At 44.5% G+C, this 72089-nt stretch overlaps 1 protein-coding gene and 1 pseudogene across 2 annotated transcripts; one reads left to right on the plus strand and one right to left on the minus strand.

The window, feature by feature from the left end:
- The first annotated feature begins 2535 nt into the window (after positions 1-2535).
- Positions 2536-37472, plus strand: LOC142214316 (uncharacterized). 2 transcript variants are annotated; one of them, XM_075283238.1, is made up of 5 exons: positions 2536-2855; positions 3812-3892; positions 5247-5387; positions 37066-37132; positions 37283-37472. In XM_075283238.1, the coding sequence occupies exons 1-5, from the start codon at positions 2543-2545 to the stop codon at positions 37305-37307; spliced, it is 627 nt and encodes a 208-aa protein (XP_075139339.1). In that variant the 5' UTR covers positions 2536-2542; the 3' UTR covers positions 37308-37472. The 2 variants fall into 2 exon arrangements, with proteins under 2 accessions (XP_075139339.1, XP_075139340.1); XM_075283239.1 differs by having other exon boundaries at positions 37069-37132.
- Positions 6883-6999, minus strand: LOC142214726 (U2 spliceosomal RNA; annotated as a pseudogene).
- Positions 37473-72089: the final 34617 nt, after the last annotated feature.

Genomic DNA, 72089 nt, shown 5'->3' on the forward strand with positions numbered 1-72089 from the left:
AAATCCAACACAACCAAATTTGGTTGTGGTTAGTTATGTTGATGGTCAACTGTATGGGATGAATGTATATATGTATGTATATATGAACAATTGTTTAATTTAACAGTCTGAAGTTTGATGTGTATGGGCAGCCTTCATCTAACCCTGATACCTGGATGGCCACCAAAGTGTCCTAGTAGCTGGACCAACCACAACTGCAGTAACTATGGAGGAGGTACATTAATCCTAGGTAGGCCAGCCTACACTGTCAAATGGCAATAATTTGTATGGTGTTTTATGATAAAGCTTTATTAGATATATGCCTATGCATACTGTTATTATTACGGTAGTTGGGTTAGGCCCACATAATATGTTTTAGATACTATGAGAAGAAAACTTTATAGGTCATGAAACCAGGTGTCAGACTGACAAAGGTCACGTCTGATACGTGTTACCATGTTTTACTCAATCGATGAAGGGATAGCCCTGAGCTTTATAATGCACCCCACACAATCTTAATGAGTTATATTGGACTACGTATATCCTTCACTAAGTGCAGGCTGTATCTGCCAACGGAGACAAAAGACAAGCGGTCCCAATAGGTTCTGCTCCCGACAACCAGAAGACCCCTGGAATATTCTGTCCAGTATCAGCACAGCGTGTCTCCAGCCCTGTATACCATATTGTGTGCTGCATTGTGAGTGGTTTCAGCCCTGTCCGAGGTGGGCGGAAGTGAAATATAGTGTGTCGTATTATCACCTCATACCACAAGCCATGGGTGGTGGAGCATAGTTTTTGTTTTCCATAGATTCTCCCATGATCCTTGGTGGGGATCCTGTTATGATCTGCCGTACCAGGTGGTGTGAGAATCAGGTGTATCCGCTTTACAGGGGGGAGTCCTACGTGGTGGATTCCCCCACGTGTTTGTAAAGAAGGTCTGCCCCACTACAAAAAACAAAAAGAAAACGGGGAAAAAAATCTGTACCAAAACAACAAAAAACTGATGGGCGTTGGGGATTTAATAAGACTGACGCATTCTAAACATGGCACATTATTGCTACACGTGGGCATGTGCCAAACGGCTACTACTTTGGGGCCGGTAACTTAAATACATTATCACCTATGTGTGTTTTAAATGGGTTGATCCATAAATGGGTCAGTCATGGGCTGGTGCACACACAGTCTCTTCTACCTTCACGGGAGCACAGAAAATAAGGACAAACTACTATAGGTGCGGCCATCATCCTATAATGGTGCCGCCTTGAGTGGCTGCCTCGATACAGAACTCCAAGCTGGGAGTAACCTTTATCTTCCTTTTTCACTCTTTTTGTCTGTATCTTCAAGAATCCTCTAACCAAGCAAACTAGCACTATGAATTAGCAACTATAAATCAAATTGAAGACCCTGTGGAGTATATTTTTCCTTTTGTTTCTATTGTTAAGCATGGACAAAACTCAAGACCTGAATCAGCTGGAGTTTTCCTGTTTGCACATGTGCCTGTTACCATCCCCCCAGGAGCTAAGGACAGCATGGACACCATGCGGCATGGAGGAGAAACCTGCATGGAAGTGTGGACTTCTTCTCTCAAGGAGATGATTTTTGGCGTCTATTGCTGATGTGTGAAGATGCTACAGCTGACTGGTATTTCTTTCTATTACTGTGGACACGTGAGAACCTACCATCACCCACCTACCCCAGGAGTTTATGGAAGCTTGGCAAGAGAGCAGCACCCTGTCTACCTGGATGGATTCAGACCTCTCTGGGCAGTAGAACACAGTGGTAAGAAGAAAGGAGGAGGAGGGCTTGTGATGAAGGATATTTGGGGCATTTTTTGTGGTTAATGGACAATAGTGCTGATACAAGATACCGAACTATCAGCTGTGAGCAGGAGATCTCACTACGTACCAAAGGAACTGCCACGTGTTATCATGATAGCTTCCTATGTCCCCCACCTCTGCAAAAATGTTTTCTGCTTGTTATATCTACATGCTGTGACCCCTCTCCTTGTGTCCCCCAACCACGGTCGGGCCGTATGATTAACATTACTCCGCACAGAGAACTAAATGATCCTGCAGTGTGTCTGTGTTTCTTTCTTTTTAGTTACTATGATTCCTATGATTTCTCTATCTGCCATGAGCTTCTATGTGTTTCTCTCTTGCTATATACTACTGTACCATCTATGAAACTGTATCACTGAAATTTCCCCATTGTGGGACTATTAAAGGATTATCTTATCTTATCTTATATATACTACTGAGCCAGGAAGGGGAAAGACTTGCCAAGTCACCTGCAGCCCAACTTGCCAACAGTTACCCCTTGTTGACCTAAATCCCATTGGCCTGAGATTTTGAAGTTAACCCCTACTACACCGGTTGTATTACCCCACCTAAACAATTTGCCTGTGATCATACTGGTAGACCTCAAGACCCAAACTGATGACCCGGACAGTTTGACTAACTTTGCAACTGATCTTTCACAACCCCTGCACTTTTTTGGGGAAACAGAATATGAAATAATTCTGGTGGGGGATACGTGATAATAAAATTCCTCTTTCCATTCAGGTATGTTGAGCACATCATCATGCGGGGAGAGTAGGGATGTGACCGGTGTGGTGGGAGGAGAGGTGACGCTACATGTGGACCGCGCTGGGATCAGAGACATCAGCTGGGTGACTCAAAGAAATACAAAGATGATCGCTGTTACAAAACCCGGGAATGTCATTGGAGATGTCACCAGATCTTATAAAGGACGGCTAAATACGACATATGACGGCTCCTTAGTCATCACAAATCTGACCACAGAAGACCAAGGATCTTATATAGCAAGTATAATGGGATCCAAGCAATGTATACAGATGTATAACGTCACAGTGTATGGTGAGTTATACCTACTTATCTCTTCTAGAAATTGATGTACTGATCATTTTTCTCTAATCTGTATTTATTTTCAGATTGTAAATTGTTATTCTATTTTCTGTGCATATGGGGCGGCCCATATACTATATTAATGTGCTTTACAGTACTATCATGGCCTTAGGCAGCAATAGGCTCACCTACGTTATTGAGGTCTATGGGAGAGTTTTCTAGACATGCTCTGTATAGGGAGGGGCATAATTTAGTACTTAATGCCTATTCATTGTGTTCCTCACTCATCAGAGCTGTAACTACCGCTGCAGATTTTTTTTTTAAAATAGGCCGTTACCAGCTGGAGTAACTCCAGTAAGGAATGGGCCCTATTTACTGCAACATCGGGTGCTGCCTGAAGATGGATGTGGAGTGGAGAGGAGCTGCCTCTACCACACTCCATCTTTTAACAGTAGTGAAGCCAGCAATTGCTGGCTTCACTACTGTACCCAAGCAGGGGTCGCCTGCTGTCCGGGCCCCTGCCTCCCGGCACTTGCATGATGACAGCGGGCAGGAGAAACTTCTATCTCCTGCCCACTGTCCCCAAGCCCTGATACCTTGTGCCTAGTAGGTTACAGGACCTGTGTCATGACGTCATCAAAGGCCCTTTAACCTGCTAAGATAGAATCAGAGTATTGTGTGGGCGGAGCTATCTGGATTGTACAGGTCAGTGTACAATGAAGGGGAATGGGTTACAGGTTGCCTGAGAGAAAGAGGGGGAACGGGGAGGGGGGGTGCAGACTGTGTGGGAGAAAGTTTACAACCCCATTCCCCCCTTTCTCATACACAGCCTGCACCCCCATTCCTCCCTATGTGAGCAAGAGGAAGGAATGGGTGGTGCAAGCTGTGTGTGAGAAAGAAGGGGAATTTAGTTTATTTTTTTACTTTTTTAAGTGTTTAACATGATCTTTTTATTCTTTGCACCCTAGCAGGACCGTTGCCATCTCCATTTTCACCTAGTCACAATTTCACAGCCGACGACATCCTATTTTTCCACAATACCAGCTCAGGTGAGAAAACCACAAACAAAAAAAAACAAAACTATCACCTACTTCCTGTTGCCTTGGCTGAGAGCTGCGTGCATAAGTCATAGGCATGCTGATTTCAGCATCATGTCTCATCTGTACTAATATATTGTAATGTGGCCAAACATACATTTTATTCATTGCGGTTTGCTTTGGGGCAAAATCCACGATCTGTAAGTTCTTGGTGCTGCTGATTGACAGATTTGTCCCTATGTGCAGTAATAATATTATTGCTCTGCTGTTGAGAGATCGGCTTCTTGTCCTCCCACTTCCTAAAACTCATCCTGTATAGAACAGAATTCATCATCTTTCCCCATCTCACCGAGCCCCATAACCTGTATATCTTAGTTGGCGGCTCCACTGCTTCACCAGTCTCACAAGCCCGATGCCTCGGGATCACCTCTGATTCTGCCCTGTATCAAGCCATACATCTCAACTCTTACTTCTTGTTGCTGCCTACACCTCAAAGACATCTCTCATCTCCACTCCTTCCTCACGCCAAAGTCTGCCAAAATTCTAGTCCATGAATTCGAGCCAAACTCAAGTCATTCCAAACCGATTTGGTTATCTCTAGAGATGAGCGAACAGTAAAATGTTCGAGGTTCGATATTCGTTTCGAGTAGCCCCTCAATATTCGATTACTCGAATCGAATATCGAACCCTATTATAGTCTATGGGGGGAAAATGCTCGTTTCAGGGGTAGGCAACATTCGATCAAATTATACTTACCAAGTCCACGAGTGAGGGTCGGGCTGGATCCTCCGAGCAGTCTTCTCCGTGCAGCGTCCCCGCGGCATCTTCTGGCTCTGAATTCACTCTGCCAGGCATCGTGCCTGGGCAGAGCCGACTGCGCATGCCCGCACTACAAGTGGACATGCGCAGTCAGCTCTGCCCAGGCCCGATGCCTGGCAGAGTGAATGAAGAGCCGGAAGACGCCGCGGGGAAGCTGCACGGAGAAGACTTCTAAAGGTAGGAGAAGAACCAGCGTTGATTGGCCGACTGTATAGCATTCAGCCAATCAATGCTGGTTCTGCATCGAACTTTTACATTCGAATAGCGAGTGGTACTCGATCGAGTACGAGTATTTCGAATACCGTAGTATTCGATCGAATACTACTCGCTCATCTCTAGTTATCTCCAGTCACGAAGAACTAGGAATTCTAGAGCAGTGGGCGACCAATGCAACGTAGCCATAGGAGCGACAGGGAAGATCTGGTCGGATGCCTATCGCTTCTTTTATTCTTTAATCCATTATTAGCCTGTTATCAGAATTATCCCTAGACACCCCCTTTTATCACTGAACACCTTTCTAAGCACAAATATGTCTTCATTCTCGTAGGACGGCACCAACACATTGTGACAAAGGTAGTGCCGACGGTCATTGCTCTGATAATAATTATTACCGCTTTCTTGGTATTTGGGTATCGCCAAAATCTACATCCACGGAGTATGTGTGAGTCGAACATCACTTTGTGTAAAGGTGAGTGAGCAAATCTTAACATATAAATAACATATACTTAAAGCAGTATTATCTTATTTAGTTATTGTTTTTGAGAATCCTTGGGTTGACTCCATTGGGTGAAATGAGCTAATCCCGATCGGCTGGAAATTATATTTTTCTGTATTTCCAAAAAGTCATAAGAGCATCACCAATAGGATAAAACTGCATATAATATTACACGCAGGTTACAGCACAAACTCCTATCACGGTTCCTGCTGATGTTTAGACACCTCTAACACACAGTTACCTTATAGAGATAAGGATAATAACACTGTTCTGCCTGCAGGCACAGATGGTACTGTCTCTAGCTACCCATGTCAGGCTATACTGAGGCATCATGAGATTCATAACAGAGGAAGGTAAATCCAGAACTCTAAAGCAGCTGTGCGAAGCAGGGAAAAAACCTCGTAAACTCTCCTTCCAAGTCTTCTGCCACCGTTATGGTGAGGCCACCATACACCACTAGATCGTTTCTGTTTACTTGCACCTTCTGATGACCTAGGTTGAAGTATGACTTCTGCAGCTAAGTGCACCCCACATTTTTTGAGGCTCAGGACTCAGTTTCTTTTTTTTTTTTGAAGGCCTCACACAGTGCCAACGTAAACACCCAGTGCACGAAAAAAGTGGGAGAGCGAGTGCCACTAAAAAAGAACGTGCCCAGGATGCTGTCTGTCAAAAACTTACCCTTCCCCAAAAAGGGGGGGGGGTTCCCAACTTACCCTTCCCCACAAGGCCCAAAAGGCGCCAAGCGGAGTCGAGTACCAGTGGGCTAACAGCCGAAGCCGAAAGCCCTCAACTGCCCTGTTCCCCTTGGGGCTGCCACCACCTAGGGTACTACAGACTGACCCTTGTCCAGTTTCTCCTTGGGCTGCCACCACCTAGGATACTCCTGGACTCAGACCAAAAGACCTGTGTCCTCCCCAGTCGACCCAGGGCGGATATCCAAGAGACAGGAGGGAAGCCCATTACAGACTTCACCTCCAGACGACCGTCGGGGGCGTCCCAAAAGGGTACAGCATCCCTTCGTCGAACACAAAAAAGTGACAAAGTGGACAAAAGAAGTGAAAAACATTTAAACAATGTGGTAAAGTGCCCATCAAGAGCCCGGTTTACCGCCAGTTCTATAAAAATTTTCCCGCTCTGGTAAACCAGGCATAGGGAGTGGGGTACTCAAAAAGGTGTAAACTTGTGCCACGCAATGTGCCGAAAACCAGTGGGTTTCCCACGCCCAGTGGTCTAAGACACCCCGGGGTCCACTCAGCCCCCACGGAACAGCACAAGAGGCCTTCGAGTGCTTCCCGGCCCCCAGCCAAGATCCACTGGCACCGAAGTGCCAGGTGGTCGTGTTGCCAGCGTCAGCAGCGTTCTGTCAGTCCCCTACAGTGGCCGGAGCCAAAACCACTGGCGGAACCGATTACTGACTGCATCCCCCAGCAACATGCCCAAAGTGGTTCTCCATTCCCATCTCCACAGCATTCGGTCTACTCCTGCACGGTCGGCCCTAGTCCACCATCCGGTAGTTTCACGTACTTACTGCTTCTGATAAGAACAGATACTACACTTGATCTTAACCAAAAGGCCGAGAAGCTGACACTTGGGGTACAGGATAATGACAGGCTGATACTTGGGGTACAGGATAATGACAGGCTGACACTTGGGGTACAGGATAATGACAGGCTGACACTTGGGGTACAGGATAATGACAGGCTGATACTCGGGGTACAGGATAATGACAGGCTGATACTTGGGGTACAGGATAATGACAGGCTGACACTTGGGGTACAGGATAATGACACTGACACTTGGGGTACAGGATAATGACAGGCTGATACTTGGGGTACAGCATAATGACACTGACACTTGGGGTACAGGATAGTGACAGGCTGATACTTGGGGTACAGGATATGACAGGCTGATACTCGGGGTACAGGATAATGACACTGACACTTGGGGTACAGGATATGACAGGCTGATATTTGGGGTACAGGATAATGACAGGCTGATACTTGGGGTACAGGATAATGACAGGCTGATACTTGGGGTACAGGATAATGACAGGCTGATACTTGGGGTACAGGATAATGACAGGCTGACACTTGGGGTACAGGATAGTGACAGGCTGATACTCGGGGTACAGGATAATGACACTGACACTTGGGGTACAGGATAGTGACAGGCTGATACTTGGGGTACAGGATAATGACAGGCTGATACTTGGGGTACAGGATAATGACATGCTGACACTTGGGGTACAGGATAATGACACTGACACTTGGGGTACAGGATAGTGACAGGCTGATACTTGGGGTACAGGATAATGACAGGCTGATACTTGGGGTACAGGATAATGACAGGCTGATACTTGGGGTACAGGATAGTGACAGGCTGATACTTGGGGTACAGGATAATGACACTGACACTTGGGGTACAGGATAATGACAGGCTGATACTTGGGGTACAGGATATTGACACTGACACTTGGGGTACAGGATAGTGACATGCTGACACTTGGGGTACAGGATAATGACAGGCTGATACTTGGGGTACAGGATAATGACACTGACACTTGGGGTACAGGATAATGACAGGCTGATACTTGGGGTACAGGATATTGACACTGACACTTGGGGTACAGGATAGTGACATGCTGACACTTGGGGTACAGGATAATGACACTGACACTTGGGGTGCAGGAAAATGACAGGCTGATACTTGGGGTACAGGATAATGACAGGCTGATACTTGGGGTACAGGATAATGACACTGACACTTGGGGTACAGGATAATGACAGGCTGACACTTGGGGTACAGGATAATGACACTGACACTTGGGGTACAGGATAGTGACAGGCTGATACTTGGGGTACAGGATATGACAGGCTGATATTTGGGGTACAGGATAATGACAGGCTGATACTTGGGGTACAGGATAATGACAGGCTGATACTTGGGGTACAGGATAATGACAGGCTGATACTTGGGGTACAGGATAATGACACTGACACTTGGGGTACAGGATAATGACAGGCTGACACTTGGGGTACAGGATAGTGACACTGACACTTGGGGTACAGGATAATGACAGGCTGATACTTGGGGTACAGCATAATGACACTGACACTTGGGGTACAGGATAGTGACAGGCTGATACTTGGGGTACAGGATAATGACAGGCTGATACTTGGGGTGCAGGATAGTGACAGGCTGATACTTGGGGTACAGGATAATGACAGGCTGATACTTGGGGTACAGGATAATGACACTGACACTTGGGGTACAGGATAATGACAGGCTGATACTTGGGGTACAGGATATGACAGGCTGATATTTGGGGTACAGGATAATGACAGGCTGATACTTGGGGTAAAGGATAATGACAGGCTGACACTTGGGGTACAGGATAATGACACTGACACTTGGGGTACAGGATAGTGACATGCTGACACTTGGGGTACAGGATAATGACACTGACACTTGGGGTACAGGATAATGACAGGCTGATACTTGGGGTACAGGATAATGACAGGCTGATACTTGGGGTACAGGATAATGACACTGACACTTGGGGTACAGGATAATGACAGGCTGATACTTGGGGTACAGGATATGACAGGCTGATATTTGGGGTACAGGATAATGACAGGCTGATACTTGGGGTAAAGGATAATGACAGGCTGACACTTGGGGTACAGGATAATGACACTGACACTTGGGGTACAGGATAGTGACATGCTGACACTTGGGGTACAGGATAATGACACTGACACTTGGGGTACAGGATAATGACAGGCTGATACTTGGGGTACAGGATAATGACAGGCTGATACTTGGGGTACAGGATAATGACACTGACACTTGGGGTACAGGATAGTGACAGGCTGATACTTGGGGTACAGGATAATGACAGGCTGATACTTGGGGTGCAGGATAGTGACAGGCTGATACTTGGGGTACAGGATAATGACAGGCTGATACTTGGGGTACAGGATAATGACACTGACACTTGGGGTACAGGATAATGACAGGCTGATACTTGGGGTACAGGATATGACAGGCTGATATTTGGGGTACAGGATAATGACAGGCTGATACTTGGGGTAAAGGATAATGACAGGCTGACACTTAGGGTACAGGATAATGACACTGACACTTGGGGTACAGGATAATGACAGGCTGATACTTGGGGTACAGGATAATGACAGGCTGACACTTGGGGTACAGGACAATGATACTTGGGGTACAGGATAATGACAGGCTGACACTTGGGGTACAGTATAATGACACTGACACTTGGGGTACAGGATAATGACAGGCTGATACTTGGGGTACAGGATAGTGACAGGCTGATACTTGGGGTACAGGATAATGACAGGCTGATACTTGGGGTACAGGATAATGACAGGCTGATACTTGGGGTACAGGATAATGACAGGCTGACACTTGGGGTACAGGATAGTGACAGGCTGACACTTGGGGTACAGGATAATGACAGGCTGATACTTGGGGTACAGGATAATGACAGGCTGATACTTGGGGTGCAGGATAGTGACAGGCTGATACTTGGGGTACAAGATAATGACAGGCTGATACTTGGGGTACAGGACAATGATACTTGGGGTACAGGATAATGACAGGCTGATACTTGGGGTACAGGATAATGACAGGCTGACACTTGGGGTACAGGATAATGACAGGCTGATACTTGGGGTACAGGATAATGACAGGCTGATACTTGGGGTACAGGATAATGACAGGCTGATACTTGGGGTACAGGATAATGACACTGACACTTGGGGTACAGGATAGTGACATGCTGACACTTGGGGTACAGGATAATGACACTGACACTTGGGGTACAGGATAATGACATGCTGACACTTGGGGTACAGGATAATGACACTGACACTTGGGGTACAGGATAGTGACAGGCTGATACTTGGGGTACAGGATAATGACAGGCTGATACTTGGGGTACAGGATAATGACAGGCTGATACTTGGGGTACAGGATAATGACACTGACACTTGGGGTACAGGATAATGACAGGCTGATACTTGGGGTACAGGATATTGACACTGACACTTGGGGTACAGGATAGTGACATGCTGACACTTGGGGTACAGGATAATGACACTGACACTTGGGGTGCAGGAAAATGACAGGCTGATACTTGGGGTACAGGATAATGACAGGCTGATACTTGGGGTACAGGATAATGACAGGCTGATACTTGGGGTACAGGATAATGACACTGACACTTGGGGTACAGGATAGTGACAGGCTGATACTTGGGGTACAGGATAATGACAGGCTGATACTTGGGGTGCAGGATAGTGACAGGCTGATACTTGGGGTACAGGATAATGACAGGCTGATACTTGGGGTACAGGATAATGACACTGACACTTGGGGTACAGGATAATGACAGGCTGATACTTGGGGTACAGGATAATGACAGGCTGACACTTGGGGTACAGGACAATGATACTTGGGGTACAGGATAATGACAGGCTGACACTTGGGGTACAGTATAATGACACTGACACTTGGGGTACAGGATAATGACAGGCTGATACTTGGGGTACAGGATAGTGACAGGCTGATACTTGGGGTACAGGATAATGACAGGCTGACACTTGGGGTACAGGATAGTGACAGGCTGACACTTGGGGTACAGGATAATGACAGGCTGATACTTGGGGTACAGGATAATGACAGGCTGATACTTGGGGTACAGGATAGTGACAGGCTGATATTTGGGGTACAAGATAATGACAGGCTGATACTTGGGGTACAGGACAATGATACTTGGGGTACAGGATAATGACAGGCTGATACTTGGGGTACAGGATAATGACAGGCTGATACTTGGGGTACAGGATAATGACAGGCTGATACTTGGGGTACAGGATAATGACAGGCTGATACTTGGGGTACAGGATAATGACACTGACACTTGGGGTACAGGATAGTGACATGCTGACACTTGGGGTACAGGATAATGACACTGACACTTGGGGTACAGGATAATGACAGGCTGATACTTGGGGTACAGGATAATGACAGGCTGATACTTGGGGTACAGGATAATGACAGGCTGATACTTGGGGTACAGGATAATGACAGGCTGATACTTGGGGTACAGGATAATGACACTGACACTTGGGGTACAGGATAATGACAGGCTGATACTTGGGGTACAGGATAATGACAGGCTGATACTTGGGGTACAGGATAATGACAGGCTGATACTTGGGGTACAGGATAATGACACTGACACTTGGGGTACAGGATAATGACAGGCTGATACTTGGGGTACAGGATAATGACAGGCTGATACTTGGGGTACAGGATAATGACACTGACACTTGGGGTACAGGATAGTGACAGGCTGATACTTGGGGTACAGGATATGACAGGCTGATATTTGGGGTACAGGATAATGACAGGCTGATACTTGGGGTACAGGATAATGACACGCTGATACTTGGGGTACAGGATAATGACACTGACACTTGGGGTACAGGATAGTGACAGGCTGATACTTGGGGTACAGGATAATGACAGGCTGACACTTGGGGTACAGGATAGTGACAGGCTGATACTCGGGGTACAGGATAATGACACTGACACTTGGGGTACAGGATAATGACAGGCTGATACTTGGGGTACAGGATAATGACAGGCTGATACTTGGGGTACAGGATAATGACAGGCTGATACTTGGGGTACAGGATATGACAGGCTGATATTTGGGGTACAGGATAATGACAGGCTGATACTTGGGGTACAGGGTAATGACAGGCTAATACTTGGGGTACAGGATAATGACATGCTGACACTTGGGGTACAGGATAATGACACTGACACTTGGGGTACAGGATAGTGACAGGCTGATACTTGGGGTACAGGATAATGACAGGCTGACACTTGGGGTACAGGATAATGACACTGACACTTGGGTTACAGGATAATGACAGGCTGACACTTGGGGTACAGGATAATGACAGGCTGATACTTGGGGTACAGGATAATGACAGGCTGATACTTGGGGTACAGGATAATGACACTGACACTTGGGGTACAGGATAGTGACAGGCTGATACTTGGGGTACAGGATATGACAGGCTGATACTTGGGGTACAGGATAATGACAGGCTGATACTTGGGGTACAGGATAATGACAGGCTGACACTTGGGGTACAGGATAATGACAGGCTGACACTTGGGGTACAGGATAATGACAGGCTGACACTTGGGGTACAGGATAATGACAGGCTGATACTTGGGGTGCAGGATAGTGACAGGCTGATACTTGGGGTACAGGATAATGACACTGACACTTGGGGTACAGGATAGTGACAGGCTGATACTTGGGGTACAGGATAATGACACTGACACTTGGGGTACAGGATAGTGACAGGCTGATACTTGGGGTACAGGATATGACAGGCTGATATTTGGGGTACAGGATAATGACAGGCTGATACTTGGGGTACAGGGTAATGACAGGCTAATACTTGGGGTACAGGATAATGACAGGCTGATACTTGGGGTACAGGATAATGACAGGCTGACACTTGGGGTACAGGATAGTGACAGGCTGATACTCGGGGTACAGGATAATGACACTGACACTTGGGGTACAGGATAATGACAGGCTGATACTCGGGGTACAGGATAGTGACAGGCTGATACTTGGGGTACAGGATAATGACACTGATACTTGGGGTACAGGATAATGACACTGACACTTGGGGTACAGGATAATGACAGGCTGACACTTGGGGTACAGGATATGACAGGCTGATACTTGGGGTACAGGATATGACAGGCTGATATTTGGGGTACAGGATAATGACAGGCTGATACTTGGGGTAAAGGATAATGACAGGCTGACACTTGGGGTACAGGATAATGACACTGACACTTGGGGTACAGGATAATGACAGGCTGATACTTGGGGTACAGGATAATGACAGGCTGATACTTGGGGTGCAGGATAGTGACAGGCTGATACTTGGGGTACAGTATAATGACAGGCTGATACTTGGGGTACAGGATAGTGACATGCTGACACTTGGGGTACAGGATATTGACACTGACACTTGGGGTACAGGATAGTGACATGCTGACACTTGGGGTACAGGATAATGACACTAACACTTGGGGTGCAGGAAAATGACAGGCTGATACTTGGGGTACAGGATAATGACAGGCTGATACTTGGGGTACAGGATAATGACAGGCTGATACTTGGGGTACAGGATAATGACACTGACACTTGGGGTACAGGATAATGACAGGCTGACACTTGGGGTACAGGATAATGACACTGACACTTGGGGTACAGGATAGTGACAGGCTGATACTTGGGGTACAGGATATGACAGGCTGATACTCGGGGTACAGGATAATGACACTGACACTTGGGGTACAGGATATGACAGGCTGATATTTGGGGTACAGGATAATGACAGGCTGATACTTGGGGTACAGGATAATGACAGGCTGATACTTGGGGTACAGGATAATGACAGGCTGATACTTGGGGTACAGGATAATGACAGGCTGACACTTGGGGTACAGGATAGTGACAGGCTGATACTCGGGGTACAGGATAATGACACTGACACTTGGGGTACAGGATAGTGACAGGCTGATACTTGGGGTACAGGATAATGACAGGCTGATACTTGGGGTACAGGATAATGACAGGCTGATACTTGGGGTACAGGATAATGACAGGCTGATACTTGGGGTACAGGATAATGACAGGCTGATACTTGGGGTACAGGATAATGACACTGACACTTGGGGTACAGGATAATGACAGGCTGATACTTGGGGTACAGGATATTGACACTGACACTTGGGGTACAGGATAGTGACATGCTGACACTTGGGGTACAGGATAATGACACTGACACTTGGGGTGCAGGAAAATGACAGGCTGATACTTGGGGTACAGGATAATGACAGGCTGATACTTGGGGTACAGGATAATGACACTGACACTTGGGGTACAGGATAATGACAGGCTGACACTTGGGGTACAGGATAATGACACTGACACTTGGGGTACAGGATAGTGACAGGCTGATACTTGGGGTACAGGATATGACAGGCTGATATTTGGGGTACAGGATAATGACAGGCTGATACTTGGGGTACAGGATAATGACAGGCTGATACTTGGGGTACAGGATAATGACAGGCTGATACTTGGGGTACAGGATAATGACACTGACACTTGGGGTACAGGATAATGACAGGCTGACACTTGGGGTACAGGATAGTGACACTGACACTTGGGGTACAGGATAATGACAGGCTGATACTTGGGGTACAGCATAATGACACTGACACTTGGGGTACAGGATAGTGACAGGCTGATACTTGGGGTACAGGATATGACAGGCTGATACTTGGGGTACAGGATAATGACAGGCTGATACTCGGGGTACAGGATAGTGACATGTTGACACTTGGGGTACAGGATAATGACACTGACACTTGGGGTACAGGATAATGACAGGCTGATACTTGGGGTACAGGATAATGACAGGCTGATACTTGGGGTGCAGGATAGTGACAGGCTGATACTTGGGGTACAGGATAATGACAGGCTGATACTTTGGGTACAGGATAATGACACTGACACTTGGGGTACAGGATAGTGACAGGCTGATACTTGGGGTACAGGATAATGACAGGCTGATACTTGGGGTGCAGGATAGTGACAGGCTGATACTTGGGGTACAGGATAATGACAGGCTGATACTTGGGGTACAGGATAATGACAGGCTGATACTTGGGGTACAGGATAATGACACTGACACTTGGGGTACAGGATAATGACAGGCTGATACTTGGGGTACAGGATATGACAGGCTGATATTTGGGGTACAGGATAATGACAGGCTGATACTTGGGGTAAAGGATAATGACAGGCTGACACTTGGGGTACAGGATAATGACACTGACACTTGGGGTACAGGATAATGACAGGCTGATACTTGGGGTACAGGATAATGACAGGCTGACACTTGGGGTACAGGACAATGATACTTGGGGTACAGGATAATGACAGGCTGACACTTGGGGTACAGTATAATGACACTGACACTTGGGGTACAGGATAATGACAGGCTGATACTTGGGGTACAGGATAATGACAGGCTGATACTTGGGGTACAGGATAATGACAGGCTGACACTTGGGGTACAGGATAATGACAGGCTGATACTTGGGGTGCAGGATAGTGACAGGCTGATACTTGGGGTACAAGATAATGACAGGCTGATACTTGGGGTACAGGACAATGATACTTGGGGTACAGGATAATGACAGGCTGATACTTGGGGTACAGGATAATGACAGGCTGATACTTGGGGTACAGGATAATGACAGGCTGATACTTGGGGTACAGGATAATGACACTGACACTTGGGGTACAGGATAATGACAGGCTGATACTTGGGGTACAGGATAATGACAGGCTGATACTTGGGGTACAGGATAATGACAGGCTGATACTTGGGGTACAGGATAATGACACTGACACTTGGGGTACAGGATAATGACAGGCTGATACTTGGGGTACAGGATAATGACAGGCTGATACTTGGGGTACAGGATAATGACACTGACACTTGGGGTACAGGATAGTGACAGGCTGATACTTGGGGTACAGGATATGACAGGCTGATATTTGGGGTACAGGATAATGACAGGCTGATACTTGGGGTACAGGATAATGACACGCTGATACTTGGGGTACAGGATAATGACACTGACACTTGGGGTACAGGATAGTGACAGGCTGATACTTGGGGTACAGGATAATGACAGGCTGACACTTGGGGTACAGGATAGTGACAGGCTGATACTCGGGGTACAGGATAATGACACTGACACTTGGGGTACAGGATAATGACAGGCTGATACTTGGGGTACAGGATAATGACAGGCTGATACTTGGGGTACAGGATAATGACAGGCTGATACTTGGGGTACAGGATATGACAGGCTGATATTTGGGGTACAGGATAATGACAGGCTGATACTTGGGGTACAGGGTAATGACAGGCTAATACTTGGGGTACAGGATAATGACATGCTGACACTTGGGGTACAGGATAATGACACTGACACTTGGGGTACAGGATAGTGACAGGCTGATACTTGGGGTACAGGATAATGACACTGACACTTGGGGTACAGGATAGTGACATGCTGACACTTGGGGTACAGGATAATGACACTGACACTTGGGTTACAGGATAATGACAGGCTGACACTTGGGGTACAGGATAATGACAGGCTGATACTTGGGGTACAGGATAATGACAGGCTGATACTTGGGGTACAGGATAATGACACTGACACTTGGGGTACAGGATAGTGACAGGCTGATACTTGGGGTACAGGATATGACAGGCTGATACTTGGGGTACAGGATAATGACAGGCTGACACTTGGGGTACAGGATAATGACAGGCTGACACTTGGGGTACAGGATAATGACAGGCTGACACTTGGGGTACAGGATAATGACAGGCTGATACTTGGGGTGCAGGATAGTGACAGGCTGATACTTGGGGTACAGGATATGACAGGCTGATATTTGGGGTACAGGATAATGACAGGCTGATACTTGGGGTACAGGGTAATGACAGGCTAATACTTGGGGTACAGGATAATGACAGGCTGATACTTGGGGTACAGGATAATGACACTGACACTTGGGGTACAGGATAGTGACAGGCTGATACTTGGGGTACAGGATAATGACAGGCTGACACTTGGGGTACAGGATAGTGACAGGCTGATACTCGGGGTACAGGATAATGACACTGACACTTGGGGTACAGGATAATGACAGGCTGATACTCGGGGTACAGGATAGTGACAGGCTGATACTTGGGGTACAGGATAATGACACTGATACTTGGGGTACAGGATAATGACACTGACACTTGGGGTACAGGATAATGACAGGCTGATACTTGGGGTACAGGATAATGACACTGACACTTGGGGTACAGGATAATGACAGGCTGATACTCGGGGTACAGGATAGTGACAGGCTGATACTTGGGGTACAGGATAATGACACTGATACTTGGGGTACAGGATAATGACACTGACACTTGGGGTACAGGATAATGACAGGCTGATACTTGGGGTACAGGATAGTGACATGCTGACACTTGGGGTACAGGATAATGACACTGACACTTGGGGTACAGGATAATGACAGGCTGATACTTGGGGTGCAGGATAGTGATTGGCTGATACTTGGGGTACAGGATAATGACAGGCTGATACTTGGGGTACAGGATAATGACACTGACACTTGGGGTACAGGATAGTGACAGGCTGATACTTGGGGTACAGGATAATGACAGGCTGATACTTGGGGTACAGGATAATGATACTTGGGGTACAGGATAATGACAGGCTGACACGGGGTACAGGATAATGACAGGCTGACACTTGGGGTACAGGACAATGATACTTGGGGTACAGGATAATGACAGGCTGACACGGGGTACAGGATAATGACACTGACACTTGGGGTACAGGATAATGACAGGCTGATACTTGGGGTACAGGATAATGACAGGCTGATACTTGGGGTACAGGATAATGACAGGCTGACACTTGGGGTACAGGATAGTGACAGGCTGACACTTGGGGTACAGGATAATGACAGGCTGATACTTGGGGTACAGGATAATGACACTGACACTTGGGGTACAGGATAATGACAGGCTGATACTTGGGGTACAGGATAATGACAGGCTGATACTTGGGGTACAGGATAATGACAGGCTGATACTTGGGGTACAGGTTAATGACAGGCTGATACTTGGGGTACAGGATAATGACAGGCTGACACTTGGGGTACAGGATAATGACAGGCTGATACTTGGGGTACAGGATAATGACAGGCTGATACTTGGGGTGCAGGATAGTGACAGGCTGATACTTGGGGTACAGGATAATGACAGGCTGATACTTGGGGTACAGGATAATGACACTGACACTTGGGGTACAGGATAGTGACAGGCTGATACTTGGGGTACAGGATATGACAGGCTAATATTTGGGGTACAGGATAATGACAGGCTGATACTTGGGGTACAGGATAATGACAGGCTGATACTTGGGGTACAGGATAATGACAGGCTGATACTTGGGGTACAGGATAATGACAGGCTGATACTTGGGGTACAGGATAATGACACTGACACTTGGGGTACAGGATAGTGACATGCTGACACTTGGGGTACAGGATAATGACACTGACACTTGGGGTACAGGATAATGACAGGCTGATACTTGGGGTACAGGATAATGACAGGCTGATACTTGGGGTACAGGATAATGACAGGCTGATACTTGGGGGTACAGGATAATGACAGGCTGATACTTGGGGTACAGGATAATGACACTGACACTTGGGGTACAGGATAGTGACAGGCTGACACTTGGGGTACAGGATAGTGACAGGCTGATACTCGGGGTACAGGATAATGACACTGACACTTGGGGTACAGGATAATGACAGGCTGATACTTGGGGTACAGGATAATGACAGGCTGATACTTGGGGTACAGGATAATGACAGGCTGATACTTGGGGTACAGGATATGACAGGCTGATATTTGGGGTACAGGATAATGACAGGCTGATACTTGGGGTACAGGGTAATGACAGGCTAATACTTGGGGTACAGGATAATGACATGCTGACACTTGGGGTACAGGATAATGACACTGACACTTGGGGTACAGGATAGTGACAGGCTGATACTTGGGGTACAGGATAATGACACTGACACTTGGGGTACAGGATATTGACATGCTGACACTTGGGGTACAGGATAATGACACTGACACTTGGGTTACAGGATAATGACAGGCTGACACTTGGGGTACAGGATAATGACAGGCTGATACTTGGGGTACAGGATAATGACAGGCTGATACTTGGGGTACAGGATAATGACACTGACACTTGGGGTACAGGATAGTGACAGGCTGATACTTGGGGTACAGGATATGACAGGCTGATACTTGGGGTACAGGATAATGACAGGCTGACACTTGGGGTACAGGATAATGACAGGCTGATACTTGGGGTGCAGGATAGTGACAGGCTGATACTTGGGGTACAGGATAATGACACTGACACTTGGGGTACAGGATAGTGACAGGCTGATACTTGGGGTACAGGATATGACAGGCTGATATTTGGGGTACAGGATAATGACAGGCTGATACTTGGGGTACAGGGTAATGACAGGCTAATACTTGGGGTACAGGATAATGACAGGCTGATACTTGGGGTACAGGATAATGACACTGACACTTGGGGTACAGGATAGTGACAGGCTGATACTTGGGGTACAGGATAATGACAGGCTGACACTTGGGGTACAGGATAGTGACAGGCTGATACTCGGGGTACAGGATAATGACACTGACACTTGGGGTACAGGATAATGACAGGCTGATACTCGGGGTACAGGATAGTGACAGGCTGATACTTGGGGTACAGGATAAGACACTGATACTTGGGGTACAGGATAATGACACTGACACTTGGGGTACAGGATAATGACTGGCTGATACTTGGGGTACAGGATAATGACATGCTGACACTTGGGGTACAGGATAATGACACTGACACTTGGGGTACAGGATAGTGACAGGCTGATACTTGGGGTACAGGATATGACAGGCTGATACTTGGGGTACAGGATAATGACACTGACACTTGGGGTACAGGATAATGACAGGCTGATACTTGGGGTACAGGATAATGACAGGCTGACACTTGGGGTACAGGATAATGACAGGCTGATACTTGGGGTACAGGATAATGACAGGCTGATACTTGGGGTACAGGATAATGACAGGCTGATACTTGGGGTACAGGATAATGACAGGCTGATACTTGGGGTACAGGGTAATGACAGGCTAATACTTGGGGTACAGGATAATGACAGGCTGACACTTGGGGTACAGGATAATGACACTGACACTTGGGGTACAGGATAGTGACAGGCTGATACTTGGGGTACAGGATATGACAGGCTGATATTTGGGGTACAGGATAATGACAGGCTGATACTTGGGGTACAGGATAATGACAGGCTGATACTTGGGGTACAGGATAATGACAGGCTGATACTTGGGGTACAGGATAATGACACTGACACTTGGGGTACAGGATAATGACAGGCTGACACTTGGGGTACAGGATAGTGACACTGACACTTGGGGTACAGGATAATGACAGGCTGATACTTGGGGTACAGCATAATGACACTGACACTTGGGGTACAGGATAGTGACAGGCTGATACTTGGGGTACAGGATAATGACAGGCTGATACTTGGGGTACAGGATAATGACACTGACACTTGGGGTACAGGATAGTGACATGCTGACACTTGGGGTACAGGATAATGACACTGACACTTGGGGTACAGGATAATGACAGGCTGATACTTGGGGTACAGGATAATGACAGGCTGATACTTGGGGTACAGGATATGACAGGCTGATACTTGGGGTACAGGATAATGACAGGCTGATACTCGGGGTACAGGATAGTGACATGTTGACACTTGGGGTACAGGATAATGACACTGACACTTGGGGTACAGGATAATGACAGGCTGATACTTGGGGTACAGGATAATGACAGGCTGATACTTGGGGTACAGGATAATGACACTGACACTTGGGGTACAGGATAGTGACAGGCTGATACTTGGGGTACAGGATAATGACAGGCTGATACTTGGGGTGCAGGATAGTGACAGGCTGATACTTGGGGTACAGGATAATGACAGGCTGATACTTGGGGTACAGGATAATGACACTGACACTTGGGGTACAGGATAATGACAGGCTGATACTTGGGGTACAGGATATGACAGGCTGATACTTGGGGTAAAGGATAATGACAGGCTGACACTTGGGGTACAGGACAATGATACTTGGGGTACAGGATAATGACAGGCTGACACTTGGGGTACAGTATAATGACACTGACACTTGGGGTACAGGATAATGACAGGCTGATACTTGGGGTACAGGATAGTGACAGGCTGATACTTGGGGTACAGGATAATGACAGGCTGATACTTGGGGTACAGGATAATGACAGGCTGATACTTGGGGTACAGGATAATGACAGGCTGACACTTGGGGTACAGGATAGTGACAGGCTGACACTTGGGGTACAGGATAATGACAGGCTGATACTTGGGGTACAGGATAATGACAGGCTGATACTTGGGGTGCAGGATAGTGACAGGCTGATACTTGGGGTACAAGATAATGACAGGCTGATACTTGGGGTACAGGACAATGATACTTGGGGTACAGGATAATGACAGGCTGATACTTGGGGTACAGGATAATGACAGGCTGACACTTGGGGTACAGGATAATGACAGGCTGATACTTGGGGTACAGGATAATGACAGGCTGATACTTGGGGTACAGGATAATGACAGGCTGATACTTGGGGTACAGGATAATGACACTGACACTTGGGGTACAGGATAGTGACATGCTGACACTTGGGGTACAGGATAATGACACTGACACTTGGGGTACAGGATAGTGACAGGCTGATACTTGGGGTACAGGATAATGACAGGCTGATACTTGGGGTACAGGATAATGACAGGCTGATACTTGGGGTACAGGATAATGACACTGACACTTGGGGTACAGGATAATGACAGGCTGATACTTGGGGTACAGGATATTGACACTGACACTTGGGGTACAGGATAGTGACATGCTGACACTTGGGGTACAGGATAATGACACTGACACTTGGGGTGCAGGAAAATGACAGGCTGATACTTGGGGTACAGGATAATGACAGGCTGATACTTGGGGTACAGGATAATGACAGGCTGATACTTGGGGTACAGGATAATGACACTGACACTTGGGGTACAGGATAGTGACAGGCTGATACTTGGGGTACAGGATAATGACAGGCTGATACTTGGGGTGCAGGATAGTGACAGGCTGATACTTGGGGTACAGGATAATGACAGGCTGATACTTGGGGTACAGGATAATGACACTGACACTTGGGGTACAGGATAATGACAGGCTGATACTTGGGGTACAGGATATGACAGGCTGATATTTGGGGTACAGGATAATGACAGGCTGATACTTGGGGTAAAGGATAATGACAGGCTGACACTTGGGGTACAGGATAATGACACTGACACTTGGGGTACAGGATAATGACAGGCTGATACTTGGGGTACAGGATAATGACAGGCTGACACTTGGGGTACAGGACAATGATACTTGGGGTACAGGATAATGACAGGCTGACACTTGGGGTACAGGATAATGACAGGCTGATACTTGGGGTACAGGATAGTGACAGGCTGATACTTGGGGTACAGGATAATGACAGGCTGATACTTGGGGTACAGGATAATGACAGGCTGACACTTGGGGTACAGGATAGTGACAGGCTGACACTTGGGGTACAGGATAATGACAGGCTGATACTTGGGGTACAGGATAATGACAGGCTGATACTTGGGGTGCAGGATAGTGACAGGCTGATATTTGGGGTACAAGATAATGACAGGCTGATACTTGGGGTACAGGACAATGATACTTGGGGTACAGGATAATGACAGGCTGATACTTGGGGTACAGGATAATGACAGGCTGATACTTGGGGTACAGGATAATGACAGGCTGATACTTGGGGTACAGGATAATGACAGGCTGATACTTGGGGTACAGGATAATGACACTGACACTTGGGGTACAGGATAGTGACATGCTGACACTTGGGGTACAGGATAATGACACTGACACTTGGGGTACAGGATAATGACAGGCTGATACTTGGGGTACAGGATAATGACAGGCTGATACTTGGGGTACAGGATAATGACAGGCTGATACTTGGGGTACAGGATAATGACAGGCTGATACTTGGGGTACAGGATAATGACACTGACACTTGGGGTACAGGATAATGACAGGCTGATACTTGGGGTACAGGATAATGACAGGCTGATACTTGGGGTACAGGATAATGACAGGCTGATACTTGGGGTACAGGATAATGACAGGCTGATACTTGGGGTACAGGGTAATGACAGGCTAATACTTGGGGTACAGGATAATGACATGCTGACACTTGGGGTACAGGATAATGACACTGACACTTGGGGTACAGGATAGTGACAGGCTGATACTTGGGGTACAGGATAATGACAGGCTGACACTTGGGGTACAGGATAATGACACTGACACTTGGGTTACAGGATAATGACAGGCTGACACTTGGGGTACAGGATAATGACAGGCTGATACTTGGGGTACAGGATAATGACAGGCTGATACTTGGGGTACAGGATAATGACACTGACACTTGGGGTACAGGATAGTGACAGGCTGATACTTGGGGTACAGGATATGACAGGCTGATACTTGGGGTACAGGATAATGACAGGCTGATACTTGGGGTACAGGATAATGACAGGCTGACACTTGGGGTACAGGATAATGACAGGCTGACACTTGGGGTACAGGATAATGACAGGCTGACACTTGGGGTACAGGATAATGACAGGCTGATACTTGGGGTGCAGGATAGTGACAGGCTGATACTTGGGGTACAGGATAATGACACTGACACTTGGGGTACAGGATAGTGACAGGCTGATACTTGGGGTACAGGATAATGACACTGACACTTGGGGTACAGGATAGTGACAGGCTGATACTTGGGGTACAGGATATGACAGGCTGATATTTGGGGTACAGGATAATGACAGGCTGATACTTGGGGTACAGGGTAATGACAGGCTAATACTTGGGGTACAGGATAATGACAGGCTGATACTTGGGGTACAGGATAATGACAGGCTGACACTTGGGGTACAGGATAGTGACAGGCTGATACTCGGGGTACAGGATAATGACACTGACACTTGGGGTACAGGATAATGACAGGCTGATACTCGGGGTACAGGATAGTGACAGGCTGATACTTGGGGTACAGGATAATGACACTGATACTTGGGGTACAGGATAATGACACTGACACTTGGGGTACAGGATAATGACAGGCTGATACTTGGGGTACAGGATATGACAGGCTGATATTTGGGGTACAGGATAATGACAGGCTGATACTTGGGGTAAAGGATAATGACAGGCTGACACTTGGGGTACAGGATAATGACACTGACACTTGGGGTACAGGATAATGACAGGCTGATACTTGGGGTACAGGATAATGACAGGCTGATACTTGGGGTGCAGGATAGTGACAGGCTGATACTTGGGGTACAGGATAATGACAGGCTGATACTTGGGGTACAGGATAGTGACATGCTGACACTTGGGGTACAGGATATTGACACTGACACTTGGGGTACAGGATAGTGACATGCTGACACTTGGGGTACAGGATAATGACACTAACACTTGGGGTGCAGGAAAATGACAGGCTGATACTTGGGGTACAGGATAATGACAGGCTGATACTTGGGGTACAGGATAATGACAGGCTGATACTTGGGGTACAGGATAATGACACTGACACTTGGGGTACAGGATAATGACAGGCTGACACTTGGGGTACAGGATAATGACACTGACACTTGGGGTACAGGATATGACAGGCTGATATTTGGGGTACAGGATAATGACAGGCTGATACTTGGGGTACAGGATAATGACAGGCTGATACTTGGGGTACAGGATAATGACAGGCTGATACTTGGGGTACAGGATAATGACAGGCTGACACTTGGGGTACAGGATAGTGACAGGCTGATACTCGGGGTACAGGATAATGACACTGACACTTGGGGTACAGGATAGTGACAGGCTGATACTTGGGGTACAGGATAATGACAGGCTGATACTTGGGGTACAGGATAATGACAGGCTGATACTTGGGGTACAGGATAATGACAGGCTGATACTTGGGGTACAGGATAATGACAGGCTGATACTTGGGGTACAGGATAATGACACTGACACTTGGGGTACAGGATAATGACAGGCTGATACTTGGGGTACAGGATATTGACACTGACACTTGGGGTACAGGATAGTGACATGCTGACACTTGGGGTACAGGATAATGACACTGACACTTGGGGTGCAGGAAAATGACAGGCTGATACTTGGGGTACAGGATAATGACAGGCTGATACTTGGGGTACAGGATAATGACACTGACACTTGGGGTACAGGATAATGACAGGCTGACACTTGGGGTACAGGATAATGACACTGACACTTGGGGTACAGGATAGTGACAGGCTGATACTTGGGGTACAGGATATGACAGGCTGATATTTGGGGTACAGGATAATGACAGGCTGATACTTGGGGTACAGGATAATGACAGGCTGATACTTGGGGTACAGGATAATGACAGGCTGATACTTGGGGTACAGGATAATGACACTGACACTTGGGGTACAGGATAATGACAGGCTGACACTTGGGGTACAGGATAGTGACACTGACACTTGGGGTACAGGATAATGACAGGCTGATACTTGGGGTACAGCATAATGACACTGACACTTGGGGTACAGGATAGTGACAGGCTGATACTTGGGGTACAGGATATGACAGGCTGATACTTGGGGTACAGGATAATGACAGGCTGATACTCGGGGTACAGGATAGTGACATGTTGACACTTGGGGTACAGGATAATGACACTGACACTTGGGGTACAGGATAATGACAGGCTGATACTTGGGGTACAGGATAATGACAGGCTGATACTTGGGGTACAGGATAATGACACTGACACTTGGGGTACAGGATAGTGACAGGCTGATACTTGGGGTACAGGATAATGACAGGCTGATACTTGGGGTGCAGGATAGTGACAGGCTGATACTTGGGGTACAGGATAATGACAGGCTGATACTTGGGGTACAGGATAATGACACTGACACTTGGGGTACAGGATAATGACAGGCTGATACTTGGGGTACAGGATATGACAGGCTGATATTTGGGGTACAGGATAATGACAGGCTGATACTTGGGGTACAGGATAATGACACTGACACTTGGGGTACAGGATAATGACAGGCTGATACTTGGGGTACAGGATAATGACAGGCTGACACTTGGGGTACAGGACAATGATACTTGGGGTACAGGATAATGACAGGCTGACACTTGGGGTACAGTATAATGACACTGACACTTGGGGTACAGGATAATGACAGGCTGATACTTGGGGTACAGGATAATGACAGGCTGATACTTGGGGTACAGGATAATGACAGGCTGACACTTGGGGTACAGGATAATGACAGGCTGATACTTGGGGTGCAGGATAGTGACAGGCTGATACTTGGGGTACAAGATAATGACAGGCTGATACTTGGGGTACAGGACAATGATACTTGGGGTACAGGATAATGACAGGCTGATACTTGGGGTACAGGATAATGACAGGCTGATACTTGGGGTACAGGATAATGACACTGACACTTGGGGTACAGGATAGTGACATGCTGACACTTGGGGTACAGGATAATGACACTGACACTTGGGGTACAGGATAATGACAGGCTGATACTTGGGGTACAGGATAATGACAGGCTGATACTTGGGGTACAGGATAATGACAGGCTGATACTTGGGGTACAGGATAATGACAGGCTGATACTTGGGGTACAGGATAATGACACTGACACTTGGGGTACAGGATAATGACAGGCTGATACTTGGGGTACAGGATAATGACAGGCTGATACTTGGGGTACAGGATAATGACAGGCTGATACTTGGGGTACAGGATAATGACACTGACACTTGGGGTACAGGATAATGACAGGCTGATACTTGGGGTACAGGATAATGACAGGCTGATACTTGGGGTACAGGATAATGACACTGACACTTGGGGTACAGGATAGTGACAGGCTGATACTTGGGGTACAGGATATGACAGGCTGATATTTGGGGTACAGGATAATGACAGGCTGATACTTGGGGTACAGGATAATGACACGCTGATACTTGGGGTACAGGATAATGACACTGACACTTGGGGTACAGGATAGTGACAGGCTGATACTTGGGGTACAGGATAATGACAGGCTGACACTTGGGGTACAGGATAGTGACAGGCTGATACTCGGGGTACAGGATAATGACACTGACACTTGGGGTACAGGATAATGACAGGCTGATACTTGGGGTACAGGATAATGACAGGCTGATACTTGGGGTACAGGATAATGACAGGCTGATACTTGGGGTACAGGATATGACAGGCTGATATTTGGGGTACAGGATAATGACAGGCTGATACTTGGGGTACAGGGTAATGACAGGCTAATACTTGGGGTACAGGATAATGACATGCTGACACTTGGGGTACAGGATAATGACACTGACACTTGGGGTACAGGATAGTGACAGGCTGATACTTGGGGTACAGGATAATGACACTGACACTTGGGGTACAGGATAGTGACAGGCTGATACTTGGGGTACAGGATATGACAGGCTGATACTTGGGGTACAGGATAATGACAGGCTGACACTTGGGGTACAGGATAATGACAGGCTGACACTTGGGGTACAGGATAATGACAGGCTGACACTTGGGGTACAGGATAATGACAGGCTGATACTTGGGGTGCAGGATAGTGACAGGCTGATACTTGGGGTACAGGATATGACAGGCTGATATTTGGGGTACAGGATAATGACAGGCTGATACTTGGGGTACAGGGTAATGACAGGCTAATACTTGGGGTACAGGATAATGACAGGCTGATACTTGGGGTACAGGATAATGACACTGACACTTGGGGTACAGGATAGTGACAGGCTGATACTTGGGGTACAGGATAATGACAGGCTGACACTTGGGGTACAGGATAGTGACAGGCTGATACTCGGGGTACAGGATAATGACACTGACACTTGGGGTACAGGATAATGACAGGCTGATACTCGGGGTACAGGATAGTGACAGGCTGATACTTGGGGTACAGGGTAATGACACTGATACTTGGGGTAGAGGATAATGACACTGACACTTGGGGTACAGGATAATGACAGGCTGATACTTGGGGTACAGGATAATGACACTGACACTTGGGGTACAGGATAGTGACATGCTGACACTTGGGGTACAGGATAATGACACTGACACTTGGGGTACAGGATAATGACAGGCTGATACTTGGGGTGCAGGATAGTGATTGGCTGATACTTGGGGTACAGGATAATGACAGGCTGATACTTGGGGTACAGGATAATGACACTGACACTTGGGGTACAGGATAGTGACAGGCTGATACTTGGGGTACAGGATAATGACAGGCTGATACTTGGGGTACAGGATAATGATACTTGGGGTACAGGATAATGACAGGCTGACACGGGGTACAGGATAATGACAGGCTGACACTTGGGGTACAGGACAATGATACTTGGGGTACAGGATAATGACAGGCTGACACTTGGGGTACAGGATAATGACACTGACACTTGGGGTACAGGATAATGACAGGCTGATACTTGGGGTACAGGATAATGACAGGCTGATACTTGGGGTACAGGATAATGACAGGCTGACACTTGGGGTACAGGATAGTGACAGGCTGACACTTGGGGTACAGGATAATGACAGGCTGATACTTGGGGTACAGGATAATGACACTGACACTTGGGGTACAGGATAATGACAGGCTGATACTTGGGGTACAGGATAATGACAGGCTGATACTTGGGGTACAGGATAATGACAGGCTGATACTTGGGGTACAGGATAATGACAGGCTGATACTTGGGGTACAGGATAATGACAGGCTGACACTTGGGGTACAGGATAATGACAGGCTGATACTTGGGGTACAGGATAATGACAGGCTGATACTTGGGGTGCAGGATAGTGACAGGCTGATACTTGGGGTACAGGATAATGACAGGCTGATACTTGGGGTACAGGATAATGACACTGACACTTGGGGTACAGGATAGTGACAGGCTGATACTTGGGGTACAGGATATGACAGGCTAATATTTGGGGTACAGGATAATGACAGGCTGATACTTGGGGTACAGGATAATGACAGGCTGATACTTGGGGTACAGGATAATGACAGGCTGATACTTGGGGTACAGGATAATGACAGGCTGATACTTGGGGTACAGGATAATGACACTGACACTTGGGGTACAGGATAGTGACATGCTGACACTTGGGGTACAGGATAATGACAGGCTGATACTTGGGGTACAGGATAATGACAGGCTGATACTTGGGGTACAGGATAATGACAGGCTGATACTTGGGGTACAGGATAATGACACTGACACTTGGGGTACAGGATAATGACAGGCTGATACTTGGGGTACAGGATAATGACAGGCTGATACTTGGGGTACAGGATAATGACAGGCTGATACTTGGGGTACAGGATAATGACAGGCTGATACTTGGGGTACAGGATAATGACAGGCTGATACTTGGGGTACAGGATAATGACAGGCTGATACTTGGGGTACAGGATAATGACACTGACACTTGGGGTACAGGATAATGACAGGCTGATACTTGGGGTACAGGATAATGACAGGCTGATACTTGGGGTACAGGATAATGACAGGCTGATACTTGGGGTACAGGATAATGACACGCTGATACTTGGGGTACAGGATAATGACACTGACACTTGGGGTACAGGATATTGACAGGCTGATACTTGGGGTACAGGATAATGACAGGCTGACACTTGGGGTACAGGATAGTGACAGGCTGATACTCGGGGTACAGGATAATGACACTGACACTTGGGGTACAGGATAATGACAGGCTGATACTTGGGGTACAGGATAATGACAGGCTGATACTTGGGGTACAGGATAATGACAGGCTGATACTTGGGGTACAGGATATGACAGGCTGATATTTGGGGTACAGGATAATGACAGGCTGATACTTGGGGTACAGGGTAATGACAGGCTAATACTTGGGGTACAGGATAATGACAGGCTGATACTTGGGGTACAGGATAATGACACTGACACTTGGGGTATAGGATAATGACATGCTGACACTTGGGGTACAGGATAATGACACTGACACTTGGGGTACAGGATAGTGACAGGCTGATACTTGGGGTACAGGATAATGACACTGACACTTGGGGTACAGGATATTGACATGCTGACACTTGGGGTACAGGATAATGACACTGACACTTGGGTTACAGGATAATGACAGGCTGACACTTGGGGTACAGGATAATGACAGGCTGATACTTGGGGTACAGGATAATGACAGGCTGATACTTGGGGTACAGGATAATGACACTGACACTTGGGGTACAGGATAGTGACAGGCTGATACTTGGGGTACAGGATATGACAGGCTGATACTTGGGGTACAGGATAATGACAGGCTGACACTTGGGGTACAGGATAATGACAGGCTGATACTTGGGGTGCAGGATAGTGACAGGCTGATACTTGGGGTACAGGATAATGACACTGACACTTGGGGTACAGGATAGTGACAGGCTGATACTTGGGGTACAGGATATGACAGGCTGATATTTGGGGTACAGGATAATGACAGGCTGATACTTGGGGTACAGGGTAATGACAGGCTAATACTTGGGGTACAGGATAATGACAGGCTGATACTTGGGGTACAGGATAATGACACTGACACTTGGGGTACAGGATAGTGACAGGCTGATACTTGGGGTACAGGATAATGACAGGCTGACACTTGGGGTACAGGATAGTGACAGGCTGATACTCGGGGTACAGGATAATGACACTGACACTTGGGGTACAGGATAATGACAGGCTGATACTCGGGGTACAGGATAGTGACAGGCTGATACTTGGGGTACAGGATAATGACACTGATACTTGGGGTACAGGATAATGACACTGACACTTGGGGTACAGGATAATGACTGGCTGATACTTGGGGTACAGGATAATGACATGCTGACACTTGGGGTACAGGATAATGACACTGACACTTGGGGTACAGGATAGTGACAGGCTGATACTTGGGGTACAGGATATGACAGGCTGATACTTGGGGTACAGGATAATGACACTGACACTTGGGGTACAGGATAATGACAGGCTGATACTTGGGGTACAGGATAATGACAGGCTGATACTTGGGGTACAGGATAATGACAGGCTGATACTTGGGGTACAGGATAATGACAGGCTGATACTTGGGGTACAGGATAATGACAGGCTGATACTTGGGGTACAGGATAATGACAGGCTGATACTTGGGGTACAGGATAATGACAGGCTGATACTTGGGGTACAGGATAATGACAGGCTGATACTTGGGGTACAGGATAATGACAGGCTGACACTTGGGGTACAGGATAATGACAGGCTGATACTTGGGGTACAGGATAATGACAGGCTGACACTTGGGGTACAGGATAATGACAGGCTGATACTTGGGGTACAGGATAATGACAGGCTGATACTTGGGGTGCAGGATAGTGACAGGCTGATACTTGGGGTACAGGATAATGACAGGCTGATACTTGGGGTACAGGATAATGACACTGACACTTGGGGTACAGGATAGTGACAGGCTGATACTTGGGGTACAGGATATGACAGGCTAATATTTGGGGTACAGGATAATGACAGGCTGATACTTGGGGTACAGGATAATGACAGGCTGATACTTGGGGTACAGGATAATGACAGGCTGATACTTGGGGTACAGGATAATGACAGGCTGATACTTGGGGTACAGGATAATGACACTGACACTTGGGGTACAGGATAGTGACATGCTGACACTTGGGGTACAGGATAATGACACTGACACTTGGGGTACAGGATAATGACAGGCTGATACTTGGGGTACAGGATAATGACAGGCTGATACTTGGGGTACAGGATAATGACAGGCTGACACTTGGGGTACAGGATAATGACAGGCTGATACTTGGGGTACAGGATAATGACAGGCTGATACTTGGGGTGCAGGATAGTGACAGGCTGATACTTGGGGTACAGGATAATGACAGGCTGATACTTGGGGTACAGGATAATGACACTGACACTTGGGGTACAGGATAGTGACAGGCTGATACTTGGGGTACAGGATATGACAGGCTAATATTTGGGGTACAGGATAATGACAGGCTGATACTTGGGGTACAGGATAATGACAGGCTGATACTTGGGGTACAGGATAATGACAGGCTGATACTTGGGGTACAGGATAATGACAGGCTGATACTTGGGGTACAGGATAATGACACTGACACTTGGGGTACAGGATAGTGACATGCTGACACTTGGGGTACAGGATAATGACACTGACACTTGGGGTACAGGATAATGACAGGCTGATACTTGGGGTACAGGATAATGACAGGCTGATACTTGGGGTACAGGATAATGACAGGCTGATACTTGGGGTACAGGATAATGACAGGCTGATACTTGGGGTACAGGATAATGACACTGACACTTGGGGTACAGGATAATGACAGGCTGATACTTGGGGTACAGGATAATGACAGGCTGATACTTGGGGTACAGGATAATGACAGGCTGATACTTGGGGTACAGGATAATGACAGGCTGATACTTGGGGTACAGGATAATGACACTGACACTTGGGGTACAGGATAATGACAGGCTGATACTTGGGGTACAGGATAATGACAGGCTGACACTTGGGGTACAGGATAATGACAGGCTGATACTTGGGGTACAGGATAATGACAGGCTGATACTTGGGGTACAGGATAATGACACTGACACTTGGGGTACAGGATAATGACAGGCTGACACTTGGGGTACAGGATAGTGACAGGCTGATACTCGGGGTACAGGATAATGACACTGACACTTGGGGTACAGGATAATGACAGGCTGATACTTGGGGTACAGGATAATGACAGGCTGATACTTGGGGTACAGGATAATGACAGGCTGATACTTGGGGTACAGGATATGACAGGCTGATATTTGGGGTACAGGATAATGACAGGCTGATACTTGGGGTACAGGGTAATGACAGGCTAATACTTGGGGTACAGGATAATGACATGCTGACACTTGGGGTACAGGATAATGACACTGACACTTGGGGTACAGGATAGTGACAGGCTGATACTTGGGGTACAGGATAATGACACTGACACTTGGGGTACAGGATATTGACATGCTGACACTTGGGGTACAGGATAATGACACTGACACTTGGGTTACAGGATAATGACAGGCTGACACTTGGGGTACAGGATAATGACAGGCTGATACTTGGGGTACAGGATAATGACAGGCTGATACTTGGGGTACAGGATAATGACACTGACACTTGGGGTACAGGATAGTGACAGGCTGATACTTGGGGTACAGGATATGACAGGCTGATACTTGGGGTACAGGATAATGACAGGCTGACACTTGGGGTACAGGATAATGACAGGCTGACACTTGGGGTACAGGATAATGACAGGCTGATACTTGGGGTACAGGATAATGACAGGCTGATACTTGGGGTGCAGGATAGTGACAGGCTGATACTTGGGGTACAGGATAATGACACTGACACTTGGGGTACAGGATAGTGACAGGCTGATACTTGGGGTACAGGGTAATGACAGGCTAATACTTGGGGTACAGGATAATGACAGGCTGATACTTGGGGTACAGGATAATGACAGGCTGATACTTGGGGTGCAGGATAGTGACAGGCTGATACTTGGGGTACAGGATAATGACACTGACACTTGGGGTACAGGATAGTGACAGGCTGATACTTGGGGTACAGGATAATGACAGGCTGACACTTGGGGTACAGGATAGTGACAGGCTGATACTCGGGGTACAGGATAATGACACTGACACTTGGGGTACAGGATAATGACAGGCTGATACTCGGGGTACAGGATAGTGACAGGCTGATACTTGGGGTACAGGATAATGACACTGATACTTGGGGTACAGGATAATGACACTGACACTTGGGGTACAGGATAATGACTGGCTGATACTTGGGGTACAGGATAATGACACTGACACTTGGGGTACAGGATAGTGACATGCTGACACTTGGGGTACAGGATAATGACACTGACACTTGGGGTACAGGATAATGACAGGCTGATACTTGGGGTGCAGGATAGTGATTGGCTGATACTTGGGGTACAGGATAATGACAGGCTGATACTTGGGGTACAGGATAATGACACTGACACTTGGGGTACAGGATAGTGACAGGCTGATACTTGGGGTGCAGGATAGTGACTGGCTGATACTTGGGGTACAGGATAATGACAGGCTGACACTTGGGGTACAGGATAATGACACTGACACTTGGGGTACAGGATAATGACAGGCTGATACTTGGGGTACAGGATAATGACAGGCTGACACTTGGGGTACAGGACAATGATACTTGGGGTACAGGATAATGACAGGCTGACACGGGGTACAGGATAATGACACTGACACTTGGGGTACAGGATAATGACAGGCTGATACTTGGGGTACAGGATAATGACAGGCTGATACTTGGGGTACAGGATAATGACAGGCTGACACTTGGGGTACAGGATAATGACACTGACACTTGGGGTACAGGATAATGACAGGCTGATACTTGGGGTACAGGATAATGACAGGCTGATACTTGGGGTACAGGATAATGACAGGCTGATACTTGGGGTACAGGATAATGACAGGCTGATACTTGGGGTACAGGATAATGACAGGCTGACACTTGGGGTACAGGATAATGACAGGCTGATACTTGGGGTACAGGATAATGACAGGCTGATACTTGGGGTGCAGGATAGTGACAGGCTGATACTTGGGGTACAGCATAATGACACTGACACTTGGGGTACAGGATAATGACAGGCTGATACTTGGGGTACAGGATAATGACACTGACACTTGGGGTACAGGATAGTGACAGGCTGATACTTGGGGTACAGGATATGACAGGCTAATATTTGGGGTACAGGATAATGACAGGCTGATACTTGTGGTACAGGATAATGACAGGCTGATACTTGGGGTACAGGATAATGACAGGCTGATACTTGGGGTACAGGATAATGACAGGCTGATACTTGGGGTACAGGATATGACAGGCTGATACTTGGGGTACAGGATAATGACAGGCTGACACTTGGGGTACAGGATAATGACAGGCTGATACTTGGGGTACAGGATAATGACAGGCTGATACTTGGGGTGCAGGATAGTGACAGGCTGATACTTGGGGTACAGGATAATGACAGGCTGATACTTGGGGTACAGGATAATGACACTGACACTTGGGGTACAGGATAATGACAGGCTGATACTTGGGGTACAGGATAATGACAGGCTGATACTTGGGGTACAGGATAATGACACTGACACTTGGGGTACAGGATAGTGACAGGCTGATACTTGGGGTACAGGATATGACAGGCTGATACTTGGGGTACAGGATAATGACAGGCTGACACTTGGGGTACAGGATAATGACAGGCTGATACTTGGGGTACAGGATAATGACAGGCTGATACTTGGGGTACAGGATAATGACAGGCTGATACTTGGGGTACAGGATAATGACACTGACACTTGGGGTACAGGATAGTGACAGGCTGATACTTGGGGTACAGGATAATGACAGGCTGATACTTGGGGTACAGGATAATGACAGGATGATACTTGGGGTACAGGATAATTACAGGCTGATACTTGGGGTACAGGATAATGACAGGCTGATACTTGGGGTACAGGGTAATGACAGGCTGATACTTGGGGTACAGGATAATGACAGGCTGATACTCGGGGTACAGGATAATGACAGGCTGATACTTGGGGTACAGGATAATGACAGGCTGATACTTGGGGTACAGGATAATGACAGGCTGATACTTGGGGTACAGGATATGACAGGCTGATATTTGGGGTACAGGATAATGACAGGCTGATACTTGGGGTACAGGATAATGACAGGCTGATACTTGGGGTACAGGATATGACAGGCTGACACTTGGGGTACAGGATAATGACAGGCTGATACTTGGGGTACAGGATAATGACAGGCTGATACTTGGGGTACAGGATATGACAGGCTGACACTTGGGGTACAGGATAATGACAGGCTGATACTTGGGGTACAGGATAATGACAGGCTGACACTTGGGGTACAGGATAATGACAGGCTGATACTTGGGGTACAGGATAATGACAGGCTGACACTTGGGGTACAGGATAATGACAGGCTGACACTTGGGGTACAGGATAGTGACAGGCTGACACTTGGGGTACAGGATAATGACAGGCTGATACTTGGGGTACAGGATAATGACAGGCTGATACTTGGGGTACAGGATAATGACAGGCTGACACTTGGGGTACAGGATAATGACAGGCTGATACTTGGGGTACAGGATAATGACAGGCTGATACTTGGGGTACAGGATAATGACAGGCTGATACTTGGGGTACAGGATAATGACAGGCTGATACTTGGGGTACAGGATAATGACACTGACACACACTGGCCAAAATCATAAATTGTTCTCCATTTTTGGTATCAGCAGATGACAGAGATGGATCAGTATGGAAAATCAATGACATTTACAGCATCGAGAGTGATGAACTCAGGTCAGTTATTCCTTTATATGATACATGCACTTTATAATATAAAATTTTTTTTTATTACATTGACACGCTGACACTCGGGGTACAGGACTATTATACATTGTGCGATTATTATTAAGTGGCTTTTTATTTCCCTTTCTTTCTTGTCTATAGAATTGAAGATTCGTCAGTTCACTAAAGAGTTTCTGCCGGACACAAGGAACGCTCCACCTACTATACAAGAAACAAGGACATGAACCCCGCTTTTTTTTAGTTACAACTATTCAATCTATGGAATAGACAGGGCAGTAGTTATTGAGGATATAACGTTAGAGGTGGCAGAAGTGCTGGTGCCCTGGAGCCGAAAGTGTCCCCCAAGAACCTCTGTCACAAGTCACACATTGTCTGTGCTTATTTAAAGAGGACATTTCACCACTTTTGGGCACATGCAGTGTTATATACTGCCGGAAAGCTGACAGTGCGCTGAGTTCAGCGCACTGTCGGCTTTCCCGATCCGTGCCCGGTGTAAAGAGCTTACGGTGCCGGTACCGTAGTGCTCTATGGTCAGAAGGGCGTTTCTGACCATTAGCCAGGAACGTCCTTCTGCCTCGTGGCGCCAATCGCGCTGTGTTGTGGAGCGGGGAGGAACGCCCCCTCCCTCTGCTCACAGCGCTCGTCCATAGACGAGCATTATCAGGAGCGGGAGGGGGGAGTTCCTCTCCGCTCCACAGTACAGCGCGATTGGCGCCGCGAGGCAGAAGGACGTCTCTGGCTAATGGTCAGAAACGCCCTTCTGACCATAGAGCACTACGGTACCGGCACCGTAAGCTCTTTACACCGGGCACGGATCGGGAAAGCCGACAGTGCGATAAATTCAGCGCATTGTCAGCTTTCCAGCAGTATATAGAACTGCATGTGCCCAAAAGTGGTGAAAGGTCCTCTTTAATGAGTCTCATGAGGACAACCCCTGCAAAAAAATCTGCAGCAATCACCTCCTCACCTCCGCTCTGACCTCCCCAGACCCCACCTCATAACAAGCGTGTGCTATTGTGCTATGGTACCATGCATACCGGACTCCATGCCACTGTCTTGGTCTCCCGGACCCCCCAAGTATTTTATACATCTCCCTGGGCCTCCACCTATTATACTCCAGGGTATGATGATATCCTATAATAATTTCACTTCTGGTTCTATCGGAACTTCTTCGACCCTCGATGAGTCTTGGACCCAAGCCACCAAACCCAAAACGAATCTTGTTGGGTTTACCAATCCTCAGTCAGTACTAGGTACAAGTGATGAAACGGTTGTAGCTCATTGCTCTTCTGGCGTATTAGCAATGTGGTATGGGCGTGAATATAATGTGTTATATTCCATAGTGACGCCATTGGTCAAACATATCCACTGGGTAAAGGATGTGGTCACTCGTCTGTGTAAAATACAGTCTGTGGGTTACACTAGAATGAGCAAATATCCCCTGTAATATAGTGACAAGAGGTAAAACAACCCAAACCTTCACACCTATAGGGCTCATGAAGGATATCTCAATGACCCACGAATGGAAAATTCCAAATTTTTGGAAAATTTGTAACGAACCTGTCTCATCTCTATCCAGCACTAATGGCAATAACCAGAGAGGAGGCCAGATATGGGTGGAATACAGTATCTAACAATGGAAAATATGGATGGTTGTTGAGGAATATTTAGAGAATTCGAAACGCATTGACAAGCGGTGACGAATAATGGGGTCCGTGTGTTTTCCAGTCATGTGGCACATGAATTGACTCTCACTTTGAGGTACTAGAACATGGCGCCTGCATAAGGTACAAACACAGAACCTCATACAGCAATGCAGATGTGATGCTCTATGTATATACTGTATTATACTGTGATCTATGTTATTCTGTTTAGTTTTTGCGCTCATATAGTTCGGAGTTCACGTCAATGTATCAGGGCGGTTTCTGTGTAATGTGTCTGGTCATTACAATCCACAAGACCGGATACACATGGCCCCAGTGCTAAGGCAATTGTGACGTCACGACTCCGGGTCAGGCTGAGAGCGTCGCTGGCCTAAAGCTCTGTATAATTGTGATATCTAGCACCTATACATGATAGGTTATGTTCATAAACCATTTATACACCAAAAGATGGTCGGGGAAACCTTATCAGATAAGTGACACCAACAATGTGCATGTGGAAGGTTAATTTGTGCCCCATATAATGTATCTGGAGAATGAAGTATAATGTAATCGTCATGTTTGGAACGCCTGGACTTGTCGTATCACACCTATATGGGGTACACACCAAAATATGTCATACCTTTCTGAATGTAATGCATGTCATCACCCTGCCCATACATGGGTTGGAAGTCCCGGACATGGGTTGGAGATCCCAGACGATGGGTTGGAGATCCTAGACGTGGGTTGGAGGACCCAGACGTGGGTTGGAGGTCCCAGACGTGAGTTGGAGGTCCCATACGTGGGTTGGAGGTCCCAGACGTGGACTGCTTGGCAGTCCTTTTAAAACAGGAGGAATATGAACTCAAGATCAGATTCTTTGGTGCCAAAGTCCCCATAATTCCGAATCTGAGTCAATAACACTTAGGCTTATTACCGTTTTAAGTCACAAGAAAAAAGCTGGAGTTCACCGTAAATATTCAGTTTTTCTTCGGGTGCACAATCCAAACCCTTGGGACTCAAAGGGGTAAGTAGAATATACAGGAGGAAGGAACGGCATCTCTCCGGTGAAGATATAAAATGTAACTTTTAATCCATAGAAATAATAAAAATACAAAAAGTGAAAAGAGATGAAAAAAAATTCAAAGAAAAAAGCTAAAAAATTCCAACAAGTTTCGGAACTGCCTGTTCCTTATTCATGGTGTGACTACACATTGAACAGTCTCTAGTATATATAGCAGGTGGGTAGGTCTTTCTCCATCTGTTCACAATCACTTCATCAAGTTGTTCGTGTTACAAATATCCATATACAAATAAAGATTTGTCATTTGACTTTATTTAATTTCTCTATTCGTTCCTATAAGACTCTCTTGTAAGGAATCAATCAAGATACAGACACATAAGATAATGTATCAATATTAACAAGAATAACGCTGCCCTCTAATGGAGAGGAATCAAACTACTGTGAAAGACTGTCGTGTAGCGACCTTGTATAGTCTTCATCACGTGGACTTTTGTTCCTCCATACTACAAGGTCTTGATGGATTTCCATCCAAAGCAGAAAAGTCTAAAGACGACCTTAATACATGAAACGGATCTGTTCTGAGATGAGTCTACGTTGGGGTAGTTTGAGCCAAATTTATCACATGTTGTACAATCTGATAAATTTTGTATCTATAAGTCTGATATGTCTTCCCATTGAGAATGGATAAAAAATATGCAAATCTATTCTCCAGGATGTAATTAGGAGAACAGTGCACTCTGTATGTCGCCCTCTAGGGGCAGCCCCCTTAACATCATGCATGACTCAGTTAATAAGCCTACTGACATGATGCGGATTTAATTGCCAAAATAGTATTTCTATTCCAAAAGGAACAGATTCCCAGCTATGGACAGCGCTGTTTCGGCCTTTTGGGCCTCCTCAGCATAGCGCAGGGATATTGATTTGGCAGAGTGAGAGACTATAACGATTATCTCCTGACCCTGTATTGTGTTTGTGAGTTATCCACTTCCTTCTAGTCCTCGTTTGTATCTGGTCCACCTATGTCTCATCTTTTCCGATTCCGATCGCTCAACCCCAATTGCTACGTTAACATTCTATGTTTAATCCAAAACCGTTTAGCAGAAGACTCCATTATGGTGCAACCATCTTCATGTAGGAAACGTGGCTCGCAATCCAGTGGAATGACAATCTTAAAGTCACAAGCTTTTTCTTAATTTTCCAGTGTGACTGTAGCCTTAGATTTACATTTTTTCATCTCTCATTGACCACAATTATGATAAGGAATAAGTTAATTAAAACGTAACCGGTGGAAACTGGTGTTAGAATCTGAGCCTCATAGAAATAAATCGGATCAGTTATTGTTGTCATACTCCCACCAATAGGAATAGAATAATGCTGCCCTCTATTGGAAAAGAATTGAACTACTGTGAAAGACTGTACTGACCTTGTATCGTCTTCATCATGTGGACTTTTGCTCCTCCATACTAGAAGGTCTCCATGACTTCCCATCTGAAGCAGAAAAGCATAAAGATGACCTTATATCATAATACAGGTCTGTTCTAAGATGAGCCCTATATATGGTTAAAGACATCATACCGCCATACTCCTGCTCAGAAGGTCCTGCTGCAAGTATTGGGCAGGTTACATACATTATAGAATTGGGGCTGACTTAGTGCCCTGAATCCTGGGACTGAAATAGTCATCATAGTCGGATGGAGAAGAGTTTTGTAATCAGGTCAGGTATGTTACAAAATTTTTCAAAAACTTTGGGTTTGGCCAGACTATAAATTTTTGAGGTTCGCCACTCACAAATCATCATCATACTCGAGCGTCTCTTCATATTCCAGGGGGTAAAAAATGGAGGCCCAGGGAAGTGTGGAAAAATAATAACCACTGGTACTCACCTTACCTAATCTGTCCTGGGCTCCCGATTGGCATCTGGTGTATTGTCCACAGCATGGCTGACCATTGAGCAATGACTTATGGGACACTGTGGTTGAATAAAGTTTAGGTTGACGCTCCCCTGTTGCGTTTTCCTGTTCGGGCATCTTCCCATCGCCATCCAAAAACTTGTTTTACATCACCCTGGTTCCAATCTACCATGTTTAACTTATAATACTGGTGTCTTCTTTAGGGGAAGAAGGACTTTTGGGCCCAGTGTTAATATCGTAACAACTGTTTGGTGCAGTTTTCCCTATGGCAGGACACTGGCACTTGCCAATTCTGTAGAGCTTTTCTTTGCAGCAATCCCCTCATTTACTTCACAGACAGGATTAGCTCTATCTGTAGATAACACCACTGAGCCATCATTACATCCACTAGGGGCAATAGATGATGTCACAATGTATCTACTCCCCTCTCTCCATAGACCACAGGCAATAGATGATGTCACAATGTATCTACTCCTCTCTCTGCATAGACCACGGGCAATAGATGATGTCACAATGTATCTACTCCCCTCTCCGCATAGACCACGGGCAATAGATGATGTCACAATGTATCTACTCCCCTCTCCGCATAGACCACAGGCAATAGATGATGTCACAATGTATCTACTCCCCTCTCCGCATAGACCACGGGCAATAGATGATGTCACAATGTATCTACTCCCCTCTCCGCATAGACCACGGGCAATAGATGATGTCACAAGGTATCTACTCCCCTTTCCGCATAGACCACAGGCAATAGATGATGTCACAAGGTATCTACTGCCCTCTCTGCATAGACCACGGCAATAGATGATGTCACAATGTATCTACTCCCCTCTCCGCATAGACCACGGGCAATAGATGATGTCACAATGTATCTACTCCCCTCTCCGCATAGACCACGGGCAATAGATGATGTCACAATGTATCTACTCCCCTCTCCGCATAGACCACGGGCAATAGATGATGTCACAATGTATCTACTCCCCTCTCTGCATAGACCACAGGCAATAGATGATGTCACAAGGTATCTACTCCCCTTTCCGCATAGACCACAGGCAATAGATGATGTCACAAGGTATCTACTGCCCTCTCTTCATAGACCACGGCAATAGATGATGTCACAATGTATCTACTCCCCTCTCTGCATAGACCACGGGCAATAGATGATGTCACAATGTATCTACTCCCCTCTCTGCATAGACCACAGGCAATAGATTATGTCACAATGTATCTACTCCTCTCGCTGCATAGACCACGGGCAATAGATGATGTCACAATGTATCTACTCCCCTCTCCGCATAGACCACAGGCAATAGATGATGTCACAATGTATCTACTGCCCTCTCTGCACAGACCACGGGCAATAGATGATGTCACAAGGTATCTACTGCCCTCTCTGCATAGACCACGGGCAATAGATGATGTCACAATGTATCTACTGCCCTCTCTGCACAGACCACGGGCAATAGATGATATCACAAGGTATCCACTGCCCTCTCTGCACAGACCACGGGCAATAGATGATGTCACAAGGTATCTACTGCCCTCTCTGCATAGACCACGGGCAATAGATGATGTCACAATGTATCTACTCCCCTCTCTGCATAGACCACAGGCAATAGATGATGTCACAATGTATCTACTCCCCTCTCCGCATAGACCACGGGCAATAGATGATGTCACAATGTATCTACTCCCCTCTCCGCATAGACCACGGGCAATAGATGATGTCACAATGTATCTACTCCCCTCTCCGCATAGACCACGGGCAATAGATGATGTCACAATGTATCTACTCCCCTCTCCGCATAGACCACGGGCAATAGATGATGTCACAATATATCTACTCCCCTCTCCGCATAGACCACGGGCAATAGATGATGTCACAATGTATCTACTCCCCTCTCCGCATAGACCACGGGCAATAGATGATGTCACAATGTATCTACTCCCCTCTCCGCATAGACCACGGGCAATAGATGATGTCACAATGTATCTACTCCCCTCTCTGCATAGACCACAGGCAATAGATGATGTCACAATGTATCTATTCCCCTCTCTGCATGGACCATGGGCAATAGATGATGTCACAATGTATCTACTCCCCTTTCCGCAGAGACCACAGGCAATAGATGATGTCACAAGGTATCTACTGCCCTCTCTGCATAGACCACGGCAATAGATGATGTCACAATGTATCTACTCCCCTCTCTGCATAGACCACGGGCAATAGATGATGTCACAATGTATCTACTCCCCTCTCTGCATAGACCACAGGCAATAGATGATGTCACAATGTATCTACTCCTCTCTCTGCATAGACCACGGGCAATAGATGATGTCACAATGTATCTACTCCCCTCTCCGCATAGACCACAGGCAATAGATGATGTCACAATGTATCTACTGCCCTCTCTGCACAGACCACGGGCAATAGATGATGTCACAAGGTATCTACTGCCCTCTCTGCATAGACCACGGGCAATAGATGATGTCACAAGGTATCTACTGCCCTCTCTGCATAGACCACGGGCAATAGATGATGTCACAATGTATCTACTGCCCTCTCTGCACAGACCACGGGCAATAGATGATGTCACAAGGTATCTACTCCCCTCTCTGCACAGACCACAGGCAATAGATGATGTCACAATGTATCTACTGCCCTCTCTGCACAGACCACGGGCAATAGATGATGTCACAAGGTATCTACTGCCCTCTCTGCATAGACCACGGGCAATAGATGATGTCACAATGTATCTACTCCCCTCTCTGCATAGACCACAGGCAATAGATGATGTCACAATGTATCTACTCCCCTCTCCGCATAGACCACAGGCAATAGATGATGTCACAATGTATCTACTCCCCTCTCCAAATAGACCACAGGCAATAGATGATGTCACAATGTATCTACTCCCCTCTCCAAATAGACCACAGGCAATAGATGATGTCACAATGTATCTACTCCCCTCTCTGCATAGACCACGGGTAATAGATGATGTCACAATGTATCTACTCCCCTCTCCGCACAGACCACGGGCAATAGATGATGTCACAAGGTATCTACTCCCCTCTCTGCATAGACCACGGGCAATAGATGATGTCACAATGTATCTACTCCCCTCTCTGCATAGACCACAGGCAATAGATGATGTCACAATGTATCTACTCCTCTCTCTGCATAGACCACGGGCAATAGATGATGTCACAATGTATCTACTCCCCTCTCCGCATAGACCACAGGCAATAGATGATGTCACAATGTATCTACTGCCCTCTCTGCACAGACCACGGGCAATAGATGATGTCACAAGGTATCTACTGCCCTCTCTGCATAGACCACGGGCAATAGATGATGTCACAATGTATCTACTGCCCTCTCTGCACAGACCACGGGCAATAGATGATGTCACAAGGTATCTACTGCCCTCTCTGCACAGACCACGGGCAATAGATGATGTCACAAGGTATCTACTGCCCTCTCTGCATAGACCACGGGCAATAGATGATGTCACAATGTATCTACTCCCCTCTCTGCATAGACCACAGGCAATAGATGATGTCACAATGTATCTACTCCCCTCTCCGCATAGACCACGGGCAATAGATGATGTCACAATGTATCTACTCCCCTCTCCGCATAGACCACGGGCAATAGATGATGTCACAATGTATCTACTCCCCTCTCCGCATAGACCACGGGCAATAGATGATGTCACAATGTATCTACTCCCCTCTCTGCATAGACCACAGGCAATAGATGATGTCACAATGTATCTATTCCCCTCTCTGCATGGACCACGGGCAATAGATGATGTCACAATGTATCTACTCCCCTTTCCGCATAGACCACAGGCAATAGATGATGTCACAAGGTATCTACTGCCCTCTCTGCATAGACCACGGCAATAGATGATGTCACAATGTATCTACTCCCCTCTCTGCATAGACCACGGGCAATAGATGATGTCACAATGTATCTACTCCCTTCTCTGCATAGACCACAGGCAATAGATGATGTCACAATGTATCTACTCCTCTCTCTGCATAGACCACGGGCAATAGATGATGTCACAATGTATCTACTCCCCTCTCCGCATAGACCACAGGCAATAGATGATGTCACAATGTATCTACTCCCCTCTCTGCACAGACCACGGGCAATAGATGATGTCACAAGGTATCTACTGCCCTCTCTGCACAGACCACGGGCAATAGATGATGTCACAAGGTATCTACTGCCCTCTCTGCATAGACCACGGGCAATAGATGATGTCACAAGGTATCTACTGCCCTCTCTGCATAGACCACGGGCAATAGATGATGTCACAATGTATCTACTGCCCTCTCTGCACAGACCACGGGCAATAGATGATGTCACAAGGTATCTACTCCCCTCTCTGCACAGACCACAGGCAATAGATGATGTCACAATGTATCTACTGCCCTCTCTGCACAGAGCACGGGCAATAGATGATGTCACAAGGTATCTACTGCCCTCTCTGCATAGACCACGGGCAATAGATGATGTCACAATGTATCTACTCCCCTCTCTGCATAGACCACAGGCAATAGATGATGTCACAATGTATCTACTCCCCTCTCCAAATAGACCACAGGCAATAGATGATGTCACAATGTATCTACTCCCCTCTCCAAATAGACCACAGGCAATAGATGATGTCACAATGTATCTACTCCCCTCACTGCATAGACTACAGGCAATAGATGATGTCACAATGTATCTACTCCCCTCTCTGCATAGACCACGGGTAATAGATGATGTCACAATGTATCTACTCCCCTCTCCGCACAGACCACGGGCAATAGATGATGTCACAAGGTATCTACTCCCCTCTCTGCATAGACCACGGGCAATAGATGATGTCACAATGTATCTACTCCCCTCTCTGCATAGACCACGGGCAATAGATGATGTCACAATGTATCTACTCCCCTCTCTGCATAGACCATGGGCAATAGATGATGTCACAATGTATCTATTCCCCTCTCCAAATAGACCACAGGCAATAGATGATGTCACAATGTATCTACTCCCCTCACTGCATAGACTACAGGCAATAGATGATGTCACAATGTATCTACTCCCCTTTCCGCATAGACCACAGGCAATAGATGATGTCACAAGGTATCTACTGCCCTCTCTGCATAGACCACGGCAATAGATGATGTCACAATGTATCTACTCCCCTCTCTGCATAGACCACGGGCAATAGATGATGTCACAATGTATCTACTCCCCTCTCTGCATAGACCACAGGCAATAGATGATGTCACAATGTATCTACTCCTCTCTCTGCATAGACCACGGGCAATAGATGATGTCACAATGTATCTACTCCCCTCTCCGCATAGACCACAGGCAATAGATGATGTCACAATGCATCTACTGCCCTCTCTGCACAGACCACGGGCAATAGATGATGTCACAAGGTATCTACTGCCCTCTCTGCATAGACCACGGGCAATAGATGATGTCACAAGGTATCTACTGCCCTCTCTGCATAGACCACGGGCAATAGATGATGTCACAATGTATCTACTGCCCTCTCTGCACAGACCACGGGCAATAGATGATGTCACAAGGTATCTACTCCCCTCTCTGCACAGACCACAGGCAATAGATGATGTCACAATGTATCTACTGCCCTCTCTGCACAGACCATGGGTAATAGATGATGTCACAAGGTATCTACTGCCCTCTCTGCATAGACCACGGGCAATAGATGATGTCACAATGTATCTACTCCCTTCTCTGCATAGACCACAGGCAATAGATGATGTCACAATGTATCTACTGCCCTCTCTGCACAGACCACGGGCAATAGATGATGTCACAAGGTATCTACTGCCCTCTCTGCATAGACCACGGGCAATAGATGATGTCACAATGTATCTACTGCCCTCTCTGCACAGACCACGGGCAATAGATGATGTCACAAGGTATCTACTGCCCTCTCTGCACAGACCACGGGCAATAGATGATGTCACAAGGTATCTACTGCCCTCTCTGCATAGACCACGGGCAATAGATGATGTCACAATGTATCTACTCCCCTCTCTGCATAGACCACAGGCAATAGATGATGTCACAATGTATCTACTCCCCTCTCCGCATAGACCACGGGCAATAGATGATGTCACAATGTATCTACTCCCCTCTCCGCATAGACCACGGGCAATAGATGATGTCACAATGTATCTACTCCCCTCTCCGCATAGACCACGGGCAATAGATGATGTCACAATGTATCTACTCCCCTCTCTGCATAGACCACAGGCAATAGATGATGTCACAATGTATCTATTCCCCTCTCTGCATGGACCACGGGCAATAGATGATGTCACAATGTATCTACTCCCCTTTCCGCATAGACCACAGGCAATAGATGATGTCACAAGGTATCTACTGCCCTCTCTGCATAGACCACGGCAATAGATGATGTCACAATGTATCTACTCCCCTCTCTGCATAGACCACGGGCAATAGATGATGTCACAATGTATCTACTCCCTTCTCTGCATAGACCACAGGCAATAGATGATGTCACAATGTATCTACTCCTCTCTCTGCATAGACCACGGGCAATAGATGATGTCACAATGTATCTACTCCCCTCTCCGCATAGACCACAGGCAATAGATGATGTCACAATGTATCTACTGCCCTCTCTGCACAGACCACGGGCAATAGATGATGTCACAAGGTATCTACTGCCCTCTCTGCATAGACCACGGGCAATAGATGATGTCACAAGGTATCTACTGCCCTCTCTGCATAGACCACGGGCAATAGATGATGTCACAATGTATCTACTGCCCTCTCTGCACAGACCACGGGCAATAGATGATGTCACAAGGTATCTACTCCCCTCTCTGCACAGACCACAGGCAATAGATGATGTCACAATGTATCTACTGCCCTCTCTGCACAGAGCACGGGCAATAGATGATGTCACAAGGTATCTACTGCCCTCTCTGCATAGACCACGGGCAATAGATGATGTCACAATGTATCTACTCCCCTCTCTGCATAGACCACAGGCAATAGATGATGTCACAATGTATCTACTCCCCTCTCCAAATAGACCACAGGCAATAGATGATGTCACAATGTATCTACTCCCCTCTCCAAATAGACCACAGGCAATAGATGATGTCACAATGTATCTACTCCCCTCACTGCATAGACTACAGGCAATAGATGATGTCACAATGTATCTACTCCCCTCTCTGCATAGACCACGGGTAATAGATGATGTCACAATGTATCTACTCCCCTCTCCGCACAGACCACGGGCAATAGATGATGTCACAAGGTATCTACTCCCCTCTCTGCATAGACCACGGGCAATAGATGATGTCACAATGTATCTACTCCCCTCTCTGCATAGACCACGGGCAATAGATGATGTCACAATGTATCTACTCCCCTCTCTGCATAGACCACGGGCAATAGATGATGTCACAATGTATCTACTCCCCTCTCTGCATAGACCATGGGCAATAGATGATGTCACAATGTATCTATTCCCCTCTCCAAATAGACCACAGGCAATAGATGATGTCACAATGTATCTACTCCCCTCACTGCATAGACTACAGGCAATAGATGATGTCACAATGTATCTACTCCCCTTTCCGCATAGACCACAGGCAATAGATGATGTCACAAGGTATCTACTGCCCTCTCTGCATAGACCACGGCAATAGATGATGTCACAATGTATCTACTCCCCTCTCTGCATAGACCACGGGCAATAGATGATGTCACAATGTATCTACTCCCCTCTCTGCATAGACCACAGGCAATAGATGATGTCACAATGTATCTACTCCTCTCTCTGCATAGACCACGGGCAATAGATGATGTCACAATGTATCTACTCCCCTCTCCGCATAGACCACAGGCAATAGATGATGTCACAATGCATCTACTGCCCTCTCTGCACAGACCACGGGCAATAGATGATGTCACAAGGTATCTACTGCCCTCTCTGCATAGACCACGGGCAATAGATGATGTCACAAGGTATCTACTGCCCTCTCTGCATAGACCACGGGCAATAGATGATGTCACAATGTATCTACTGCCCTCTCTGCACAGACCACGGGCAATAGATGATGTCACAAGGTATCTACTCCCCTCTCTGCACAGACCACAGGCAATAGATGATGTCACAATGTATCTACTGCCCTCTCTGCACAGACCATGGGTAATAGATGATGTCACAAGGTATCTACTGCCCTCTCTGCATAGACCACGGGCAATAGATGATGTCACAATGTATCTACTCCCCTCTCTGCATAGACCACAGGCAATAGATGATGTCACAATGTATCTACTCCCCTCTCCGCATAGACCACAGGCAATAGATGATGTCACAATGTATCTACTCCCCTCTCTGCATAGACCACAGGCAATAGATGATGTCACAATGTATCTACTCCCCTCTCCAAATAGACCACAGGCAATAGATGATGTCACAATGTATCTACTCCCCTCACTGCATAGACTACAGGCAATAGATGATGTCACAATGTATCTACTCCCCTCTCTGCATAGACCACGGGTAATAGATGATGTCACAATGTATCTACTCCCCTCTCCGCACAGACCACGGGCAATAGATGATGTCACAAGGTATCTACTCCCCTCTCTGCATAGACCACGGGCAATAGATGATGTCACAATGTATCTACTCCCCTCTCTGCATAGACCACGGGCAATAGATGATGTCACAATGTATCTACTCCCCTCTCTGCATAGACCATGGGCAATAGATGATGTCACAATGTATCTATTCCCCTCTCCAAATAGACCACAGGCAATAGATGATGTCACAATGTATCTACTCCCCTCACTGCATAGACTACAGGCAATAGATGATGTCACAATGTATCTACTCCCCTCTCTGCATAGACCACGGGCCATAGATGATGTCACAATGTATCTACTGCCCTCTCTGCATAGACAACGGGTAATAGATGATGTCACAATGTATCTACTCCCCTCTCCGCACAGACCACGGGCAATAGATGATGTCACAATGTATCTACTCCCCTCTCTGCATAGACCACGGGCAATAGATGATGTCACAATGTATCTACTCCCCTCTCTGCATAGACCACAGGCAATAGATGATGTCACAATGTATCTACTCCCCTCTCTGCATAGACCACGGGCAATAGATGATGTCACAATGTATCTACTCCCCTCTCTGCATAGACCACAGGTAATAGATGATGTCACAAGGTATCTACTCCCCTCTCTGCATAGACCACGTCTAGAAGACTCTCCCATAGACCACAACGAGTCGGCTCCAGTTTATTGCTGCCTATGGCCCTGACTATGCCGTAAAGCAGATCACTAAATGCTGCTAACAGAGCAGAGAAGAAGCTCAGGCAAGATGGCCGCCCCCATAATCATGTAAAAAAATCTGAAAAAAAAAAACATATGAGAAAAAAGTGATAACATTCTGGTTTTAAGAAATAAATAAAAATGGCGGTACATGGGTTTTAATACTTGTAATACCCCCTTGGAATATTCAGTGATAACCTATAAGTAGAGGGGCACATGTAGTAGACTGTAGCCAGTCATAGACCTTTAAAGTGTCCCTAGACCTTCAATAACTTTTAGCTGAACTGACCCCTATAAAAATGACTCCTGATTCTTGGAGGGCAGCCGGCCTAGACACAATGGAGGATCTTGATCTGGGTGGTGGTCCCATCCTTTGCATTGTTTATGTCTTACCGGTGCTACTTTTGTTTCGAGAACAGGAGAGAAGCCAATTTTGTTACTTCATTTTATTCCTTCTGAAGCTTATCTCCTGGGGTTCCAAGAATTGGACATAAACTCAACAGGCCTGATCACTTCTCCCAACATCATTGGTCAGAAAAGGGTTCAAGGCCCCAATTCATTTAAGATACTGTAGTCTGGTGCCATTGAACTCAGCTGACTTATGTATATGGGGACCTTACAATACTCATAGGTCATCCAAAAATGAAGCTCAAGTAGAGATGGTCCACAGCGTTCATCTATAATTCGAGAACTAACCATGTTATGGTGTCTTTGGACGTTCTTTATGGATGTGAAGGACACACAGTAGAGGAGTAGGGTAAGAATAGCAATGACTCCATGGGACTTTGGTGTTGCCAAAGACAATTGAGAATTCATTGGTTGGAAACCAAGTCAAAAAATCCATCATTGGAGCTCCAATGAACACCATGAACTGTTATCTTAATCTAAACAGATTCCTGAAATTGCTCAAAGGAACAGTTTTACTTGGAAGAGATGAACAGAGAAAGAAGACAACCGGGAAGACCATGGTGGAAACAATCACCGAAATCATGAGAATCCTGAGAACCCAAAACGAAGATGGAAGATTCTGGAGAAGTAATATTGGTATGGTCACCAGTTAATGGACTTGGATGGATAATAAAAACTTGAAGACTCAACGTCCTTCAGAATGAGGCATCCAAGGGTATAAAGGAAGTGACAGGCCATATTGTTGACTTCATGGCAATCTATAGACCCCAGAAGGAAGTATCCGGGAGCTTCATATGTCTCAGTGTTCATCTTTCCGCCATATTATGGACACGTACTATGGATGCATCTTTAATTTTTTTTTTTGACATCCTTTAGTCTCAAGGACGTCTCAAGTGTATTCTATGTGGTAGACTGAAGAAAAGAGTGTAAGGCTTCAGTTCTTATTTTCTATTTCTCTGAAAGGATGTGGTCAGATATTTTCAGATGTTGGGCACACTCTAGTTTAGGTGGAGGTCCGAGGTGTGATACTATGTGACAGATAACTAAGAAATGACTACGTAAAATTAAGTAAAAGAAACTTCAGCCATCATAAATATCAATTCACGAGAAGCCTCCTGCGTAAAATGTCATGTATTTTATTATGTTATACAACACACAGTTCCATTTGGTACGCAACGTCTTCTCCGAGTATGGGTGACATCCTTGAGGACTTATGGATTGAGAGTTGTAGAACCAATATGAGTGCCAATATTTTAAAGAGAACCCTACGTCATATAACATTCTAAGGTGCCAGAGATTAGCGTGTAGCTTAGATTGTGCATTTGGATGACAAAAAGTGGCGTTCTGTACGCCAGTCCTGATCCATCCACCTCAATTATTAAGAGAATCTGGTCAGTTTGGACCAGGCACAGATTTCAGATACAAGTCACACCAGATTTCTGGATTGAGGTAGAGTAAATGTGTCAAGCTGAGGCGTCGCCACTATGGCCCACCTTGGTTTCCACCCCATTCTGCCCATTTTCACCTTTGATACAAGAAGACACCATACAGCAAAGATGTGTAACATGTTCATCTTACTGGAAAGTATCTTCATCTACTGCAGAACAATTTTCTGCACATAGGCCTGAGAACTTGCCAATCCACATTTTGCTACTTTTTTATGCCACAAGTTGATAAATGTTCCCCTGTGTTTTTGAGAATTCCAATTTCAATGAATTAATCACCAACACATCCAGTTTGCCTATCGGCCGGGCATTGGGGTAGATGACGCCATCATCCACCTTCTTCACAGAGCTCTCTCTCACCTGGAGAAACCCGGGAACACTGTGAGAATAATGTTCTTTGATTTCTCCAGTGTGTTCAACACCATTCAGCCAGGGCTACTGAGGGAGAAGCTGAACCTTGGTGGAGGGACCATCACCTGTCCAGTTGGATCCTAGACTACCTGACAACCCGCCCTCAGTATGTGAGAGCCCAGGACTGTGTGTCTGACACTGTGATCTGTAGTACGGGGGCACCACAAGGTCCAGTTCTTGCCCCATTTCTCTTCACACTGTACACTGCTGACTTTAGGCACAACTCATCCAGCTGTTACTTACAGAAGTACTCCGATGACTCTGCTATAGTTGGCCTTATCACTGATGGCGACGATAGGGAATACAAAGACTTAAACCGGGATTTTGTTGAATGGTGCCAACAGAACCAGCTCAGGATTAATGCTGGGAAGACCAAGGAGATGGTGGTGGACTTTAGCAAGAAGTGCTCCGACCCCAGTGGAGATCCAAGGGACATGCATTGAGATAGTCAGGACCTATAAGTACCTGGGCGTGATCCTCAATAATAAACTAGACTGGGCTGATCACCTGGAGGCGCTGCACAGAAAGGGCCACAGCAGACTCTACCTGCTCAGGAGGCTGAGGGCCTTCGGAGTCCAGGGGCCACTTCTTAGAGCCTTCTTCAACTTTGTGGTTGCTTCAGCCATCTTTTTTGGTGTGGCCTGCTGGGAGAGCAGTATATCAACCAGGGACAGAAATAGACTTGACAGGCTGATCAGGAGGGCCAGCTCTGTCTAGGGAGCCCTTTGGACCCAGTACAGCTGGTGGGTGACAGAAGGATACTGTCTGTGGTGACCTCCATGCGGGAGAACAAATCCCACGCCATATATGAGACCTTGATGGGTCTGCTTCACCCCTAGTGTGAGAAGGAGCTATCGCAGGTCCTTCCTTCTAACCGCGACCAGGCTGTATAATCTACATCAGACCAAGCGAAGATCACTCCGCACAGAGAACTAATGATTATGATTATGAAGTCTTCCTTCTTTCTTCTGTTCCTTAGCTGCTATGGACTCCTAGTATCTTCTCTTCTCAGCTTATGTGTGTCTATGTCTGTAATATATTACTGTGTATTATCCTGTATCTGTATTACTATGCTGCTGTAACATGCTGAAATTTCCCCACTATGGGACTATTAAAGGATTATCTTATCTTATCTTATACAGTTCCTTAGTTTTACTGCTTTTACTGTAAAGAATCTTCTTTATAGGCTGAGGCCCCACGTTGCAGCTTTTTTTGTTGCAGATTTTTTGAGCCAAAACCTGGAGTGGATTGAGCAGAAGGGAGAGGTGTAAGAACTTCCTAGATATTCCCCATTCCTCTTGTAGCCATTCTTGGCTTTGGCTCATAAAAACACTGTGTTTCCGCAATGTGGAACTTAAAGCCACTATAAGAGAGAGCCCCTTATTATTGTAAAAGAAAGGTCAGTAGCCAGACCTCTGTGGTGACCACTGATCTATTTCTTGGGCTTTTTCGTGGCATATGGTGACCTATCCAGCACATCTTCCAGCCTCTTCTGGGTGACCTCGGTGGCCCTGAGTCAACATTATATTGCTTTGATGCAATTGACATAATCTAGACTCAACCTTCGTGACTGGTGACATCACCTAGAAGGCTGGAAGAAGCCAGAAGACAGAAGGGAGATCATGGAATAACTGTTGAACCCGAAAATTCTACAGATTTTTTTGAAAAATTATTTGCAACCAGTTCACACATCTCGACTGTCCACCAATATGCAGAAATTAGTTTAAGAGTCCGTTTTACTCAGGATTTGGAAACCCTTGGACCCCTGTCCTCTGTAAAGCATTAGGACTCCAACCCATCAGACATGGGGAACCTACGGATGTACAAATATATGCTTTATAGAAGAGAACTTTAAGAAGTGAACACAGCAAAACTCACAGATAAGATGTCATATCTGATTGGTAACTTACTTTGTATGTGTAGAAAATCCCAATACAGTATATATATATCCGTCTCTATGTAATAAGAGTCCTGGATAACTCAATCACGGTAACAGAGAGATAGTGCAGAGTATTTAGGGCATATTTAACAACATAGAACCTTGTTATTGCACCCACAGGTTTTATGGTCATTCTTTCTTCTGAAACCACCGAACAGGAAGAAACAACTTAGATGTTACATGAAACAAACGTCCAAGTTAGGTCACTTAGAGAAAATGAGATTCTCACACTGCTGGAACGTCTTAGAAGTCCTCAGTCTGATAAATAGTAAGTTTATATTTTCACATATACTTTACAGTGAGCCTATACTGGTATAACCTGGGTATATACTGTATATAATTATATATGTACAGCTGGTATAACCTGGGTATCTCCTGTATATAATTATATATGTACAGCTGGTATAACCTGGGTATCTCCTGTATATAATTATATATGTACAGCCGGTATAACCTGGGTATCTCCTGTATATAATTATATATGTACAGCTGGTATAACCTGGGTATATACTGTATATATAATTATATATGTACAGCTGGTATAACCTGGGTATATACTGTATATAATGATATACGTACAAGTGGTATAACCTGGGTATATTCTGTATATAATTATATATGTACAGCTGGTATAACCTGGGTATCTCCTGTATATAATTATATATGTACAGCTGGTATAACCTGGGTATATCCTGTATATAATTATATATGTACAGCTGGTATAACCTGGGTATCTCCTGTATATAATTATATATGTACAGCTGGTATAACCTGGGTATCTCCTGTATATAATTATATATGTACAGCCGGTATAACCTGGGTATCTCCTGTATATAATTATATATGTACAGCTGGTATAACCTGGGTATATACTGTATATAATTATATATGTGCAGCTGGTATAACCTGGGTATATACTGTATATAATTATATATGTACAGCTGGTATAACCTGGGTATCTCCTGTATATAATTATATATGTGCAGCTGGTATAACCTGGGTATATACTGTATATAATTATATATGTACAGCTGGTATAACCTGGGTATCTCCTGTATATAATTATATATGTACAGCCGGTATAACCTGGGTATCTCCTGTATATAATTACAGTCCTATGAAAAAGTTTGGGCACCCCTATTAATCTTAATCATTTTTAGTTCTAAATATTTTGGTGTTTGCAGCAGCCATTTCAGTTTGATATATCTAATAACTGATGGACACAGTAATATTTCAGGATTGAAATGAGGTTTATTGTACTAACAGAAAATGCGCAATATGCATTAAACCAAAATTTGACCGGTGCAAAAGTATGGGCACCTCAACAGAAAAGTGACATTAATATTTAGTACATCCTCCTTTTGCAAAGATAACAGCCTCTAGTCGCTTCCTGCACTGATGCCCTGTTCGGTATGAACTGACCGCAGTCGCGGCCGTCTCTGCAGCGCTTGATATAGCCGTGCGCCACGAGATGCCGCCTCCCACTGGGCGTGGCCTCGCCCTCGCTTCCCAACCAATCACGGGTTGCCGCCGCGCAAACCCATGTGAGAAGCTGCATGTCCTGGTGTGCCCTCCTCCCAGCGGGGCGTGATTATCGGAGAATACGGCGGCTGTCAGCAGGCAGTGAAGATGACGGGGAATATTGTATCCAGATCGGCTGTCTAGATATTGAAGTAGCCTCCTCCATGTATTACTACAGCAGTGTTGATCTCTTATGTTTGTCTTCATGGGGGTCCCTATCGTATGTTGTACGTGTATTAATCTTGCACAGTTAATATCTGTCATATATCCAGGATTTAAAATTGCTTTACAGCAATTGAAGTAGACGCCTTGCTGTTTGTCTTGTAACATTTTTATGTCTCCACGGATATGGTAAGTAGTGATTGGGTACTTATTGATATATAAATTATCGCACGGGGTTGCTTCCCGTTTAATTAGTTTACATGTTTAAATCTCCATACCGAGTGTACAGCAAAGTTTACCATCCATAGTGCTTTTCGCATGGATAGTCCCATATGTATGTTTACACTAAATTGTGTCGATAAAGTCTAACTACCCAATCCTAATCACATTTTGTTGCGTTTTTATTGCGTTACGCTTGTTCAAAAGACACTGCCATATCCTTTGCGTCTTTTGTCAATTTTGCTATTTGTACCATGATATATTTATAGGGTTTAAATTTACCCCTATGACTATGTTTTGCTCCCCTTTTTCGATGCATGAAAAATAATAAGTCTCCCATAGATAGTTTCTACATGGAAATATGGACCTAATATCATATTTTCATGATCACATTAAGAACGAGTGGAATGATAGTTCTTCATTTCAAGGTATTTAGACACAGTTCATGTATCTCTCATGAACTGTGTATGCTTCCTTTCTTTAATCTGCAGTGTGAACCGTTCGATGGTCTGTTCCAAGATGCTCTCCTTTCTCTCATAGTCACTATGACTCGAGAATTTCTTAGCTGACTCTATGGCTTCATTAAGCGCATTAGTGCTATTCTGAAGGATTTGACAATCATTCTTCAGGAAGCCAAAGATAGGGAATACATTACACAAGCAGAGTTCGATTTTCTTTTACCGACAGCACCGCAGGTAGCGACTTTTTATTCAGTCCCCAAAGTCCATAAGGGGACAACACCCTTAAAAGCAAGACCAATTGTGTCAGGCATTGACAGCCTGACACATCATGCTAGTTTGTATTGTGACCAGATCCTGCGCCCATTCGTGACCCAATTACCATCATATGTCCGGGACACCACGGACGTGCTCCTCAAATTGGAGGGCATTGTCTGTGAGCCGGGTACTCTGCTGGCCAGTCTCGATGTCGAGGCCCTATATAGTTCAATCCCGCATGACAAGGGATGTGGGGCGGTGGGGGAATTTCTGGGCATGCGAGGCAATCAGTACACCGGCCACAGTCAATTTACCATCGCCCTCCTACGTTTTGTCTTGGAGCACAATTTCTTCATGTTTAATCAGAAGTTCTTCCACCAGCTCAGGGGAGTTGCGATGGGCAGCCCATGTGCGCCATCTTACGCAAATCTCTACCTGGGCTGGTGGGAGAGGTCCGTGGTGTTCTCGGAACATCTGGAGTCACGGATGGGTGCAGCTTTAGTCTGGTTACGATTTATAGACGACATCTTCATACTATGGCAGGATACAGCAGAACGATTCAAGGAACTGGTAGCCATATTGAATGAGAATGATTTCGGATTATTTTTTACTTTTGAAATACATGAAACATCACTTGCTTTTCTTGATCTTCTGATCACAAAGGGACCAGATGGCCGCTTATCAACGAGAGTACACAGAAAGAAGACTTCCACAAACAGCCTCCTCAGGTGGTCCAGCTGGCATCCCCCACCTCTACGTAGAGGCATACCAAAAGGACAATATTTGAGGATGCGGCGTAATTGTTCCACACATATCGAATTTAAAAGGGCATCCGATGACCTTAGACAGAGGTTTAGAGCAAGGGGATACCCTGATGATATCTTGAAACAGGCTTACCATCATGCCAGAATACAGGATAGAACATCACTCCTAGTACCACATAGAAAAGAAGGGGTGGAACAGAGTAGGATTATTGGAACATATGACTGCGCGAATGGTCAGATCTGGGCAATTTTGAAAAAATATTGGAACATCCTGGGCCTGCACCCGGATGTGGGGCAATATATAGGTACACAACCGCAAATTACCTTTAGAAGAGGAAAAAATCTGAAGGACCAACTGGTGCATAGTCACTATATACCAGTGAGGAATGAAACATGGCTGAGTAGATGTGGAAGCAAGGGTACAAAAAGATGCGGGACCTGTCGAGCCTGTGATTATATAGATCAAAACAGGACATACAGGAATGAATCTTTGGATAAGTCATTTCCGGTCAGATGCCTGGCTAATTGTAAAACAAAGGGTGTGGTGTACTTGATGACCTGTATCTGCACCAAACAGTATGTGGGAAAAACCAATCGAGAACTTAGGCGACGTATTCTTGAACACGTTGGAGATATTAATAGGAAGTCAGATACTCCAGTTGCTAACCATATCAATACCTACCATATGGGAGAACCGAGGAGCATTCGCTTTCTGGTTTTGGAAAAAGTAGAACCGTCTCCAAGGGGTGGAAATTATGAAAGAAAGATACTCCAACAGGAAAGCCGGTGGATTTATCGTCTAAATACCTTGAAACCAAACGGCTTAAATGAAGAACTATCATTCCACTCATTCTTAATGTGATCATGAAAATATGATATTAGGTCCATATTTCCATGTAGAAACTATCTATGGGAGACTTATTATTTTTCATGCATCGAAAAAGGGGAGCAAAACATAGTCATAGGGGTAAATTTAAACCCTATAAATATATCATGGTACAAATAGCAAAATTGACAAAAGACGCAAAGGATATGGCAGTGTCTTTTGAACAAGCGTAACGCAATAAAAACGCAACAAAATGTGATTAGGATTGGGTAGTTAGACTTTATCGACACAATTTAGTGTAAACATACATATGGGACTATCCATGCGAAAAGCACTATGGATGGTAAACTTTGCTGTACACTCGGTATGGAGATTTAAACATGTAAACTAATTAAACGGGAAGCAACCCCGTGCGATAATTTATATATCAATAAGTACCCAATCACTACTTACCATATCCGTGGAGACATAAAAATGTTACAAGACAAACAGCAAGGCGTCTACTTCAATTGCTGTAAAGCAATTTTAAATCCTGGATATATGACAGATATTAACTGTGCAAGATTAATACACGTACAACATACGATAGGGACCCCCATGAAGACAAACATAAGAGATCAACACTGCTGTAGTAATACATGGAGGAGGCTACTTCAATATCTAGACAGCCGATCTGGATACAATATTCCCCGTCATCTTCACTGCCTGCTGACAGCCGCCGTATTCTCCGATAATCACGCCCCGCTGGGAGGAGGGCACACCAGGACATGCAGCTTCTCACATAGGTTTGCGCGGCGGCAACCCGTGATTGATTGGGAAGCGAGGGCGAGGCCACGCCCAGTGGGAGGCGGCATCTCATGGCGCACGGCTATATCAAGCGCTGCAGAGACGGCCGCGACTGCGATCAACATACACCGAACAGGGCATCAGTGCGGCGTCACTAGACGGTGGTCGCCTGTTTGCCCTAATTACTAGGGAGAAATTAGCACATGCAATTGAGATATCCCACCAGTAATACCCCTGATGAGCCATGATAGAGAGGCGAAACGCGTAGGGTTAAAAAGGAAGGAATACTAATACGTAGGTGGATGACTTTATGCAGAGACTCCCAACATGAGATAGGAGGATATACTTATCATTGACCGACCCTATCAGACTAGATATGGACTCAGTAGCTGGATGGTACTGACAGGACATTGAACACTGGCAGGGGGGCTAGGATATGACCGTATGGGATGGAGTGTAGTTAACTAGTCCTCGTCCCTACGATACGTCTATCAGTTCCCATATGCACAGCTGTGTCCAGACGATCCTCGGTCTGTATTGATGTGGATAGGTTGTATTTACACTGCGGACGCTTCAAGCAGTGCTGGATACACAGGTTGTCATTTAGATATTGGGGATACCTATAGAGGGAGGTAACACTAGTACCCTCGTTCCCCACAATCTGTGTATATACTTTCTTTTAATAATGGCTATATAATTTGAATGGAACTTGGAGGAGTGAACTCAAATGCATCCCTCTAAAGTAGTGTATATTAAGCCATATATATTTACTATATTTGAGCCAAGCGCTACAATTTTAGTATCACTATTTATTTTGAGGGCTATGTACCCTAAATAAAGGAAAACTCATCTTTTTAATAGGTCACAATTGTTTTGTTTTGTTAGTATCTCCTGTATATAATTATATATGTACAGCTGGTATAACCTGGGTATCTCCTGTATATAATGATATATGTACAGCCGGTATAACCTGGGTATCTCCTGTATATAATTATATATGTACAGCTGGTATAACCTGGGTATATACTGTATATAATTATATATGTACAGCTGGTATAACCTGAGTATATACTGTATATAATTATATATGTACAGCTGGTATAACCTGGGTATCTCCTCTATATAATTATATATGTACAGCTGGTATAACCTGGGTATCTCCTGTATATAATTATATATGTACAGCCGGTATAACCTGGGTATATACTGTATATAATTTTATATGTACAGCTGGTATAACCTGGGTATATACTGTATATAATTATATATGTACAGCTGGTATAACCTGGGTATCTCCTATATATAATTATATATGTACAGCTGGTATAACCTGGGTATATCCTGTATATAATTATATATGTACAGCCAGTATAACGTGGGTATATACTGTATATAATTATATATGTACAGCCAGTATACCCTGAGTATATACTTTATATAATTATATATGTACAGCTGGTATAACCTGGGTATCCCCTGTATATAATGATATATGTACAGCTGGTGTAACCTGAGTATATACTGTATATAATTATATATGTACAGCTGGTATAACCTGGGTATCCCCTGTATATAATGATATATGTACAGCTGGTATAACCTGAGTATATACTGTATATAATTATATATGTACAGCTGGTATAACCTGGGTATCTCCTCTATATAATTATATATGTACAGCCGGTATAACCTGGGTATATACTGTATATAATTTTATATGTACAGCTGGTATAACCTGGGTATCTGCTGTATATAATTCTATATGTACAGCCGGTATAACCTGGGTATATACTGTATATAATTATATATGTACAGCTGGTATAACCTGGGTATCTCCTATATATAATTATATATGTACAGCTGGTATAACCTGGGTATATCCTGTATATAATTATATATGTACAGCCAGTATAACGTGGGTATATACTGTATATAATTATATATGTACAGCCAGTATACCCTGAGTATATACTTTATATAATTATATATGTACAGCTGGTATAACCTGGGTATCCCCTGTATATAATGATATATGTACAGCTGGTGTAACCTGGGTATCTCCTGTATATAATGATATATGTACAGCCGGTATAACCTGGGTATATACTGTATATAATTATATATGTACAGCTGGTATAACCTGGGTATCTCCTGTATATAATGATATATGTACAGCTGGTATAACCTGGGTATATACTGTATATAATGATATATGTACAGCCGGTATAACCTGGGTATGTACTGTATATAGTTATAACCTAGCTTTTACCCGCAACTTCGTCTGCGGTGATTTGAGAATTGGGTGGACACAGATGTGTGAAACTGTAAAAGTGCGTTAAAAAGTTTGGTGGGCTAGCAAATGTGATGTGATGTGTTATATTGTGTATGTCGTGATACAGACAATGTGATGTGTTGTATTGTGTATGTCGTGATACAGACAATGTGATGTGTTGTATTGTGTATGTCGTGATACAGACAATGTGATGTGTTGTATTGTGTATGTCGTGATACAGACAATGTGATGTGTTGTATTGTGTCAGACAATGTGATGTGTTGTATTGTGTCAGACAATGTGATGTGTTGTATTGTGTATGTCGTGATACAGACAATGTGATGTGTTGTATTGTGTATGTCGTGATACAGACCATGTGATGTGTTGTATTGTGTATGTCGTGATACAGACAATGTGATGTGTTGTATTGTGTATGTCGTGATACAGACAATGTGATGTGTTGTATTGTGTATGTCGTGATACAGACAATGTGATGTGTTGTATTGTGTCAGACAATGTGATGTGTTGTATTGTGTATGTCGGGATACAGACAATGTGATGTGTTGTATTGTGTTAGAGAATGTGATGTGTTGTATTGTGTCAGACAATGTGATGTGTTGTATTGTGTCAGACAATGTGATGTGTTGTATTGTGTATGTCGTGATACAGACAATGTGATGTGTTGAATTGTGTCAGACAATGTGATGTGTTTTATTGTGTCAGACAATGTGATGTGTTGTATTGTGTCAGACAATGTGATGTGTTGTATTGTGTATGTCGTGATACAGACAATGTGATGTGTTGTATTGTGTCAGACAATGTGATGTGTTTTATTGTGTCAGACAATGTGATGTGTTTTATTGTGTCAGACAATGTGATGTGTTTTATTGTGTCAGACAATGTGATGTGTTGTATTGTGTATGTAGTGATACAGACAATGTGATGTGTTATATAGTGGAAAGCTATATGTAAAATGTGAGTGAGTAGAGTGAGGGCTACTCCTGAGGTGACAGTAAGGAGTGTGCAGGCAGGCTGAGGCAGGAAATGCCAGGCAGTGTGTGTGAGTCTATAGCTGGGGCTAGGAGTCCTGCTTTTGTGAGTCTCCTGCTAGGAAGCCAAGTTGTTTAGTGGCACCAAAAGTAGCCTGTGACTCAATCCTAAGGGAAAACTATGTTTGTGGAAAATTGCACGCAAATCCGTCCAGGCGTTTTAGCGTGATTGAGGAACAAACATCCAAACTCACAAACATCCAAACACACAAACTTTCACACTAATAATATTAGTAGGATGTACAGCTGGTATAACCTGGGTATCTCCTGTATATAATGATATATGTACAGCCGGTATAACCTGGGTATCTCCTGTATATAATTATATATGTACAGCCAGTATAACCTGGATATATACTGTATATTATTATATATGTACAGCTGGTATAACCTGGGTATCTCCTGTATATAGTTATATATGTACAGCTGGTATAACCTGGGTATCTCCTGTATATAATTATATATGTACAGCTGGTATAACCTGGGTATCTCCTGTATATAATTATATATGTACAGCTGGTATAACCCGGATATATACTGTATATAATTATATATGTACAGCTGGTATAACCTGGGTATCTCCTGTATATAATTATATATGTGGAGCTGGTATAACCTGGGTATCTCCTGTATATAATTATATATGTACAGCTGGTATAACCTGGGTATATACTGTATATAATTATATATGTACAGCTGGTATAACCTGGGTATCTCCTGTATATAATTATATATGTACAGCCGGTATAACCTGGGTATATACTGTATATAATTTTATATGTACAGCTGGTATAACCTGGGTATCTGCTGTATATAATTCTATATGTACAGCCGGTATAACCTGGGTATCTCCTGTATATAATTATATATGTACAGCTGGTATAACCTGGGTATCTCCTGTATATAATTATATATGTACAGCCAATATAACCTAGATATATACTGTATATAATTATATATGTACAGCTGGTATAACCTGGGTATCTCCTGTATATAGTTATATATGTACAGCTGGTATAACCTGGGTATCTCCTGTATATAATTATATATGTACAGCTGGTATAACCTGGGTATCTCCTGTATATAATTATATATGTACAGCTGGTATAACCTGGGTATATACTGTATATAATTATATATGTACAGCTGGTATAACCTGGGTATCTCCTGTATATAATTATATATGTGCAGCTGGTATAACCTGGGTATATACTGTATATAATTATATATGTACAGCTGGTATAACCTGGGTATATACTGTATATAATTATATATGTACAGCTGGTATAATCTGGGTATATACAGTATATAACTATATATGTACTGCTGGTATAACCTGGGTATCTCCTGTATATAATTATATATGTACAGCTGGTATAACCTGGGTATCCCCTGTATATAATTATATATGTACAGCTGGTATAACGTGGGTATCTCCTGTATATAAGTATATATGTACAGCTGGTATAACCTGGGTATATACTGTATATAATTATTAGAGATGAGCGAGTACTGTTCGGATCAGCCGATCCGAACAGCATGCACGCATTGAAATGAATGGAAGCACCTGGTACTTCCGCTTTGACGCCAGCTGGCCGCTTAACCCCCCGCGTGCCGGCTACGTCCATTCATTTCAATGCGTGCGTGCTGTTCGGATCGGCTGATCCGAACAGTACTCGCTCATCTCTAATAATTCTATATGTACAGCTGGTATAACCTGGGTATCTCCTGTATATAATTCTATATGTACAGTCGGTATAACCTGGTTATATACTGTATATAATTATATATGTACAGCCGGTATAACCTGGGGATCTCCTGTATATAGTTATATATGTACAGCTGGTATAACCTGGGTATATACTGTATATAATTATATATGTACAGCTGGTATAACCTGGATATATACTGTATATAATTATATATGTACAGCTGGTATTACCTGGGTATATACTGTATATAATTATATATGTACAGCCGGTATAACCTGAGTATATACTACATATAATTATATATGTACAGCTGGTATAACCTGGGTATCTCCTGTATATAATTATATATGTACAGCTGGTATAACCTGGGTATATACTGTATATAATTATATATGTACAGCTGGTATAACCTGGGTATCTCCTGTATATAATTATACATGTACAGCCGGTATAACCTGGGTATCTTCTGTATATTATTATATATGTACAGCTGGTATAACCTGTGTATCTCCTGTATATAATGATATATGTACAGCCGGTATAACCTGGGTATATACTGTATATAATTATATATGTACAGCCGGTATAACCTGGGTATCTCCTGTATATAATTATATATGTACAGCTGGTATAACCTGGGTATCCCCTGTATCCTACTAATATTATAAGTGTGAAAGTTTGTGTGTTTGGATGTTTGTGAGTTCGGATGTTTGTTCCTCAATCACGCTAAAACGCCTGGACGGATTTGTGTGCAATTTTCCACAAACATAGTTTTCCCTTAGGATTGAGTCACAGGCTACTTTTGGTGCCACTAAACAACATGGCTTCCTAGCAGGAGACTCACAAAAGCAGGACTCCTAGCCCCAGCTATAGACTCACACACACTGCCTGGCATTTCCTGCCTCAGCCTGCCTGCACACTCCTTACTGTCACCTCAGGAGTAGCCCTCTCTCTACTCACTCACATTTTACATATAGCTTTCCACTATATAACACATCACATTGTCTGTATCACTACATACACAATACAACACATCACATTGTCTGACACAATAAAACACATCACATTGTCTGACACAATAAAACACATCACATTGTCTGACACAATACAACACATCACATTGTCTGTATCACGACATACACAATACAACACATCACATTGTCTGACACAATACAACACATCACATTGTCTGACACAATACAACACATCACATTGTCTAACACAATACAACACATCACATTGTCTGTATCACGACATACACAATACAACACATCACATTGTCTGACACAATACAACACATCACATTGTCTGACACAATACAACACATCACATTGTCTGACACAATGCAACACATCACATTGTCTGTAACACGACATACACAATACAACACATCACATTGTCTGACACAATACAACACATCACATTGTCTGACACAATACAACACATCACATTGTCTGTATCACGACATACACAATACAACACATCACATTGTCTGTATCACTACATACACAATACAACACATCACATTGTCTGACACAATAAAACACATCACATTGTCTGACACAATAAAACACATCACATTGTCTGACACAATACAACACATCACATTGTCTGTATCACGACATACACAATACAACACATCACATTGTCTGACACAATACAACACATCACATTGTCTGACACAATACAACACATCACATTGTCTGACACAATACAACACATCACATTGTCTGTATCACGACATACACAATACAACACATCACATTGTCTGACACAATACAACACATCACATTGTCTGACACAATAAAACACATCACATTGTCTGACACAATTCAACACATCACATTGTCTGTATCACGACATACACAATACAACACATCACATTGTCTGACACAATACAACACATCACATTGTCTGACACAATACAACACATCACATTGTCTAACACAATACAACACATCACATTGTCTGTATCACGACATACACAATACAACACATCACATTGTCTGACACAATACAACACATCACATTGTCTGACACAATACAACACATCACATTGTCTGTATCACGACATACACAATACAACACATCACATTGTCTGTATCACGCCATACAAAATACAACACATCACATTGTCTGTATCACGACATACACAATACAACACATCACATTGTCTGTATCACGACATACACAATACAACACATCACATTGTCTGTATCACTAGATACACAATATAACACATCACATCACATTTGCTAGCCCACCAAACTTTTTAACGCACTTTTACAGTTTCACACGTCTGTGTCCGCCCAATTCTCAAATCACCGCAGACGAAGTCGCGGGTAAAAGCTAGGTTATAACTATATACAGTACATACCCAGGTTATACCGGCTGTACATATATCATTATATACAGGAGATACCCAGGTTATACCAGCTGTACATATATAATTATATACAGGAGATACCCAGGTTATACCAGCTGTACATATATAATTATATACAGTATATACCCAGGTTATACCAGCTGTACATATATAATTATATACAGGAGATACCCAGGTTATACCGGCTGTACATATATAATTATATACAGGAGATACCCAGGTTATACCAGCTGTACATATTTAATTATATACAGTATATACCCAGGTTATACCGGCTGTACATATATCATTATATACAGGAGATATCCAGGTTATACCAGCTGTACATATATAATTATATACAGGAGATACCCAGGTTATACCGGCTGTACATATATAATTATATACAGGAGATACCCAGGTTATACCAGCTGTACATATATAATTATATACAGTATATACCCAGGTTATACCAGCTGTTCACATATAATTATATACAGGAGATACCCAGGTTATACCGGCTGTACATATATAATTATATACAGGAGATACCCAGGTTATACCAGCTGTACATATATAATTATATACAGGAGATACCCAGGTTATACCAGCTGTACATATATAATTATATACAGTATATACCCAGGTTATACCAGCTGTACATATATCATTATATACAGGAGATACCCAGTTTACACCAGCTGTACATATATCATTATATACAGGGGATACCCAGGTTATACCAGCTGTACATATATAATTATATAAAGTATATACCCAGGTTATACTGGCTGTACATATATAATTATATACAGTATATACCCACGTTATACCGGCTGTACATATATAATTATGTACAGGATATACCCAGGTTATACCAGCTGTACATATATAATTATATATAGGAGATACCCAGGTTATACCAGCTGTACATATATAGTTATATACTGTATATACCCAGGTTATACCGGCTGTACATATAGAATTATATACCGCAGATACCCAGGTTATACCAGCTGTTTATATAAAATTATATACAGTATATACCCAGGTTATACTGGCTGTACATATATAATTATATACAGGAGATACCCAGGTTATACCAGCTGTACATATATAATTGTATACAGTATATACCCAGGGTATACCAGCTGTACATATATCATTATATACAGGAGATACCCAGGTTATACCAGCTGCACATATATAATTATATACAGGAGATACCCAGGTTATACCAGCTGTACATATATAATTATATACAGTATATACCCAGGTTATACCAGCTGTACATATATAATTATATACAGGAGATACCCAGCTTATACCGGCTGTACATATATAATTATATACAGTATATACCTAGGTTATACCAGCTGTACATATATAATTATATACAGGAGATACCCAGGTTATACCAGCTGTACATATATAACTATATACAGGAGATACCCAGGTTATACCAGCTGTACATATATAATTATATACAGGAGATACCCAGGTTATACCGGCTGTACATATATCATTATATACAGGAGATACCCAGGTTATACCAGCTGTACATATATAATTATATACAGGAGATACCCAGGTTATACCAGCTGTACATATATAATTATATACGGGAGATACCCAGGTTATACCAGCTGTACATCCTACTAATATTATAAGTGTGAAAGTTTGTGTGTTTGGATGTTTGGATGTTTGTGAGTTTGGATGTTTGTTCCTCAATCACGCTAAAACGCCTGGACGGATTTGCGTGCAATTTTCCACAAACATAGTTTTCCCTTAGGATTGAGTCACAGGCTACTTTTGGTGCCACTAAACAACATGGCTTCCTAGCAGGAGACTCACAAAAGCAGGACTCCTAGCCACAGCTATAGACTCACACACACTGCCTGGCATTTCCTGCCTCAACCTGCCTACATACTCCTTAGGGTCAGTTCACACGTGAAAACCGCCTAGCTTATTTGTGCGAGGTAAAAAATCTCGAGGAGTTTTTTTGACGCTGTTTTTTGCATTCCACGCGGTTTTTGACGAGGTTTTTGACGCGGTTTTCGCTAGCGGTTTTCGCTAGGGTTTTTTTTTCCTATATGTGCTATAGAAACTGCAGGCGAAAACCGCGCGGTTTTCGCCTCCCATTCACTTCTATGCAATTCTTCAGGCGTTTTCCGCCAGAAGAAAGGTCATGTCGCTTCTTCAGGCGGAAAACGCTAGGAGGAAAAAAAAAGCTAGTGGTCTACATAGACCACCATGTTAAAGGAGAGGTTTTTGAAGCGAATTCCGCTGTCAAAAACCTCCCCTTTGCCCACGTGTGAACTAGCCCTTACTGTCACCTCAGGAGTAGCCCTCACTCTATTTACTCACATTTACATATAGATTCCACTATATAACAGATCACATTGTTTGCATCACGACATACACAATACAACACATCACATTGTCTGACACAATAAAACACATCACATTGTCTGACACAATACAACACATCACATTGTCTGACACAATACAACACATCACATTGTCTGTATCACGACATACACAATACAACACATCACATTGTCTGACACAATACAACACATCACATTGTCTGTCACAATACAACACATAACATTGTCTGACACAATACAACACATCACATTGTCTGTATCACGACATACACAATACAACACATCACATTGTCTGTATCACGCCATACAAAATACAACACATCACATTGTCTGTATCACGACATACACAATAGAACACATCACATTGTCTGTATCACGACATACACAATACAACACATCACATTGTCTGTATCACTAGATACACAATATAACACATCACATCACATTTGCTAGCCCACCAAACTTTTTAACGCACTTTTACAGTTTCACACGTCTGTGTTCGCCCAATTCTCAAATCACCGCAGACGAAGTCGCGGGTAAAAGCTAGTATAATTATATATGTACAGCTGGTATAACCTGGGTATCTCCTGTATATAATTATATATGCACAGCTGGTATAACCTGGGGATCTCCTGTATATAATTATATATGTACAGCTGGTATAACCTGGGTATATACTGTATATAATTATATATGTACAGCTTGTATATCCTGGGTATATACTGTATATAATTATATATGTACAGCTGGTATAACCTGGATATATACTGTATATAATTCTATATGTACAGCCAGTATAACCTGGGTATATACTGTATATAATTATATATGTACAGCTGGTATAACCTGGGTATTTCCTGTATATAATTATATATGTACAGCTGGTATAACCTGGGTATCTCCTGTATATAATTATATATGTACAGCTGGTATAACCTGGGTATCTCCTGTATATAATTATATATGTACAGCTGGTATAACCTTGGTATCTTCTGTATATAATTATATATGTACAGCTGGTATAACCTGGGTATCTCCTGTATATAATTATATATGTACAGCTGGTATAACCTGGGTATATACTGTATATAATTATATATGTACAGCTGGTATAACCTGGGTATCTCCTGTATATAATGATATATGTACAGCCGGTATAACCTGGGTATATACTGTATATAATTATATATGTACAGCTGGTATAACCTGGGTATCTCCTGTATATAATTATATATGTACAGCCGGTATAACCTGGGTATCTCCTGTATATAATTATATATGTACAGCTGGTATAACCTGGGTATATACTGTATATAATTATATATGTACAGCTGGTATAACCTGGGTATCTCCTGTATATAATTATATATGTACAGCCGGTATAACCTGGGTATCTCCTGTATATAATTATATATGTACAGCTGGTATAACCTGGGTATCTCCTGTATATAATGATATATGTACAGCCGGTATAACCTGGGTATGTACTGTATATAGTTATAACCTAGCTTTTACCCGCGACTTCGTCTGCGGTGATTTGAGAATTGGGCGGACACAGACGTGTGAAACTGTAAAAGTGCGTTAAAAAGTTTGGTGGGCTAGCAAATGTGATGTGATGTGTTATATTGTGTATCTAGTGATACAGACAATGTGATGTGTTGTATTGTGTATGTCGTGATACAGACAATGTGATGTGTTGTACTGTGTATGTCGTGATACAGACAATGTGATGTGTTGTATTGTGTATGTCGTGATACAGACAATGTGATGTGTTGTATTGTGTTAGACAATGTGATGTGTTGTATTGTGTCAGACAATGTGATGTGTTGTATTGTGTATGTCGTGATACAGACAATTTGATGTGTTGAATTGTGTCAGACAATGTGATGTGTTTTATTGTGTCAGACAATGTGATGTGTTGTATTGTGTCAGACAATGTGATGTGTTGTATTGTGTATGTCGTGATACAGACAATGTGATGTGTTGTATTGTGTCAGACAATGT

The sequence above is a fragment of the Leptodactylus fuscus genome, chromosome 7, assembly GCF_031893055.1.
Source record: "Leptodactylus fuscus isolate aLepFus1 chromosome 7, aLepFus1.hap2, whole genome shotgun sequence".
Lineage (NCBI taxonomy): Eukaryota > Metazoa > Chordata > Amphibia > Anura > Leptodactylidae > Leptodactylus > Leptodactylus fuscus.

What these genes read in the sequence shown, in the direction of transcription:
- LOC142214316 (XM_075283238.1), top strand. Translation starts at nt 2,543, where the DNA reads ATGTTGAGCACATCATCATGCGGGGAGAGTAGGGATGTGACCGGTGTG. An exon ending in GTATAACGTCACAGTGTATG is followed by an intron (nt 2,856 to 3,811) that starts GTGAGTTATACC and finishes TTTGCACCCTAG; the next exon opens with CAGGACCGTTGCCATCTCCA. An exon ending in GAACATCACTTTGTGTAAAG is followed by an intron (nt 5,388 to 37,065) that starts GTGAGTGAGCAA and finishes TTTTGGTATCAG; the next exon opens with CAGATGACAGAGATGGATCA.